Source organism: Monodelphis domestica, chromosome 1 (assembly GCF_027887165.1).
Source record: "Monodelphis domestica isolate mMonDom1 chromosome 1, mMonDom1.pri, whole genome shotgun sequence".
NCBI classification, from domain to species: Eukaryota; Metazoa; Chordata; class Mammalia; order Didelphimorphia; family Didelphidae; genus Monodelphis; species Monodelphis domestica.
This window is the reverse complement of record NC_077227.1, coordinates 567,523,741-567,595,829: the sequence shown is the minus strand read 5'-3', so window position 1 is coordinate 567,595,829 and position 72,089 is coordinate 567,523,741. Positions and strand designations below refer to the sequence as shown.

The window sequence follows — 72,089 nt, the reverse complement described above, 5'->3', positions numbered from 1 at the left end:
AATTTTTTTCTCTTTTTGTCTGGAACCTACAGAATATTCTCATAATTCTAAATTATTTATCATTGATTGATGCCAAGGACAACAACAAAGAAAATTATGAAACATGCCTCTTCTGTCATAAACTTTATGAGCTCTCTTCCTCATGTCCCATAATTTAAGTACCTTCTGTATCTGTCCCTCTCTGCTATTTGATCAAATAGTCTTACTCCTTACCAAGTTAATCCCTCTATCTGTTCACCTGATTCTGTTCCATCCTATCTCCCCCAACAGACCGTTCCTTTGTTATTCCAATGCTATAATTTATTTTCAATCTTTGTGCCTCCTGTTTTGTTCCCCATTACCTACAAAAATAGATATATAATCTTATTCCTAAAAAAAACAACCTTAATTAATCCTTCTTTCCTAACCAACCATCTTCTTCTTTGCAGCTAAATTAATTTTAAAAAAATCTACTGAAGGATCATTTACATTTTCTTCTCCCATTCCCTTATAATATACCTTCTAAGTTTCCCTCAAAATTTCTCCTTCCAAATATACTACTGATCTATTAGTTGTCAGATACAGTGGCCTTTTCTCAATCCTCATTCTTTGACCTCCAATCAGCCATTGGCATTGTTAGTCATTCTCTCCTCCTTGAAAGTCTCTACCTAAGGTTATTAGATACCATGTTACTACTGGTAAACTAGGTTTTTTTAGATACCATTTACCATGGATTACTTGTATTTTGCCTCTCTGACTTTCTCCTTTGTGCATCCTTTTTCTATATTACATTCTCTAATCATGTGTCCCACTGTAGTCTGCATTTAGCCTCTCCATTATCTTTGATGTTGATTCTGACAACACTAATTTGCTCTTGTCAGCAGCTCATTTAATGAACAATTCCATCTTCCCCTTCACCCTGGAACAGAATAATATATTACTTGTCATGGATATGAGATTCACGTATTGAGGCCCAATATATGTGCTGCAATTCTTGATCTACTTACTTTGGAGTAAGATGGAGTCTCAATGGGAAGTATATCACTAATTGGGATTCCCAAACTGATTATAATATAATTGGCAATATGTGAAAAAGTAAAAAATGAAGGGAAAGTACATTTGCTGCCATGTAATTTCAGAAGGGTATCCCAATGATTTCTAGGTTACTTTCTTATCTTTACAATGCCACAGAATCCAATCCAGACCAACCTTGCCCACAGGATCCCTCTAGCAAACGTCTGAGCTTAGATGAAAAGTCTGATGAAGGGGAAGAGATCAGAGAATGAATGTCACAATCTCTGACCTTGAGGAAGAGTGGTGATCCCATGCAAAAGGTACAGCCTCATAAAGTCATTGTGGGAAATCATCTATTTCCTTTAGAAAAGTCACTCCTTTCAGGCTTTGATTTTTATTGCTATGTATGAGCAGACTATCTTTGTTCACGGTATTGTGTGGGATGACAAAGGTTATAATCTTTGGGGAGTACAACTAGGAAAAGAATTGACTAAGAAATTTCAATCTACCTTGAACTCCAAGGAAGCTATAATTTCCTGTTATGCCTCTATTAATGGACTGATTAGTTTTTATCAAGGGCAATTGACAAGTAAAATGCTGTGTCCCTGTGACTCATTCCATTGTTTTGTGACCACATTTGTCTTTTAGTGACTACTTGGTTCCTTCTTACCTATCAGACCCACTTGTCATCCCTTCAGACAAGGAGATCCCTCATGAATTGTCAGAATAACAAGTCTGATGTTATAAACTAAAGCCAGCAATCTGATGGGATTTTTATTTTTCAGTCTTCTGTGTCACATATAAGGTGACTATCTCTCTTGTTCCCTAATAGAACTAATCATCTAGAAAAATGAAGGTGGAAAATAAGGGAAAATGTGTGTGTGTGTGTGTGTGTTTATATAAACATATTTCTTTCTTCACTCATTTCTGATTCCTAGAAACACCATTTGGGTTGTCTTGGCAAAAACAGTGAAGTGGTTCACTGCTTTTGTTTTCTCCTCATTTTATAGATGTGGCAATTGAGGCAAACAAGGTTAAGAGATTTGCCTAAAGTCAAACAGTTAATAAGGGTCTTAGAACTCAGGAAGATAAGACTTTTTAGTGTTAAGCCCAACATTCTAACTACTATGCTTGCCATATACATAGATACATATATATGCGAATATATACTATATGTAAAATGTGAAAGAGAGAGATTATTGAAGAATTAATACTTTTTCAAATTCAAGCTAAAACTTTTAATTGTTATTCCTTAATGTGAAAGGAGCTCCCTATGTCATGTATCCAAAGTTTTAGTCCTATTCAGCCAAATATATGTACCATTATGAATACATTTAGCAAAATTAAAGAGACCTAATCATATAAACTGAAATAAAAAAAAACAAACAAACATGTATATATGAGGTTCTATAATACAGGATTAGAAGGGTGAATGATCCCTCTCTTCAGGATCCTGGTAATTCAGTTTAACCAAGAAGCAGTTGCAGTTGTCAACCAAGGGGAAATTCCCCAACATTTCTAATGTATATCCTAGGAGTCAGGACATCATCAAAGGTTTACCAGCCATTACTTTAGTTTTCAAATTCTTTCACCTTTCATGAACAGGAAGAGAATTCAGAATCCTAAGTCTTCTCCCTCTTTTCTGGAAATACAATGGAGTTATATTACTTTTTTCAGCTCTGATCAAGACCATTCATGCCTCATACAGTAGAGGAGTACTAAATAACAAATCTCTAATCGTAAGTTAAGAATATCATAAAATTCACACTTTAAGCCAAGTTTACACTATTTGATATGATGACAGGGGCTGTCTTCTAACTAAAACAAGTATTGTTTCTATCACATTCTTTACCTCTAACTTTAGGTAATAATTCCAGTAAACCTGAAGCTTTGGATAAATTGTTTCTTCTTTTTAGATTTAATTTTTCATATTTGTGTCATAACAAGTTTTTAATAAGTGATCTCTAATGCCTTTTTCTCAATGCAATCCTTTAGTCAGCAAATAAAAATAATGTAGCAATTTTTGCTGAAGTGACACATTATTTTGGTGGGAGTGGTACTGAAGTAATACTGATAAGATATCTTTTGAAGGGAGGGATCTAGAAGAGATAATGGTGAAAGAGAGGTCAGTTCCTTTCCTCCAGATAATCTTCCAGAGTGCCCCACAAACAGTACAGACAGAAGATGCAAAGGGAACTGTTTATCTGTCTCTTTGCCCAACTTTTGACTATCCTATTAAAATATTAATCAAATAAACTAATATCTGGGATGCTAGTAGTGGGGGGCTTTACCCTTCCCAGCTAAGCAGAAAGGTAGGGTGCCATGGTACATGGTGACCAAATATCAGCACATATAAGAGACCAAAATACATTATGAGGAGAACACATGTCATCTTGCCAACTCCTGTCTTTGTTTCGGATCAGTCTCTTTAATAAAAAACTTAGTACTCAGTCATTGCACCTGGGTTCAAACTTAGTTAGGTTTCTTGGCTCAGAAAGACTGTTTTAAGACCTTTTTGGGTTTTTATGCTGATAGGTTTCTCTGCCAAGATTCCATCTTCTGAAAATATAAACCTGGTGCTCTGTGTGTGCTTGTGAGAATGTTAGTTGTGTCCAAAGATAGAGAACTAGGAGTTCTGCTTACTATAGCTCCTCTGATCTGGTTGACAGAATTTTCTGGATTTCTGGTAAGGAATAGGTAATCATTATTGGTTATTAATTGGAATTAATATTATTATTTATTGGAATAAATACTTAATTTCCTCTTTATTAGAGATAAAATCACCCTTTTCCTCTTTGATATGGCTAATGTTTTTCTCTTCTTTCTTTTTTATCAGATTAACCTGTACTTTATTTATTTCATTTGTTTTTAAAAAGCACGAACCACATTATAGTCTTATTTAATATTTCCATAGTTCTTTTACTTTTATTTTCTCCTTTAATTTTTAGGATTTACAATTTACTTTTATCTGGGGATTTTTTATTTGTTCTTTTTCTAATTTTTTAAGTTCTAAACACATTAATTGATCTCTACTCTCTCCATTTTGTTCATATAGGGACTCAGTGATATAAATTTTCCTCTGAATACTGTTTTGACTGTATCCCATAGATTTTTATATGTAGTGTCCTCAGTGTCATTCTCTTTAATGAAATCTCTAATTCTTCCTATGATTTCTGTTTTGACCCAACTAGTTTTATAAAATTAGATTTTTTCATTTCCCATTAATTTTAAATTTGCCTTTCCATACACCTTTGTTTATTATAATTTTTTTATTACATTACAACCTGAAAAAGTTTCATTTATTATTTTTGCTTTTCTGCATTTGTTTGAATTGTTGTTATAAACTAGTATATGGTTGATTTTGTGCTTGTATCATGTATTTCTGAGAAGAAGGTATATCCTTCTTTTATCTCTGTTCAATTTTCTTCAGATTTCTATTCATTCTAATTTTCCTAACATTTCATTCACTTCCATTTGGTCTTATTTATTTATTTTTTGTTAAATTTATCTAGTTCTGGAGGGGAATGGAGGTTCCCCACTAATATGGTCTTGCTATCTATTTCCTCCATAAAATTTTTAAAGTTAAAAAATCAAATTATTGAATGCAATGTTTAGGGCTAAATTCTCTCAATTCTGTATCATAATATACCATAAGTTTTCTGTGACTATAAACAAAAATTCTGAAATATTCATGTGATCCTTTCCATAGAGTTGGAGGATATCCAAAATATGTTGCAATGTTGGTTAGGGGGTGGCCATTGTTTTTATCATTGTCCAAGATAATACAAAGCTTCTGGTTTCTGTCAGAGTCAAAAGAGTCAAAAAACCCCAAAGAAACAAAGCTGCATACATTAGCAAAAACAAACATGAAAGAACAGTACATCCAGAGTCTGTAATATGGAAGAATGAGTGTATAAAAAGGGGGAGAAGTTAAAATAAATGGAAGATGTTATGCTAGTTCAAATAAAGGAAAATCTATTTGGAAACTTGGTTTTCTAAGTAAAAAATAAATCTTGGGTGTAATTTTTTGTAATTTGAAGAGATGAAATATCTATATGATAAAATATATTCAGGAGATTTAACAATTTTGTATGGAGGAGAGGCAGTGTTGTTAGAGGGGTCACACTGAAGCCATGAAGACCTGGGTTTAGACAGTTTCAGACATTTAAGAGGTGACATTATTTAGGGGCAGCTGTGTAGCTCAGTGGATTGAAAGCCAGACTTAGAAATGTAAGGTCCTAGGTTCAAATCTGCCCTCAGATACTTCCCAGCTATGTGACCCTGGGCAAGTCACTTGACCCCCATTTCTTAGCCCTTACCTCTTCTGCCTTGGTGCCAATACACAGTATTGACTCCAACACAGAAGGTAAGGGTTTTAAAAAAAGAGGTGTTATTAGCTGAACCAAGGTAAATAGGGTATTTCCTAGTCTGTTTTTGTCTTATTTGTATTTTATCCTATCTTCTGCTAGGTTGTCCTCCCTTCATGTCTTCTATGATTCTATGGTTCTAGGTTTTCACTGACCATGAGGACTCTCTACCTGATGTATATGGTGCTTTTTTTGGTATTTCCCTATGCTGTCAAAGGTAAGATTCAGAATAAGAAATGAAAAGGTTTGGGATATATATATCGAAATATATCTCCCAATATGTATTCCAATTAATTCAGTCAGCCCTCTCCTACATTGCTTGTAACTAAAGACAATTGAACTTATTCCTGGGACCTGCCTAAAGAACAGCAAGGGAAAATATGCTTTTATTGAGTCCAAGGAGCTTATTAGAATAGTATTCATTTAGGAGCATAATAGAGGCACTTTTTTTAGTCAGAAGGAAGAAAAGCAAGAAGAATAAGAGACTTTGAACCAATGGGAGGTCACTCCTTATTTAAAAGAATTCTTAAAAACCATGGGAAGTCAGAACAGGGAATATTAGGACATTTCTATTATGCCGTAAGCATCACACAAAGATTGACAGCATTAGCTCCTAATTGGAAGGAAGCTAAAATATCTTCTAGTAAAAACTCCTTCATTTCAAAGATTGGGAAAAAAAAATTGAAGTCAGAAAGTTTATGTGCCTCTCCTGAGGTTATACTGAAAGTATCAAGTAAGAGATCTGAATGCAAGTTAGAAAGAATACATTCAGAAATACCTTCCTATTATGTTCTATTTTCATAGAGAGATTGGATCGGCCCATCGAAAACAGATCTCAAACTATATTATAAAGGGGCAATTATCAAAATAATCTTGTATTACCTAAGGAAGAGAGTAGTTTATATAATTAACTCACAACAGTTAATGATAATAGTAACCCATTATTTGATAAACACAATGATCCAAGCTTTTTGGAGAAGAAATCACCATTTTACAAAAACTGCTGTAAAAGCTAGAAAACAATATGGCAGAAATTAGGCATCCACAAACATCTCAGACAATATAATAAAATAAAGTCAAAAGTGATATTTAATCTAGAAATAAAGGTGGTATCATAAATTAATTAGCTTAACACAGAAGAGTTTACTGGTCAGATTTATGAATAAGGGAATATTTTATAACCAAACAAGAAATGGAGAATATTCCAAAAATTGAATAAGTAGTTTTGATTACATTAAATTAAAAGAAAGCAGAAAAAAAAACAGTACAACCATTATTAGAAGGGAAATAACAAATTAGGTGTGGTGAAAGTACAGTAAATGTCTCTGACAAAGGTCCCATTTCTCAAACATATAGAAAAATAACTGAAATTTATAAGGATGCAATTTATTCTCCAATTGACATATAGTTAAGAAATATGAATAGGTACTTCTTATAAAGAAATTAAAGCTATCTATAGTCATAAGAAAAAATGCTCCAAATCAATATTGATTAAAAATGCAAATTAAAACAATGCTGAGATATCATATCTCACCTCTCATAGTTATGATTAACATGACCAAAAAGGAAACCAATAAATGTTGGAGGAGATGTAGAAAAACTGGATTACTGATACACTAGTGAAGGAACTGTGAATTGATACAACCATTCTAGAGAGCAACATGGAACCCAGCTCAAAGGACCATAGAATTACGTGCACTCTGGGTCTATATTGAAAAGATATCAGAGATCAGGGAAAAGGACCTATCTCTACCAAAAGTGATGAACAGGATAAGTTAAAAAAAAAAGCTGGAAATAGTTTTATGCACTGATGCAAAATGAAGTGAAAGGGACAAGGAAAACATTATATATGATAACAGAAATATTTTATGGTGATCAACTTCACAGTACTGAAATATTATCAGGAAAGCATGGTTCCAAGATTATCCCCAAAGGACCTAGGATGATCTATAACCAATAAAAGAAATGTTGGTGTTTGATTGCGGATCAAATATGACATTTTGCACTTAATTGTGTTCATGAGCTTTTTAAAAATTGTTTGTGTGATATGTGTCTTCTTTCATGGAATAAGGAAGATAGAAATATGTATTGCATGACAGCAATGTTATAACGTATATTAGACAATTTATTGCCTTTTGGAGGTGGGAAGCCTGGGAGAGAGAGAATCTGAATAGCAATTGTCAAACTTTCTACATGTAACTGAAAAAAGTCTTAAAAGTTAAAAAAATCAAATTAAAAATTCTAAGGCTTATGGCTAAATTCTCTCAATTCCGTTTCAGAGTACAGTGTAACTTCTCTGTGGCTGTAAATAAATATTCTGAAACATTCATGTTCTTCTTTCCACAGGGATGTTGAAACATAGAGGCTATGCTCAATGTGAATCCGGGGGTGGCCGTTGTTTCATTCATTGTCGAAGACCATATACACAATCTGGCTTCTGTGATGGTCCACATGTTAAATGCTGCAAACGTTAGCAAACGGAGAAAGAAAAGAAGAGTGCGTCCAGACTCTGTGGTATAAACGAGTGAGAGTATTAAAAAGGAGAGAAGTTTAAATGCATGGAATATGCTATGCTTATATTAATAAAGGAAAATTCATTTGGAAACTTGGTTTTCTAATGCATAAATGAATGTTGGGTGTGACTTTTTTCATTTTAAGACATGAAATGTCTATACTATAAAACATATTCAAGAATTTTAATAATTTTATATGGAGGAGAGGTGGTGTTGAATCATCAATAGAGAGGTCACACTGAAGTCATAGAAGACCTGGGTTCTATTTCTTCCTCTGACACATATGAATCTGGGATAAGTTATGACATTCCATTTTATAAGACTTGAAGTGATAAAATTCAAACTGCATTGCGAGATAAGGATTCCTCACCTAGAATTTCCCTATATTGAGGAAATCCTGGATCTTGTTATTCTTCCTGTTTTATTCAACACTTCATCCTATTCCAGAATTTCACTGCTGTGATTGTTTCTCCTACTGAGAATTTGAATTCTCGCTAAACATAGCTTTAGTTATGGTCTTTAGAGTTCCTCTGGCCCAATTATTCATTTCCTATTAGTTCTTCAGTAATGATCCTCTTATCCCTGAATGTGGCGAAGTCATAAACATATAAGTACAATTCATTAATGAGACTCTACAAGAAGCCTCATTGTCTTGGTAGTATTTTCCAGACTTTGCTCATAAAGCCTTCAAATATCGAGGATCACCTCTACATAAAATTGAGGCATTATCTTAGAAAACTAATATCTAACCTAGGTTATTTTTTGTACTTTTTATTCGATAAAGATCAATAGCATCAAGAGATGGTATTAACCTTGTAGGAATTAGATTTAAGTGATGTCAAGTTATAGAAAATCTTCAGCCCCACTTTCTCCTTATGAATCCTTAGAGTCCATGGCCAAGACAAATGGCCAAAAGATTGACTAGATGACCTAGGCTGTGTTTTGTGTCTGTGTTCTAAGTTTCTACACTCCCTTCTGTGATAAGGAATTCAGAGGAAGAAATTCAGGTTGGCAGCAAAAGGGAATGGCATTGGATGTACTTACACAATCAGGGGTAAACTTGTTTAGAATTGTGGAAGGAAGGGGCTGGAGCATTCCAGGGTCAAGCTGGGAAAACCAGTTGGAGGCTTGAAGGCTGAAGCCAACTCTAGAATTCAGCTCTGAACTCCTGGTCATCTCTAACCTGCCCCCAAACCTTCCCGGCTTCATTCCTGTTATCAACTGAACCTGCCACCTGATTCCTCTCTACTAATGAATATGAAGAGCTAACCTGAAGAGGGGGAATAGGTTTGAACTGCTTATGGGAGCCTCTGAGGGGGTTTCCTCTCAGAGGTGAACCAGACCACTTCAACTCTGGATTTCTTGCACTACAAATCTATTCTAACAAACTCTAACCCCTGAGTGGGTTTTAGTTAGGATTAGACATTTTAGCAAGAGGATCCATGGTTAGAGAGAGCAGTAGTGAGTGGGTTTAGCTTGCCTAAGCAAAGAAGAGTCTTCACAGAGGGAAGACAGAAGGGGATATCAGGGTAGCCATTTTTAGATAAGGATTTCTCCTCAACCTGCCTATCTAGTAGCCTTCCCTAACATCTTCCTGAATAAACACCTGTTATTCTAAGACAGACTGAATCCTGAGCCATACAAAATCCCTCATTGAATTTAACCATCATCCCCCTAACCCCCAATGATACCAAGAGGTATAGCAGAAACCTGAAAAGTATAAGAACAGCCTAACAAGATCTCACACAGCTCCTGGGACACCCTGGGTCTGGACATTGGCTCTGCTATGACAAGAGACCAGGGGTCACAAAACCTGAACTCTCAGAGACCAGACTGGCAAGCCTGAGTCTTTCAACTTTGGAGGGAGGGAAAGGGAGATTTGAGACAGACAGGGATTTCCTTTCCCCTCTTTCCTATAGACCCTAACCTTCAGAAATCTTTCTAATTTCATCCCTAACCACAATTGTTAGAATAAAGTTGTCATTTATCCTAAATTGACTTCCTAGTCATAGTGGAAGAGGAAGAGAGCTGCTTTCTCTCTCTTTCCCCAAGAGAAGAGGTTCATCTATAAAACAGTTATTAGAGGGGAGTAAAGACAGGGTTAGTGGAGAGACATATTTGAAGAAGACTGAATGGGGGAATCCATCTCACCCTCCTTCTACCTTCCGGGCATTTATTATCAAATCTTTTTCCATTATACCCTAACCAACCCTCTAATATACTCATAGGGAATTATCTTGTGGGATTAGGTTATGCAAAATCCTCATCAACTATCTCTTTTAATACTACAAGTTCTCCCTCCCTTATAACACTTCCACAGTTGGTTTCATATGGACTTTAGAAAAACAATATTCTCATCTGCCCATTCTGCCATGAAAACTCTTCAAATATTTTTGGTAGACATCCTTCAAACTCACTGAAGGATTTGAGATCTGTGGGTTACCATCACTTGATTTTAGCCCATCTGCTGAGATAATTTTACTAGGGTATGGTTGAAGTGATTGCCATAGGGACAGTTGGGTAAAAGGTGGATGTTGTAGGTGGATGGATGAACATCCTGAAAAACACTTGGAGAGTCCTTCTCAGAAGAGCTGCCAGGTTCGTCGTCTGAATATCTTGTACACCTATCAAACCGGGTGGTAAAAGAAAACTATAAATCAAAACCAAAAATCAATTATGAATATCCATACAAATGTTTTTAGTAAAAATTTGGTAAATAGACTATTAAAAACATTTTAAAAATATACTTCAATTGCCATAGCCAAGTATGACTAATTCAAGTAAGGAGAACAGTTTAACATTATGAAAGTAATGAACATATTTTGAATATTTATTAATATAACAATATTAATTATTATTGATAGTTGATAATACTCTTAATAATTATAAAACTATTTAAGCTACAACCATATGAATGTAAGCAAAAGTTCTTTGAATGAAGTAGTATTTATGAATTTTTGAAAAGAATAAGTATAGGAAGACATTTTTGTAATACAAAATAAACATATGTTTATTAATAAAGCTGATATCATCTGAATTAGCAAAATTCATTAAACTTTTCCTCTAAGTACAGATTGAAAATGTGGATCTTCTCTTGCTTTTCTGTCCAGTATGGGCCAGAGCTCTGTGAGAGCTAGCTAGAGCAATAAGAGAAAAAAGATAAATAAAATAATTAAAACATTGGCAGAGATTTTGTTTTATTTTATTTTTTCCATTTGAATTAGTTTATTTAGTCAATTTAGAACATTATTCCTTGATTTCAATAATCACATTATTTCCCTACCTCCCCTCCACCCATCCTTCTCACAGCCCACACGCAATTTCATTGGGTATTACTTGTGTCCTTGATCAGAACCTATTTCCATTTTGTTGATATTTGCACTAGGGTGTTCATATCCTACCATATCCCCAACCATATCCCTTGGATCCATGTATTCAAGCAGTGGGTTTTTTTCTGTGTTTTTACTCCCACAGTGTTTCCTCTGAATGTGGATAGTGGTTTTCCTCGTAGATTCCTCCAAGTTGTTCAGGGTTTCTGCATTGCCACTAATGGAGAAGTCCATTATATTTCATTATACCACAGTGTATCAGTATCCTTATACAATGTTCTCCTGCTTCTGCTCCTCTCATTCTGCATCACTTTCTAAAGGTTGTTCCAGTCCCCATGGAATTCCTCCACTTTTTTATTCCTTTGAGTGCAATAGTATTCCATCACATATACCACAATTTGTTCAGCCATTCCCCAATTGAAGGCATCCCCTCATTTTCCAATTTTTTGCCACCACAAAGTGCCCAGCTATGAATATTTTTGTACATGTCTTTTTCCTTATTATCTCTTTGGGGTACAAACCCAGCAGTGTTATGGTTGGAAGAAAGGGCAGACAGTCTTTCAGTGCCCATTAGGCATAGTTATTGGCAGAGATTTTAGAATTATCATCATATGCAGATTCTGTGGTGATTAATTCAGAAATCATCATTTAAGTAGTAAAGGAACTAATTAAAGTAATAGTTACAACAAGAAAAACAACAACAATAGCATTTTCCAAGTACCTGCTATATCTTGGGGACTGTATTATATATTTTTCTAATCATAGCATTTTATCTCAAAATTTGTGCAAATGGTTTTTTAACTGTTGTACATTATAGGAAAAAGAGATAGTGTCTATAATATATCAATAATCACACAATTTGTGAGTTTTTAAGGCCAGATGTGAATGGAGATTTTCTTGATTACAACCATAGCACCCTACCGACAGGGTCACCAAGCTGCCTTAGAATATGTCACAATATAAAATAAAATCATAAAATACTTTTTTAGGGTTATATGATTTATTTTCTCTTCCTCCCCTCTTCCTCTTCCACATCTGACAAGCAATTCCACTGATTTATACATGACTTATTACTTGACACCTATATCAATAGTATTCATTTTTTAACAGAGCAATCTTTTAAAACCCAAACCCCCAGTCATATAACCATGTAAACAAGTGATAAATCATATGTTTTTTTCTTCTGTGTTTCTACTACCACAGTTCTATCTCTTCATGTTGATAGCATTCTTTCTCATAAGTCCCTCAGAATTGCACTGGATCATTGCATTGCTGCTAGCAGAAAAGTCTATTATGTTCAATTGTGCCAAAGTGTATCTGTTTCTGGGTACAAAATTCTCCTGGTTTTGTTCCTTTCACTCTGAATAAATTACTGGAGGTCATTCCAGTCCACATGGAATTCCTCCAGTTCATTATTCCTTTTAGCACAATATCAACTTCACCTTATTGAAACCCTTATTTTTTTTCTCTTTCTTATTTACCTTTTTATGATTCTCTTGAATTTTATATTTGGGTATCAATTTTTCTGTTTAATTGTAATCTTTTCTTTGTGAATGTTTTGGAATCTTTTATTTCATTAACCCTGGAAGTATATAGTCAATTTTGTTAGGTAGGTGATTCATGGTTGTAGACCCAGTTCTCTTGCCTTCTGGAATATCATATTCTAAGCTTTGAGGTCTTTCAGTGGGGAGGTTGCCAGATCTTGTGTAATCCTGACTGGGGCTCTTTGTTATCTAAAATGTTTCCTTATGTCTGGTTGTAGTATTTTCTCCTTGGCGTGGAAGCTCTTGAACTCAGACATAAGATTCTTGGAAGTTGTCATTTGAGAATTTAATGTAGAATCTGTGGATTCTTTCACCATCTATTTTGCTTCCTTGTTCATGAATATCAGTGCAATTTTTTGTAGATAATTTCTTGTAATATGATGTATAGACTTTTTGTCATTCTTTTCATGTAGTCTAATTTCTTTCCTCCACCTATTCCCCTCATAAGTTTTTTAATGAGAAATTGAATGTTTTTGTCTTCTTTTATTCTTTTGATTTTGTCTTCTCATTTCCTGATGTCTCATGAAATCATTAGCTTCAACTTCCCCAATTCTAATCTTGAAATACCAATTTTCATGCATGATTTTTCATTCTCATTTTTGATTTATATTATTCTGCTTTTCATGGTACTCTTTTCATCTTTAGACTTCTTTGCCTGTTCATTCAGCAGATCAATTCGTTTTTTTTTATTGGACTCATTGCATTATTTGATTTCAGTGTCTCTCTTTATATTTGATCAATTTTGCCTTTTATGTGCTTATTTCCTTCTTGCATTATTTTCATTTCCCCCATTATCCTTTCCATTTTTCTTCTGTCTTACTTTTTTCTTGAACTCCTTATGAGTTCCTCCATAGCTTGTGATCAGATTCCATTTTTTTTTTGAGATTTTGAATTTTTTCTTGTTTCTCAACCTCTCTTTTGGATTATCTTCCCCTAAAGTATGGTCTAACTAGGGTGGAACAATTTTAAAGTTCCCAAGACATTCCTGATTTTGTTAAACTAAGTATCTTCATTTTTACAATCAGGAAATAGCTAAATCCAATCTTCACAAAGCCCAGTATTATTGAGCTCTGACCCTCAGGTCCAGGGCCTGGGATTGCAAGGGGTAGGTCTTCATTGTTTTTCTTTTAGTGTATTCCCCTTAGCAGTATATTGCCCCGAAGCTGTTTTCTCTGGCCCTGCTGCTGTTACTAAAACTGCTACTACTGCCACTAATGAGGCTTCAGAATGAAGCAAGTGCTCTAGAGTTTTATACCCCACCCCAAAGCCTGGGATTTCCAGGGGGTAGGTCTGTGATGTATTGTTACTTTTTTGTTTTTGTTGTTTATCCTATAGTAAGGTTTTCAGTGTTTTGCCTAGAGGCTATCTTCCCTGCTGCTGATGCTACCACATTTGTGCTACCTCCTTGGCTGCCACTATCACTGTCAGTCCAGTGATATTAAGCTTCAAATCTCACTACCAGGGCCTGACACCTCTAGGGGTAGGTCTATAGTGCTTTTGCTTTAGTGTTTCCCACCTTATAGAATTTGGGAAGTTGCCTGGGTCCTGACTCTGTGTCAGGTACAGTAGGTAGTGTGGGGAAGTGGTGTTGGTCAGCCAACCCTTTTCCTTGTGTGGTTTTGTCCCATATAACATGGAAATCCCTTTACTCTGCCTACCCTTCAAATTGTATTTAGAGGGACACCCACTTTGCTCATCCTGCTTTATCTTCTGTCCTTTACAGAAAAGACAAAAAAGAGGATGGTACCAAGAAGAACTCTAAGGAAAACTTATAATATCATAAATTATTCCATGTAAAGAAGGGCAAGGCAGGGGAGGAATACTTTCAATAGATGGGGAGGAAGAAAGTGTTAATAGGTAATATGTAAGCATTCCTCTCAGTGGAATCAGATCTGAGATGGAAGAACAGACAGAGTTATTGAGTTTTTTTTTTTAAACCCTTACCTTCCATCTTGGAGTCAACACTGTGTATTGGATCTAAGGCAGAAGAGTGGTAAGGCCTAGGCAATGGGGGTCAAGTGACTTGCCCAGGGTCACACAGCTGGGAAGTGTCTGAGGCCAGAATTGAACCTAAGACCTTCCTGTCTCTAGGCCTGGATCTCAATCCACTGAGCAACCCTGCTGTCACCCCACCCCCTTGTTTTTGAAACTCTTACCTTCAGAATCTTACCTTACAGGAAAGTTGAAAGGGAATAACAAAGGGGAGGTTTGAAGTTGGTTAGGAAAGGGAGGAAAAGTTTTGGGTGGAGGTCAATGAATAGATCTTAAAGAGAAATAGGAGGGGAATAAGAATGGATGGGGTGTGAAGGAAAGTAAAATAAGAGTGGATAGAAAGGGGACTGATTAAAAGTAAAACACTGGTATAAAAAATAGGGAAAGATAGGGTAGGACTAAAAGAGGAAATAAAAATGATGGGTATTATACGTGTTGTAATCATATCTCTGAATGATGAATGGGATGAACTCACCCACAAAATGGAAGCATATAGCACAGTCGATTAAAAACCAACATTTTTCCATATGTTTTCTATAAGAAAGTCACATGAGTCGTGTAGACACACACAGTGTAAAGATAAAAAGTTGAAACAGAATTCATTTGACATATACTGAGAAAAAGAATTTAGGAGTTACAATCATGATCTCTGACAAAGCCAAAGTAAAAAGTAATTGTATCATGATAAAAGGCAGTATGGACAATGAAGAAATATTATTACTCAAAATGGTTGCAGCTAATGGCAAAGCATCCAGAATTTTAACCTTGAAACTCTTGGGTTTTATGGAGGAAATAGATAGTAAAACTATACTAGTGGGAGACCTCAACTTTCTTCTAACAGATCTAGATAAATATAACCAAAAATTAAATAAGAAAGAAGTAAGAAACGTGAACTAAATCTTAGAATGATTTGAGTTAATAGATATCTGGAGAAAAGTAAATAGGGATGCAAAAGAATATACCTTCTTTTTAGCAGTGTGGGAGAAAAATCTCCTATCCCTCATATGAAGATTCAATTTTAATGTTATCAGTAGTCTTGAGATAATTATAATTTTAATTCTAAGACAGCCAACATGAGTCATGATTGTAGGAGGCTTTTGTGAATATTCTAGTATAAGTATTAAGTTTTTCATTATGGAACAAGTGCCAGCCCCCCAACCCCCTTCAATGTTGCTCTATCAGGCACCATAACTTGTGATCTATTATGTATCAGGATGCCTGCCCTTTAGTTCAAAACCTGGTACCACTCATTACCACCCTCTCTTAGCCCAGGCATCACTGCTTTCCCCCTTTCCATCAAGTTATTTTTAAGTCATGATTAAAAGATTTCTTTCACCAAATAAGGGGTGCTTCCTAGTTGTCCTAACCTATGGACAAATAAGGAATAATTCCTACCTGACTTAACCAATGCTTATTTGCTTCTGGGTATCTCTATTTTTGAGGGCTATGACTATTTTATAGCATTTTTGTAGTGGTATAAAAGAGGTCTAATTCTTTGAGGTATAAAGGAAAGTCTCTCACAGTTTTTAGGGATATATAACCAGGGTCCAGCTTTGTTGTGGGATAAACCCTCCCATAATAAATCTCTTTCTTTATAGCTTGCATATTTTGCTTATTATTTGCATACCTGTGGTTAGAAAAAAATATGCTACAGTATCACATGGAACATTCACAAAGACTGACCATGTAGTTGGGAAAAAAAAATTTAAAAATGCAGAAAAGCAGAAAGAATGAATGCAACTTTTTCAGATCATAACGTGAAAAAATTATAATTAGTAAGTGGCAAAGTAAAAATTAATTGGAAATTAAATAATCTCATGCTCCAAAATGGGGGGCTTAAAGAACAAATTTTTGAAACAATTACTGATTTCATTGAAGAGAATAACAGTGAGGAAATGACATATCACAATTTTTGGGATACTGTAAAAGCAATAGAAAGGGGACAATTTATATCTCTGAATGCCTATATCAAGAAAATGAAGAGGGAGGAGATCAATGAATTTAGCTTGCAACTTAAACAATTAGAAAAAGAATAAATTAAAATCCCTCAGAGAAAGAACAAATTGGACATCCTAAAAATCAAAGGTGAAATTGATAGAATTGAAAGTAATAGAACTTTTCAAGTAATAAGTAAGACTAGGAACTGGTATTTAGGAAATACAAAATTAAATAGATAATGTATTATTTAATCCAATTAATAAAAAATAGAAGGGAACCAAATTAACAATATTATGAATATAAAGGGTGATCTCAAATATTAATGAAAAGGAAATTTAGGGAATTATTAAGAACTATTTTGCCCAATTATGAGGAAATAAATATGGCAACCTTGATGAAATAGATGATTATTTATAAAAAATATAAATTGCCCAGATTAACAGAAGTAGCCATAGAACACTTAAATAATCCCATCTCAGACAAAGAAATTGAACAAGACTTCAAGGAACTCCCTAAGTAAAAATCACCAGGGCCATATCGATTCACATGTGAATTTTATTAAACATTTAACAATCAACTAATCCAAATACTCTATAAACTATTTGACAAAATAGACAAAGAAGAAGTCTTTCCAAATTCTATTTATGAAACAAATATGGTCCTCATTCCCAAATCTGGAAGACAAAAAACAGGAAAAGAAAACCATAGAACAATCCCCTTAATGAACATAGATGCAAAATCTTAAATAAAATATTAGTAAAAAGACTACAGCAAATTATCAAAATGATTATTCACTATGACCAGGAAGGATTTTTTACCAGGAATGCAAGGATAGTTTAATTTTAGGAAAACCAATTTGACAGAGGCTGACACTAAAGGAAGAGTGCCAGTCTGAATCTTTCTCCCCATCCAGGGAGGGGCCCTAAGAGGCTGGAATCTTGTGAAGCCAGAAGGTTACTTCTGAAGAGCATTTGGTCTCTCAGTTTTGAGAAGCTGAGGAGAAAGGACTTGTTAAGACTTTCTCCGGAGGGTTACCCACCTTTTTTCTGCTAATGACTGGAAATCCTTACCCCCAACATTTCCCAATTGGAAAGACTACTGAAGAGAAACCTGAGAAAAGACATTTTGAGTCTCTGTCAGACTTTATATCAGCTCCTGTTGCCCTGGGTCTGAACTGTGGCCAGGGGGCCAAACCCAGGGTCAGTCAACCTGACTCTCTCTCAGGGGGCTCAGTCTGCCAAAGCCTGAGTTCCCCTCACACTCGAGGAGGGAGGGGAAAGGGGTTAGAGAGAAAGCAACCCACCTTTTCCCCACTTTCATTTTCCATTCTTTCCCCTGCTAGCCATTCCTTTGAATTACCCTAATTGAATTAATTTACATTAAAGTGATTATCCTTTCCTAAATTTGATTCAAATGTGAGTATAACAGCTTCAGGAGAAGAGAAATCTTCCCAGGACCAAACATTTTAGGCCCTAGTAGTGGAAGGGGACAAGACCCAATCTGTGAGAGCAGCCAATGAGGACAGAAGGCTAAAGGGGGAAATTCTTCAAACCCTCTGTCCTCTCTCTGAGCCAATCTTAAACATCAGCTGTCTCTCCTAGATCCTGTTTCTTTTACCAACTACAAACCTTCTCCATTACACTAACCACACAATTAACCATATCAACAACCAAACTAATAGAAATCACATAATTATCTCAATAGCTGCAGAAAAGTCATTGACAAAATAAACACACATTCCTATTGAAAACACTAGAAGATATAGGAATAAAATGACATTTTCTCATAATTATAATGAGTAATTCTTTAAAATTATCAGGAAGTATCATCTGATATGGGAATCTGTTAGATGCATTCCCAGTAAGATCAGGAGTGAAGCAGGGGTGCTAATTATCACCATTAATATTAAATATTGTATTAGAAATGCTAGCAATAGCAATTAGAGGGGGAAAGGAAATTGAAGAGATCAAACTACAGAATAAAGAAACTAAACTATCACTTTTTGCAGATGACATGATGGTATATATAGATAATCCAAGAAAATCTTCTAAAAATCTAGTAGAAATAATCAATAACTTTAGCCAAGTTGCAGGGTGCTAAATAATTAAATAAACCCACATAAATCATCAGCATTTTTATACATGTCCAACAAAACCAAGCAGCAAGAGTTAGAAAGAGAAAACTCCATTCAATATCACTCTAGATAGTATAATATACTTGGGAATCTCCTTGCCTAGCAAATTTAGGAATTATATGAGCATAACCACAAAACACTCTTCACACAAATAAAACTAGATTTAAACAGTTGGAAAAACATCAATTGTTTAGGGGTCGGATGAGCTAATAAAAATGAAAATCCTTCCTAAAATGATTTACTTATTCAGTGTTATACATATCAAACTACCAAAAAACTTTTTAAATAATTAGAAAAATATTATTACAAATTTCATCTGGAAAATGAAAGATAAAAAAATATCAAGGGATTTAATGAAAAAGAATGTGAAGGATGGAGGCTTAGGGATTATCAGATTTCTAACTATTCTATAAAGCAGTGAACATGAAAACTACATAGTACTGTCTTAGAGATAGCAGGGTGGATAAAAGGAGTAGACTTAGCAAGATAGTGTTCAACAAACCCAAAGATCCCACCTTCTGAGACAAGAGCACACTATTTGTCAAAACTACTGGGAGATTTGAAAAAAAGTAGGGGGAAATTAGGCTTAGATCAACATCTTTCACCCTATAGCAAGATTAACTCATAGTGGAGAAATGACATGAAAATAAAGAGGGAAAATCATAAGTAAATTAAGTGAACATAGAATAGTATACCTGTCACATCTATGGGGAAGGAAGGAATTGAAGACCAACCAGGGGATAGAGAACACTATGAAATGTAAAATGAATATTTTTATTATATTAAATTAAAATTTTCTATACAAACAAAATCAATGCGATTAAAAATAAAAGGGAAACAACAAATTGTGAAATAATTTTTATAATAAAAACCTCTGTGAAAGTTCTCATTTCTCAAAATCATAAGGAGCTAAGTCAATTGTACAGAACATCAAGCTACTCCCTAATGGACAAATTGTCAAGAGACATGGCAGTTTTCAGGTAAAAAAATCAAAACTATCATGAAGCACATGAAAAAGTGTTCTCATCTCTAGGAGATTGGCTAGCATGACAGTAAAGGAAAATAAATTTTTGAGGGGTTGTGGCAAATTCAGGATACCAATGTATTACTGGTAGAGTTGTGAATTAATTCAGACATTCTGAAAGGCAATATGGAATTATACCCAAAGGACTTTAAAAGAATACATACCCTTTGATCCAGCAATACCACTACTAGGTTTATACTCTAAAGAGGTAATAAGGGAAAATATTTGTACTAAAATATTCATAGCTGTACTCTTTTTGGTGGCAAAAAACCTGGAAAATGAAGGGCAGTTCCTGGGTAGGGGAATCGCTGAACAAATTGTGGTATATAATGATGTTAGAATTCTATTTTGCTGTAAGGCTTGATGATCAGTAGTATTTCTATATCTATTGGGAGAACCCCAATGAACTGAAGCACGGTGTAATGAATAGATCCAGGAGAACATTGTACACAGAAATTAAAATATTGTGGAACAATCCAATGTAATATACTTTCCTGCTAGTAGAAACACAACAAGCCAGGGCTTCCCTGAAGGAATTCTTGGAAAGAATGCTATTCATATTGAAAGAAAGAACTATGAGAGTAGAAATGTAAAAACAAAACACTTGATATTACTTATCACATGTATATATGGGTATGTGATTTGGGGGGTTAGGTTTTAAATAATCTATACTAAAATGAATAATATGGAAATAGGTATCAGGTGATAACATTTGTACAAGTCAGTAATATAGCTTTTTGGCTCTGGCAGGGGGGAGGGGAAAGGGAAGGGAAAGAAAATGGATCTTGTAAACAAGGAAAAATTAACTTGAAGTGACAATAAAGTATAGAAATCCATTGGTAGAGGATATTTCATTACCTACAAGTTCCCGATAGTGATAAAATCCGAGTACTAGTACCTCTCCCTATTTTAGTCCATACTTCCTCCAGAAGTTGAATTTCATTGTTTTAAGTGTTTCCTCTCCTGAAAATTCTAATCTTTCTACTCTTAGGTTCCCTAATTTAACAACTGATCTGGACAAAAAAAAAAATGTGACTCCTGTTAACTAGTCCTTGAGCAAAGAGTCTCTAGGTTCTATGTGAGGATGATTCATCAGGCTAGACAAAAAGTCCATTATTGGTCATGTATTCAAAGTTTTTGTCTTGGTTGAATATTCTGGAATTTACTCAAAAAGCCTTCAAATAAATATCACAAAGTGGCCTCAGAGCAGAAATGGAGAAAAGGTTGATATCTAAACCAGGTAGGAAAAAGCAGAGAAAGAAACAGGGTAAACCAGTTTCAGTCATGAATAGCAGGGGGAAAGTTTTCAAGAAAAACTTGGAAAAGAGACTATTAAAATATATTTAAAAATTATTTTCCACCACTTAATTGGATTTAAATAATGGATACTAGAATAGTTTAACATTGTGAAGGCAATGTGTACGATTTAAATATATTTGTATCTGAGTCATCATACAATTAAAACCACTAAATTGTATGAGTATTTGAGAAAATTTGGCATTAGGAATATTTAAAGGTCTATACAAAGAAAGACCTTTCTTTAAAATTAAAGTATATGTCTACAAATGGAAGCTGATACCATCTATAATAAGAAAACACTTGAATCTTTTCCTCTAAGAAAATAAATGAAGTGAACATGTTCTGGTTCTTTTCTAGTAAGTGAGCTAGCTAGAACAAAAAAAAAGAATAAAGATAATTAAGATGTATAAACAATGGGAGAAGATACAAAATTATCCTTACATGTATATGACAGAGTATTTAATTTGGAAAATTTCAGAAAACAGATAAAGAAATTATGTTAACCACAACAATAACAACATCAATAATAATAATAATAGCTAGAATTTAGCTCCCAAAGATTGTTATACAACAGTAACCAGTTTTTTCTTATAAAGTACTTCTCTTCTCTATGTGACAATTTACAAAGACAAAAATTGAAGAAAAATTTGTGTTTTTGTTTTTTTAATGGGCTTATTCAATAATATTTATTCGATATAGTTATAGGGGAAATGAAATAGAATATAACAGTAGTTAAAACCCAGTACACTAAAATGATTCAATGTAACAGAATAGTATTAAATACATTAATATATAAACTTAAACCCCACAAATTTAAATCTTGAACAAACAAATCAGCAAAATACAAAATAATACAGAGGCATTTATAAGACACTGAAGTCTGAAATATCTTAAAAGTATAACCTCCAGACTCTTTAAAGTTCATTTTGTTTATCCTTTGAGATTCCTTTTGCCAGTACTGTGGGATCTCCCATAGCAAGGGAGAACATGGGTTTTAGGAATATCAAAATGGGCAGTCCCAAATGGCAAAGAGTTCCTGGGAGATGAATATCTTCTTTGAATCTCAGGTAAGATAAGTAAAAGAATCAGTGTACTCATGAAAAAAAAAAAAAAACAAACAAACATTCTAAATCTGGAAGCTGTTTGAAATAGGCAGTCTCATAGAATATGCCATGCTTGTAAACAACTTCCTGTTTAGAAAAGTCTCATTCTTCTCCTTGTTTCCCCTGCATCCCATATGGTCCCCCACCATGTGGAGGTTAATTGTTGCCTAAGGAAAGAACACCCCAGTTTTTTAGCATTTGGTTTGTGATTCCGAAGACATAGGGGTAGCTACTAGCAGCCTGGGTCCTGTGGCTAGTCCCAGGTTGGATGAGGGATCTGGGTCACAGTCCAGACATCAGGAGAAGAGATGCTGGGGCCTGAGGCTAGGGTTGGGGCCAGGTGAGCAATCTGGGTCAAGAAGGTCATGAGTGGATGGCTGGAGGCAGGAGTGGATAGCAGAAGCAGGAGCAGGATCAGGAGTAGAAGCTAGTCACTGGAATTTAGCAGCAGGAGTGAGCTGAATCAGGAGAAGTGGCTTTGTGAGGGTGGGTGGGTGGGGTGGGGAAAAAGCTTTGGCAAGAGATATGTGGCTTTAAAAATTATCTAGGCTATCTTAAAAAATTGAGTTCTCATTCAACTTGTGGTTGGCAAAACTGTAAAAATTAAAATTACATCTCTAATAAAAGAATTATTACATTTTTATGAGGTTTATTAAATATCATTAGAAATCAAGCAATAAAGAAGATACAAAATAAAAACTATGTGTCCATGACAGGTTTGCCATTTTCAAATTTTCCCCACCTTACCACCATCACTGCTCATGATACATGATGCAAGAAGAGAGGAAAGAGATTCAACTGGATTACTGCCAGTTGAATACCCAAAACATGATCTCACCAATGTGGAGATGCAGGAGAGATTATAAGGAATTCTGGTAAATACCAAAGATTTCTGGGGAATGAAGTCTAGGGTTAAAAATCTCCATTTCTACATTTCTGTAAACCTCAAAATTCCTTAGACTTATAAATGTTGGAAATTTCACCATTGGGATATTTCATACTTGGAAAATTTCTTACTGATAGTCTATTGGAATGGGAACCCCATTGGCATGGGAGGTTCCTTCTCTTCCCTTCTTCAGATTACTTTAGGACAGAAACCTTTTGCTGAACAATGGAAAGGACTTTGACCTATGCTTAAGCATAGAACAGGAATTTCTTTGAGTCATGATTGATTTTAGAATTGATACAATGGAGATACTTGGAATCAATCTCCACCCTATTCAGTCCTAACAGGATTGAGTAAGGGCTGCAGCCTAGATCAAAATTTAATTATTCCAATCTCTACCCTACTCAGGTTAACAGGATTTAGAAAGGGCTGTAGCAAAGGATCAAAGATTTAATCATTTGAAAATATGACCTTCAACAGACATGTGCAAAGCCTCTGGGCAGTCCTGGGTTAAGCTAGAGCCTCCATTGGCACAGGGAAATTGATGGACAGTGATTGGTAGATGTGAGAACTGAGGGGAGGCAACTTGGATGGTTTCCTTAAAGATCAGGGGGGTCTGGAGACTCAGGGGTGGTTGAGGAGTTGATCAGAGTGGTGGCAGTGGACTCTGAGAAGCTTGCTCTGAAGGAAGCTGAAGGTGGGGGCCCCGGAGACTGTTTCTCCATTTTGGTCACGTGAGTAATAGGGACTGATCTCTTTTCTTTGCCCCAGCTATCTAAGGGCTTGGGCCTTTTGGCCCAGCCTAAACAGAAGGGGTATTTAAGCCCTATTCCTTTCTCTCCCTTTTTCTCTCTCTCTATCTCTAATTCCTTTCTTCCTCCTATTGTAATTAAACTCCATAAAAGATTGACTGCAAACTTGAGTTTTCATTTAGGAATTACATAGCTGAATTCCTTGGCGACCTTAATTAATATATATCAGTCTTTTAAAGTGATTCCCTTGTAACATTTCCCACTCTCTCTCTCACTGTCTGCAGTAGAAGGAAAGGAGGGAAAGACCTGAAGGAACTAAGTGTTTTCTTTTTTTAATTTAGGAAACACTATTGACTATTCTTTACTGATTTTATAGACTGTTTTAATTCTTAGAAGACCAAAGCACGACCACGTCTTTCGTTTGGTGTCTGAGTCTTCTAAGGCTCAAGAGTCCTAACTGGGTTCTTGCTGAGACTCAGCCAGCTAGCCTTTGTTATTTTTTTACTTGGAGGCAAAGTTATGAATGATAAAGACAATAGCGTTAGTTTATTTGAAATAGTAAAACTTTGGGTTAGTCCGATCAGGAAGGTTCAGTGTAGTCTGTGGAAACAGGAGAAGCCATTTTCCTTGGAATCCTGAGTGAGTGGGTATGTAATTGGGCCCCAGCTAAAAGAAGGGGAAGTGTCCCGCCAAATTTATCTGTTTGTTTCTCTTTCTCTGGTCCATTTTTATCATTTAATAAATAATTATGACTTAAGATATGCTCTTCAGGAATTTTTAATTATAACAATACATACATAAATGTTCTCACAATTGCACAACTGCTACACTGCTAGCAGACACCTGCTTTGGATAACTTGATATACCCTATTTCTCTTTCACAAGTTTCTTCTATCCAGTGACACTTTTAGAAATTATATCAGCATATTCAGGAGTGGAATATGAGAAGTAAAGGGTCAGAGATCCATTGCCCTTAATGTTGCTATGTTTTGCATATATATTATATATTAATATATATACATTTGCATATACATATACATACATATATCTCTTTATTTTTCATCTTTATTTGCTGATTTCAATTTTTATTCTAAATAATGTGTAATATATTTCCTAGTTTTATTTCATTTATTTATTTATTTTCTCATTTAATTTTAAACCCTAGCCTTCTGTCTTAGAATCAATACTGTGCATTTGTTCTAAGATAGAAGAGCAGTAGGGGCTGGACAACAGGGGATAAGTGACTTGCCCAGGGTCACATGGCTAGGAACTGTCTGAGACCAAATTTGAACCTAAGACCTCTTCTCTATAGGCCTGCCTCTCAATCCATTGAGCAACCTAGCATTGTGCACTACCCCCAGCTTTGTTTCATATTCACTTTGTGAAAAACTGAATTTATAATCTACTGATGTATTTTATGACGGAAAATTTCTCATAATATTGTATTATACTTCATACATTTTAGTAAGCATATAGTTTTAATAAAATTTGCCTGTGGTTTCTATATTTCCCTACTTGGAACGTGGTTTTCAGAGAAGACTAGTAGCTCTGGTTTCAGGGCTTCCTGAGTTCTTTTAAGAACTTTTTTTCTTTATGCGTGTCCATCTGCCACCCATTTCTAACTTGTGGCTGAAAGAATCTATAAAATTTGCAGTGATTGCACTCCAGTAAAATATCTCAACAGGTAAGCTAAACTAGGTTGAGGCTAACTGACAGACCTCAAAATTGTTGAAGACTTAGGAAGATGTCTATCTGAGGTACACGAAGACTTCTCTTACCCAAAGGGGAAATTATAACATTTTGTTGAAATGGCCATGAAGGTGGCTCTGTGGAATACTAAGAACTTGATTATGTATCAAAGAAATCAAGGTCATCCACTGCATCCAAAGCCATCACCAGTCGTCTTGACTTTTTTTTTTTCTTGCTACAATAATTTGATGTCTCTGGAAGAGAGAGGCTGTGAACCTTGTTTAACTCTGCCTCACTGCAATCTAATTCATGTGTGAGTCAAAAGACATCACCAGTGATATCATTTTGGTCCCCTTTGAATATGAAAGACAAAAACCAAAGAATCAAAATTGCAAGGAAGCCCAATATCTGTAGATTCAGTATTTTTTAGGCTGCTTAGATTAGAGATCATTTTATCTCTTTACTCTGATAATAGATAGATACTGATTAAACTGAGTGAATTATTGCAATCAGTAATATATAGTTTTTTAGTGAATTTTGACACACTAACCTCAAAAGGTTGCCCATCACTGCCCTAGACAATATAAAATATTTAGGAATCTATCTGTTGAGACAAACCCAGGAATTATATGGACACAAACACAAAACAATTTCCACACAATTAAAACTAGATCTAAATAAATGAAAAAAAACATTACTTGCTTATGGGTAGGATGAGCGGATATAATAAAAATTACAATGCTATCCAAATTAATTTACTTATTCAGAGCCATATCAATCACAATACCAAAGAGCTTTTTTAATGGATTTAGAAAAATTGTAACATTTCATTTGGAAGAACAAAATATTAAGCATATCAAGAAAATTAAAGAAAAATTGTTAAGGATGGGGACCTAATAGTAACAGATCTTAAACTGTACTATAAAGCAATGATCATTAAAACAATATGGTATTGGCTAAGAGACAGGAGACAGGATTATTAGATTTGTCTCTTTGTAAATGAACTCAGCAAAATAGTGTACAATAAAACCAAAGATTCCAGTTTTTGGGACAAGAACCCAGTATTTCACAAAAACTGCTAGGAGTATTGGAAAATAGGATGGGAGAAATTTGATTTAGATCAACATCTCATATGCTATACCAAGATAAATTCAGAATGGGTAAATGATTTAAATATAGGGAATGCAATCATGAATAAATTAGGTAAACTTAGAATAGAGTACCTGTCAAATGTATGGGAAAGGAAAGAATTTAAGATCTAGCAAATGATAGACAGTATTACAAAATATAAAATGAGTAATTTAAATTAAAATAAATTTAAAAGTTATTGTACAAACAAAGTTATTGTAATGCAAGCAAATGGAAGCAACAAATTGGGGAAAAATCTTTATAACAAAAACCTCTGACAAAGGTCTAATTTCTCAAATCCATAAGGAACTAAATTAATTGTACAAAAGATCAAGCAATTCCCCACTTAATAAATGGGTAAGGGACATGAATAGGCAGATTTCAGATAAAGGAATCAAAACTCTCAATAAGCATATGAAAAAGTGTTCTAAATCTCTCATAATTGGGGAAATGCAAATAAAAACTTCTCTGAAGTACTACCCTACACCTAGCAGATTGGTCTATATGACAGCAAAGGAAAGCAATAAATGTTGGAGGTTTTGGGGGGAAATTGGAACACTGATGCATTTCTGGTTGAGTTGGAAATTGATCCAAACTTTCTGGAAGTCAACTTGGAACTATGTTCAAAGGGTTTTTAAAGAATGCTTGCCCTTGGATCCAGACATACCACTGCTGGGTTTGTACCCTAAAGAGATAATAGGGAAAATACTTGTACAAAAATATTTATAGCCACTCTGTTTGTGGTGGCAAAAAAGTGTAAAATGAGTAGGTGCCCTTTGATTGGGGAATGGCTGAACAAATTGTGGTATCTGTTGATGATGGAATACTATTGTGCTGAAAGAATAATGATGAACTAGAGGAATTCCATGTGAACTAGAAAGACCTCCAGGAACTGATGTGGAGTGAAAGGAGTAGTATCAGGAAAAAGGTGTATACAGAGACTGATACACTGTGGCACAAATGAACATAATGAATTTCTCTACTAGAAGCAATGTAATGATCCAGGACAATGGTGAGGCTAGTTAGGTGACCAATTTGGTTAAGTGTGTATTGCATCTGGGACCTATTAAACCTTCATAAAATCATCTTACTGCCATATTCTCTGGCATACCTTAACTTTTACTAATTTTAACATTAAAAAAGATATTTAATATATTGGTGATATTAAAAGATAAAATATATTGATGTTATACAACACTATACATATAGTAAATGCATTTCTGAATTTCTAAAGTTTTCCTATGTCACTTGTTGGCCATTATGTGTCATCTACAGTTCCGCAAAAGTTGCAAAAATTCTCACCTAATTTCTTATGGCAATCCTTGACATTGAAACCATGATGACAAAAGTTGTGATGGCGCAGGGACACTTGAATGTCTCTACTCTTTGGGGACTTATTTTTTTAAATTATCTGTGTCCCTAAACTGGCTGTGAACCAATCTACTCTTTTCCAACAGACTTTCAATATATTCTTTGGGGATAGATGAGATTTTTCAATGGGTTGTCTAGGAACCATGGTTTAGAAATTCTTTAACACCTCTAGGATGACAAACTTTGGTTCAAAGGCATTTATATAAGAAAGAGCTGCCTCTGAAAGAAGGTAGTTTAGCCACAACATTCAAGTTGTTACTCTTGAAACCATTCTGTTTGTCACCAGAGATAGAGGGAATTGAGTCCACTTGACAAAGAATCCTTTGAGATTAAAAAAAAATTATGGGATATTTGATAAGGCTTACTGTAGAACTTCACAATTTTTTCAACAACTCTATATTAAATTTTAATGTTCGTTAATGTTTAATAATTTCCAAGGCCAATGAATATTGCAGTACTCCAAGCTCCTGGGAATGTTCCTTTAGTCAGTTTCAGACATTTAAGAGGTGATATTAAGTGAACCGAGGTAAATTGGTGTTTACCTCTAGCCTGTTCTGGCCTTAATTGTATTTTGTCTTATCTTCTGCTAAGTTGTTTTCCCTTAATGTCATCTATAATTCCAAGGCTCTAAGCAATCACTCATCATGAGCACTCTCTACATAATGTATATGATGCTCTTTTGGGTATTTCTTTATGTTGTCAAAGGTAAGATTTAGAATGAATAACAAAAAGTTTTGGGAAATATTTATATATACATGTAGGATTGGTTCAGTCAGTCCCCTTCTAAGTTGTTTGTACCTTCAGACAATTGAACTTATTACTGGGACCTGCCTAAAGAACAGCAAGGGAAAATAAGATTTAACTGAGTCTAAGGAGCTTATTAGATTAGTATTCTTTTGGGTACATAAATGGGGCATTTTTGTCCAGGAGGAAGAAAATCTAGAAGGATAAGAGACTCTGTAATGGAGGGAGGTCACTGCATATTTAAAAGAACTCTTAAACAACATGATAGGTCATGTCAGGGAAAAGGAGAATATTTCATATACTATGAGCATCACACAAATGAAAGCATCAGCTCCTAACTGGAAGTGTAGACTCAAACTCAGAAGACAAGTTAATATTGCTGCACCCAAAGCCTCCAAACAAAATATTAACTTCTTTCAAACCCCATAAGAATTAATGGAGGAGTTAAAAATGATCTTAAAAATAAAATCAGAGAGACAGAAGAAAAATTGGGAAATGAGATGAGAATGATACAGAAAAAAATCATGAAAAAAGACAATAACTTGGTAAAAGAGATATAAGAAAATACTGAAGAAATTAATAGCTTAAACAATGGAATAGGCCAATTGGTAAAAGGACACAAACATCCAAACAAGAGAAGAACTACTTAAAAAGCAGAATTTTCCATGAGGGAAAAGATATATATGCAAAATTGCAGTGAAGTAAAAGCTTTGTGAAATACTAAATTGATTCTTTGGAGAAGGGGAAACAAGCAAAAAATTAGCTGAAGGAAATAACTCTTTATGAAGGATGATTGGCCAAATCAAAAAGGAGGCGCATAACTCTATTCCATCTCTACCATACTCTAGTCCTGACTTAAGTGGTTGGGGATTCCATTTCTCCTCCTCATTTACATATTTAATATTTTTTACAATTGACATATATTCAAAGGATATGCATAGGTACTTTCTCAGAAAAAGAAATTAAAATTTTCTATAGTCATATAGGAAAAAATGTTGCAAGTCAATATTGATAAAAAAGGCAAATCTGAGATATCACATCTCATTGCTCATATTGGTTAACATGACCAAAAATGAAACAAATAAATATTGGAAGGAATGAAGAAAAACAGGATTACTGATACATTTTTGGTTGGACTGTGAACTGATGAAACCATCCTAGAGAGAATATAGAACCAGGCTGAAAGGACCATAATACTATGTGCACTGTGGTTCTATGTCCCAGAGATCAGAGATCAGGGAAAAGGACCTACCTCTACCAAAAATAATGAAGAGGATAAGTTCAGAAAAAGCTGGAAACAGTTTCATGTACTGATGTAAAATGAAGTGAGAAGGACCAGCAGAACACTGTATATGATAACAAAAATATTGTATGGTGATCAACTTCAAACTACTGAAATATCATCAGGAAAGAACAGTACCACTTTTACCCCAAGAGACTCATGATAAAGAATGCTATCTTTAACCAATGAAAGAAATGTTGGCCTCTAACTGCAAATCAAATATGGCATTTTTTAATTTAATTCTTTTCACAAGGATTTTCTTATTGTAAATAATATACACATTTTCTTTTATGTAATGAGGAATATAGAAGTATCTATCTAATGGCAGCACAGTTATTACCTATATCAAACAATTTATTGCCTTTTGGAGGAGGGGATTCTGGGAGAGAGAGAATCTGAATAGAAACACATCAGATAACAATTGTCAAAAAAGTTTTACATGAAACTGAAAAAATTTTTAAAGTCAAAAAATGAAATTATTGAAACAAATGTTTAGGGTTAAATTCTATCAATTCTTCAGAATCTAGCATAACTTATCTGTGACATAAACATAAACAAAGATTCTGAAATATTCATGTTTTTCTTTCCACAAGGATGGAGGATATCCAAAATATGTTGCAATGTTGGTTGGGGGGGTCGCCATTTTTTTTTCATTGTCCAAAACAATACATAGCTTCTGGTGTCTGTCAGAGTCAAAAGAGTAAAAAAACCCCAAACAAACAATGATGCATATGTTAGCAAACATAAGCATGAAAGAACAGTGCATCCAGAGTCTGTATAGAAGAATGAGTGTATAAAATAGGGGAGAAATTAAAATACATGGAAGATGTTATGCTTGTTTAAATAAAGGAAAATCCATTAGGAACCTTTGTTTTCTAAGGCAAAAATGAATCTTGGGTATGATTTTTATCATTTGAAGAGATGGAATATCTATATGATAAAACATATTCAAGAATTTTTATAATTTTGTATGGAGGAGAGGCAGTGTTGTTAGAGGGGCCACACTGAAGCCATGAAGACCTGGGTTTAGACAGTTTCAGACATTTAAGAGGTGACATTATTTAGGGGCAGCTGTGTAGCTCAGTGGATTGAAAGCCAGACATAGAAATGTAAGGTCCTAGGTTCAAATCTGCCCTCAGATACTTCCCAGCTATGTGACCCTGGGCAAGTCACTTGACCCCCATTTCTTAGCCCTTACCTCTTCTGCCTTGGTGCCAATACACAGTATTGACTCCAACACAGAAGGTAAGGGTTTTAAAAAAAGAGGTATTATTAGCTGAACCAAGGTAAATAGGGTATTTCCTAGTCTGTTCTTGTCTTATTTGTATTTTATTCTATCTTCTGCTAAGTTGTCCTCCCTTCATGTCTTCTATGATTCTAAGGTTCTAGGTTGTCACTGACCATGAGGACTCTCTACCTGATGTATATGGTGCTTTTTTTGGTATTTCCCTATGCTGTCAAAGGTAAGATTCAGAATGAGAAATGAAAAGGTTTGGGATATATATATCCCAATATATCTCCCAATATATATTCCAATTAATTCAGTCAGCCCTCTCCTACATTGTTTGTAACTAATGACAATTGAACTTATTCCTGGGACCTGCCTAAAGAACAGCAAGGGAAAATATGCTTTTATTGAGTCCAAGGAGCTTATTAGAATAGTATTCATTTAGGAGCATAATAGAGGCAATTGTTTTAGTCAGAAGGAAGAAAAGCAAGAAGAATAAGAGACTTTGAACCAATGGTATGTCACTCCTTATTTAAAAGAATTCTTAAAAACCATGGGAAGTCAGAACAGCTATTATACCATATGTATCACACAAAGAATGAGAGCATCAGCTCCTAAATTGGAAAGAAGCTAAAATATATTCTAGTAAAAACTCATTCATTTCATAGATGGGAAAAAAGAAAAAAAAAACTAAGGCCAAAAAGTTTATGTGCTTCTCCTAAGGTCATACTGAAAGTATCAGGCATGAGATGCAAGTTAGAAAGAAAATATTCAGAAGTGCCTTCCTATTATGTTATATTTATATAGAGCGATGGGGAGGGTGTTATTTAACTCTTTATCTACCTAGGCATCACCTGATGGAGTGGCTAAACAATTGCCTTTGGAACAAGAGGATCTGGGCTTGAATCTCACTTTTCCACATTATATCTCCCTAAAGAATTAGCTTATACCAAATCTTGGAGTGATCTAAGATAAATTTATGAAACTCCCTGGACTCCAATTTGTTACTGCACAGTGTAATTTCCAAGGCTGTTGTGTAGATGATGTATTTAGGCCAGAGGTAGGGAATTGTGAGCTGTTATTCATGTATAAGCATTTTAACGGTTCAGTTGGGATTCCAGTAAGTGCTGTGGTTCCCTTCTGTCCACCTAAGGACACACTAACCTCCACTCTGTGTACAATCTTAGCCCTCTTCTACATCTGTGGATTCCAGTGTTTTTGAAATACAATGTTCTATAACTGAGTATTTTGTATTCTGTCCTAGCCAAGCATTTGGAAGAAGGAAAGGAGAATAATAGACCCCAAAAATTTACTCTTAATGGAGATACTGATCTCTATTTCACTTGGTGATAGCATCAGTTCCATGCAGTTATCACCTATCAGTTCATGATTCTCAAATATACTTGTGGCTTAACTTCTCTGATGATCTCTAGTTTTTATTTCATAACCTCTTATTAATGACATCTTGAATTGAGTGTGCAAACTGTATTACTCTTTCCCTCCAAAACCTCTCTATTTTAAATTTTCTTCCTATTCTTAAGGCTCCTATCTTTGTATCCATGTATTACCATTATTTATTCCAAGTATTACCATCATCTCTGCCTCTTAACATCACAAATGGTTTACTTTCTAGTATTCATCAACTATCATCTCCTCTACACAATCTGTAGCCAAGGTCTATTGAGTTCAACTTTGAAACATTTCTTCAGTGAATACCTGAAGATAGTGGAGAAGGTGGATGGACCTCACTGATTTCTACCAAATTACCTTCCCCAAAGCCTCAAAACAAATTCTGGAGTAGCATAACCCACAGAAATAAAAGGTGAAGTATTCTTTCAGCTCACAACAACTTAGAAGGCCAGCACAAGGGATTTAGTGAATGTCTGTGAAGATGGAGCACACAGCACAAGGATGAGCCACACAATAGCAACATATTGTGGGTATAACTGACATAGCAGGGAAGGCTTCTGGAGCTCTCATCCACAGATGATGAGATTCTGACAACTTTTGGGAAGAAGATTACAAGGGTCCTTTTGCTGGTCTGATTGCAAGATTCTTATTACATTACCCATACACAAAACCAGGTCACATCCCTGAGGAAGAGTTTCATTCTAGCAGAGCACTAGAATATACCAGCACTTTCAGCCACAGGGTATCTATATGCCTTGGTCACAGTTCCAGAGATGAAAAGGGTACTTGAGCTAATTTGTATAAATTAGCAGTGGCCCAGAGAATATTAAACAAATCCCTGCATACATGATACAACCTTGGAAAAACTGAAAGCAGATAGATCCCCACAGCTATTTCTGAAGACATCTGCACAAAGAACTTGAATCTTGGAATAGAGTTCTTTTCACCACAGTTACTGAACCAAACTTTAACCATTTTTTAAAGAAAAGAAAAAAGTAGGAAAATATGCAAACAACAACAACATGAAAAGTTATTTTGGTGACAGTGTAGACCCAAATTCAGAAGATAACAACTTAATCTTGCTGCATCCAAAGCCTCCAAGCAAACTATTAACTTCTTTCAAACCCCAAAGGAATTAGTGGAGGAATTAAAAAAAAGAATATTAAAAATCAAATAAGAAAGGTAGAAGAAAAATTGGGAAATGAAAAGAGAATGATACTGGAAAAATCATGAAAAAAGAGTCAACAATCTGGTAAAAGATGTGTATGAAAATACTGAAAAATTAATAGCTTAAAAACACAGAATAGGACAATTGGGAAAAGGGCTCAAAAATCCAAAGAAGAGAATGACTCCTTTATAATCTGAATCTTCCACATGGGAAAAAAAAGATATACAAAATGTAGTGAAGTAAAAGCTTTGAGAAAGATAGAATTAAATCTTTGGAAAAAATACAACAGGTACAAAAATTGTCTGAAGAAAAGAAATTTTTATTAAGGAGGATTGGCCAAATCACAAAGGAGGCACATAAGTTCACTTATAAAAATCAAACCTTAAAAGTTAGAATTGGAAAAGTTGAATCTAAAGAATCCATGAGACATCAAGAAACATTAAAATCCAAAAGAATGAAAACAGTAAAGAACATATGAAACATCTTAATGACCAAAACAACTGGCCTGTAAAATCAATATAGGAGAAATGATTTAAGAATTTTTGGGCTACCTGAAATCCATTATTGAAAAAAAGCTTAGACATCATCTCTCAAGAAATCAAGGAAAACTGCCCTAACATTGTAGAACTAGAAGTCAAGGTAGAAATGGAAAGAATCTACTAATTACCTCCTGAAAGACATCCACAAAGTATAACTCCTAGTAATGTTATAGCCACATTCTCAAACTTCCAGGTCAAGGAGAAAATCTTGGAAGCAGACAAAAAAAATTGAAATATTATGGAGTCACAATTAGGGTAACACAAGAATTTGATATAGAATAGAGAATTAAAGTATTTGAGGGCCTGGAATATATGTTACAGAAGTTAAACAAGCTAGGGTTTCAAACAAGAATCACTTACCAAGTAAAACTGAGCATAATATTTTAGAAAAAATGAATAGTCAATGAAATAGGGAACTTTCAATTATTCCTGAGGAAAAGACCAGAGTTGAATGGAAAATTTGACGCTTAAATAAAAGACTCAAGAAAAGTATTAAAAGGTAAATAAAAAAGAGAAATCAAAAGATAGGGGATAAGGTTAAACTATTTACAACCCTATGTCAGAAGATGTTTGTTGTAACTCCAAAGAATTTTGTCATTATTAGGGCTGTTAGGAGGAGTATACATAGACAGAGGGTGAAGGTGTAAATTGAATCTGATGTGATGATATGAAAGACAAAATAAAATTAAAGCACGGGAAAGAGGAATCTCTTGGGAGGAAAGGGGAAGGGAAAAATAGAATGGGGTAAGTTATTGAACTAAAAGAGTCATGAAAGAGCCTTCAAATAGATGGGAAGATGTGGGAAGTGCGGTGGAAATCTCATGAAACTTAATCTGATCAGAACGTTCTTAATAAAGGAAGAATATACACTATTATTTTAGTATAGAAAGCTATTTTACCCTATAGGAAAACAGGACAAGAAGAGGTTATAAGATGAGGTGTGGGGCTGACAGAAAATGAGAAAATTGGAGAAGGTGGAGGTCATAAATTAAACCAGTGTAAATAGAATGGAAAATAATAGTATGAAAATTTTTTACAACTTCCTCTAATAAATTTCTCCTTTCTCAAATACATAAAGAAATGAATTGATACAAGGCACTCCCCATTTGATAAATGGTCAAAAGAATATGAAAATGCAATTCTCAAACAAGGTAATTAAAGCTCTCTATCATCATGCAAAAATGCTCTAAATCCCTATTATTTAGGGAAATGTAACTCCCTTCTTTCCTTTATCTCCTGGTTTCTTGTGGCTTCCTTTATGGATCAGATCGAAAAGTCTTTCCTAATCTCTTAATTCTTGTATTTTTTTCTGAAATTATACCATTCAATTTTCTTATATTCTCTACTCCAACACATATCTTTCAATCCAGTGAAACTGTCTTTCTTATTGTTCCAAGAAAAAAGACATTCCTTTTCATGATGCTATTGACATTTTCATTGGTTATTTGACATGCTTGCAATAATTTCCTTCCTCTTCTCTACCACTTGTTTCTCTGGCTTCCTTCATGGATCAGCTGAACAGGTCTTTCCTAATTCTTTAATTTTAGTGCCTTTCCTATATTGGTTCTATTCAATTTCTTCTTTAAGAGTCTTTAAGAGTCCATTGACTCAATATAATTGTTTTTCCCCCCTAAATTATCACTTAGTAGATTTCTGTCTCCTGTATTCTTTCACATACAAAGTAAATGTTTGAGCAATTCATATACTCTGCTATCTATGCATCTTTGATCACTTTACCATCTCAACCTAAAAATTAATTGCCTAAAATTATTCTTCTTATCCTTCAAGGCCTACCTCAAGATATCACCTTCTTCAAGAAATTTTTCTTCCCTAATACTTTCTACCATGAGACATTTGTCCCTTACTCTAAAAGTCATTTTGAACAAAAATAATTTTATTTGCTATTATCTCACTTCTCTACATATCTTGTCAGATTATATTTTCATTGTCCTCAAAGAATATGTCTTTTTCACATAGTTCCCTAGTATTAAGCATAGTACCTTATACATCAATTAATCAAAAGGTTCTTCCTTAATACCAGGTATTATGACTACAAACATAATTATTAAACAATCTCAGGAACCTAGATATATATAAAATTATATATGAAATATAAATAAATCACTGGTAATAAGGTTAGAGAATAGCATACTAGATTGAAGGATTAGGATTGGTTGCAACAGGAAATTCATGCTTCCAAGAGGTCAAAGTAAGGAAAATGTCCAGTGGGAGATGGTCATTACAAAGGGTCAGAGATGATAAATGGAATCCTATTTTATGAGAAACAAGTTTAAGTGAGCTATAGATGGAATAGTGTGATAAATTATGTAATAAGAGTGGAGAAATACAGTCAGGTTATTAGTTGATTTAAATATCCAGCAGGATAATGTGGATTTGATTCTAGAGGTTATAAGACAGTTATAGCAGTTTACCAAGTAGGAAAGATTTAATAAGACCTGAACTACATCAGTGAGATAACTATTCCAATCTCTATTCCAATTTGATTTTCCCATTTCAATAAAAACCCAATAGAAACCATATCATTATCTCAGCACATGCAGACAAAGTCTTAGACAAAACACACCCATTATTTATGAAAACATCAGAAAATATAGCAATAAATAGAGGCTGAAGCAAAGATGTTCATTATCAAGATTACTATTGAATATTATACTTGAAATGACAGCTGTACCAATAAGAGCAGATGATTACATGGAAGGAATTAGAATAGTCAATGAGGAAACAAAGTTAGCACTCTTTCTTGATGATAAGATGGTTTACATAGAGAAAAGCAGAGCAGTAACCAAAAGAAGTAACAGAAATGAACATTAGCAATTTTGTAAGATATAAAATAAAGACACACAAATCACCAGCATTACTATATGGCTCCAACAAAGTCCAACAGTTTGAGAAAGAAAAGGAAATTCCATAGGCAATATAAAATACCTTAAAATATCCTTAATAAAATATTCCTTGTAACTATATGAATGCAACTGTAAAACACTCTTCACACAAATAAAACCAAGTATAAATAATTGTAAAAACATTATTTTCTAGTGGATAGGCTAAACCAATACAATAAAATGATCCTGCCCTCATTAATTAATTGTTCATTGAAATAATAATCAATCTACCCCCAAATTATTTTACACAGCTAGAAAAAAATAGAAAAATTCATCTGGAAGTGCAAAATGTCAAGAATTTGAGAGAAATTAATGAAAAGATTTGAAGGAAAGAAGCCCATTGAAAAACAGATCTCAAACTATATTATAAAGGGGCAATTATCAAAATAATCTTGTATTTCTTAAAGAAGAGAATAGTTTAGATAATTAAACCATAATAGTTAAAGACCATAGTAACCCATTATTTGATAAACACAAAGATCCAAGCTCTTTGGAAAAGAAATCACCATTTTACACAAACTGCTGGAAAAGTTAGAAAACAATATGGCAGAAATTAGGCAGGGACAAACATCTCTGACAATATAATAAGATAAAGTCAAAACTGGTATTAATTCTCAATATAAAGGTGGTATCATAAATAAATTAGATTAACACAGCAGAGTTTGCTGGTTAGATTTAATAACCAAACAAGAAATGGAAAACTTTACAAAAATGAAATAAGTAATTTTGATTATATGAAATTTACAAAAAGCAGAGAAAAAATAGTGCAACTAATATTAGAAGGGAAATAACAAATTGGGTGTAGGGAAAGTAAAGCAAATGTCTCTGACAAAGGTCCCTTCTCTCAAACATATAGAAAAATAACTGCAATTTATAAGCATGCAATGTTTTCTCCAATTGACATATAGTTAAGGGTTACAAATAGGCACTTCTTAGATAATGGAAATTAAAGCTATATATTGTAATAAGGAAAAAATGCTCCAAATTAGTATTGATTAAAAATGCAAATTAAAACAACTCCAAGATATCACATCTTACCTCTCATACTTATGGTTAACATGACCAAAAAGGAAACCAATAAATGTTGGAGGAGATGTAGAAAAGCTGGATCACTGATATACAACTGGTGGAACTGTGAACTGACATAACCATTCTAGACAGCAACATGGAACCCAGCTCAAAGGATCATAGAATTATGTGCACTGTGAGTCTATATAGTAAAGATATCAGAGATCAGGGAAAAGGACCAATCACTACCAAAAATGATGAACAGGATGACTTTAAAAAAAGCTGAAAACAGTTTTATGCACTGATGCAAAATGAAGTGAGGACCAGGAAAACATTATATATGATAACAGAAATATTTTATGGTGATCAACTTCACAATACTGAAATATTGTCAGGATAGCATGGTTCCAAGATTACCCCCAAGCGACTCAGGATGATCTATATAACTAATAAGAGAAATGTTGGTGTTTGACTACAGATGAAATATGACATTTAGCACTTAATTCTGTTCATGAGGTTTTTTAAGTTATTTGTCTGATACCTGTCTTCTTTCATGGAATGAGGAATATAGAAATATGTATTGCAGGACAATAATGTCATAATGTATATCAGACAATTTATTGCCTTTTGGAGGTGGGAAGTCTGGGAGAGAGAGAACCTGAATAACAAGATGTCAGATAACAATTGTCAAATTTTCTACATGTAACTGAAAAAAATCTTAAAAGGTAAAAAAATCAAATTAAAAAATCTAAGGCTTATGGCTAAATTCTCTCAATTCTGTTTCAGAGTCCAGTATAAATTCTTTATGGCTGTAAATAAATGTTCTGAAACATTCATGTTCTTTCCACAGGGATGCGGGAACCTGAAAATTATCTTCAATGTGACTTTGTGGGTGGCCGTTGTTTCAGTTATTGTCCAAGACCATATGCACCATATGGCTTCTGTGATCGTCCACGTCTTAAATGCTGCAAAAGTTAGCAAACAGAGACAGAAAAGAAGAGTGCATTCAGATTCTGTGGTATAGATGAGTGAGAGTATTAAATAGGGGAGAAGTTGAAATGCATGGAATATGCTATGCTTCTATTAATAAAGGAAAAATTCATTTGGAAACTTGGTTTTCTAAGGCAGAAATAAATCTTGGGTGTGATTTTTATTCATTTTAAGAAATTAAATGTCATGACAGTCTACTTAAAGAATCCTAGAGATTCAACCAAAAAGCTATTTGACATAATGAACAACTTTAGCAAAGTTGAAGGATACAAACTAAACCCGCATAAGTTATCAGCATTTCTATACATCTCCAACATAGCTCAGCAGCAAAAACTAGAAAGAGAAATCCCATTCAAAATCACCTTAGACAAAATAAAATACCTAGGAATCTACCTCCCGAGACAAACACAGGAACTATATGAACACAACTACAGAACACTCTCCACACAACTAAAACTAGACTTGAGCAATTGGAAAAACATTAACTGCTCATGGATAGGACGAGCCAATATAATAAAAATGACCATCCTACCCAAACTCATTATTCTTTTTAGTGCCATTTTGTTGAAATGGCCATGAAGTTGGCTCTGTGGAATACTAAGAACTTGATTATGTATCAAAGAAATCAAGGTCATCCACTGCATCCAAAGCCATCACCAGTCTTCTTGACTTTTTTTTTTTCTTGCTACAATAATTTGATGTCTCTGGAAGAGAGAGGCTGTGAACCTTGTTTAACTCTGCCTCACTGCAATCTACTTCATGTGTGAGTCAAAAGACATCACCAGTGATATCATTTTGGTCCCCTTTGAATATGAAAGACAAAAACCAAAGAATCAAAATTGCAAGGAAGCCCAATATCTGTAGATTCAGTATTTTTTAGGCTGCTTAGATTAGAGATCACTTTATCTCTTTACTCTGATAATTGATAGATACTAATTAAACTGAGTGAATTATTGTAACCCTATTATAGTTTTCTTTCATTTCTACCCCATTTTTTCCTTGGATAAGTTTTTTTTTAATTATGAATTTGTAGGAAATTTATTTTTTACTTCAACTTCTTAAGTTCTCATTTTGAATTTTTTTCTCTTTTTGTCTGGAACCTACAGAATATTCTCATAATTCTAAATTATTTATCATGGATTGATGCCAAGGACAACAACAAAGAAAATTATGAAACATGCCTCTTCTGTCATAAACTTTATGAGCTCTCTTCCTCATGTCCCATAATTTAAGTACCTTCTGTATCTGTCCCTCTCTGCTATTTGATCAAATAGTCTTACTCCATACCAAGTTAATCCCTCTATCTGTTCACCTGATTCTGTTCCATCCTATCTCCCCCAATAGACCGTTCCTTTGTTATTCCAATGCTATAATTTATTTTCAATCTTTGTGCCTCCTGTTTTGTTCCCCATTACCTACAAAAATAGATATATAATCTTATTCCTAAAAAAAACAACCTTAATTAACCCTTCTTTCCTAACCAACCATCTTCTTCTTTGCAGCTAAATTAATTTTAAAAAAATCTACTGAAGGATCATTTACATTTTCTTCTCCCATTCCCTTATAATATACCTTCTAAGTTTCCCTCAAAATTTCTCCTTCCAAATATACTACTGATCTATTAGTTGTCAGATACAGTGGCCTTTTCTCAATCCTCATTCTTTGACCTCCAATCAGCCATTGGCATTGTTAGTCATTCTCTCCTCCTTGAAAGTCTCTACCTAAGGTTATTAGATACCATGTTACTACTGGTAAACTAGGTTTTTTTAGATACCATTTACCATGGATTACTTGTATTTTGCCTCTCTGACTCTTTCTCCTTTGTGCATCCTTTTTCTATATTACATTCTCTAATCATGTGTCCCACTGTAGTCTGCATTTCGCCTCTCCATTATCTTTGATGTTGATTCTGACAACACTAATTTGCTCTTGTCAGCAGCTCATTTAATGAACAATTCCATCTTCCCCTTCACCCTGGAACAGAATAATATATTACTTGTCATGGATATGAGATTCACATATTGAGGCCCAATATATGTGCTGCAATTCTTGATCTACTTACTTTGGAGTAAGATGGAGTCTCAATGGGAAGTATATCACTAATTGGGATTCCCAAACTGATTATAATATAATTGGCAATATGTGAAAAAGTCAAAAATGAAGGGAAAGTACATTTGCTGCCATGTAATTTCAGAAGGGTATCCCAATGATTTCTAGGTTACTTTCTTATCTTTACAATGCCACAGAATCCAATCCAGACCAACCTTGCCCACAGGATCCCTCTAGCAAACGTCTGAGCTTAGATGAAAAGTCTGATGAAGGGGAAGAGATCAGAGAATGAATGTCACAATCTCTGACCTTGAGGAAGAGTGGTGATCCCATGCAAAAGGTACAGCCGCATAAAGTCATTGTGGGAAATCATCTATTTCCTTTAGAAAAGTCACTCCTTTCAGGCTTTGATTTTTATTGCTATGTATGAGCAGACTATCTTTGTTCACGGTATTGTGTGGGATGACAAAGGTCATAATCTTTGGGGAGTACAACTAGGAAAAGAATTGACTAAGAAATTTCAATCTACCTTGAACTCCAAGGAAGCTATAATTTCCTGTTATGCCTCTATTAATGGACTGATTAGTTTTTATCAAGGGCAATTGACAAGGAAAATGCTGTGTCCCTGTGACTCATTCCATTGTTTTGTGACCACATTTGTCTTTTAATGACTTCTTGGTTCCTTCTTACCTATCAGACCCACTTGTCATCCCTTCAGACAAGGAGATCCCTCATGAATTGTCAGAATAACAAGTCTGATGTTATAAACTAAAGCCAACAATCTGATGGGATTTTTATTTTTCAGTCTTCTGTGTCACATATAAGGTGACTATCTCTCTTGTTCCCTAATAGAACTAATCATCTAGAAAAATGAAGGTGGAAAATAAGGGAAAATGTGTGTGTGTGTGTGTTTATATAAACATATTTCTTTCTTCACTCATTTCTGATTCCTAGAAACACCATTTGGGTTGTCTTGGCAAAAACAGTGAAGTGGTTCACGGCTTTTGTTTTCTCCTCATTTTATAGATGTGGCAATTGAGGCAAACAAGGTTAAGAGATTTGCCTAAAGTCAAACAGTTAATAAGGGTCTTAGAACTCAGGAAGATAAGACTTTTTAGTGTTAAGCCCAACATTCTAACTACTATGCTTGCCATATACATAGATACATATATATGCGAATATATACTATATGTAAAATGTGAAAGAGAGAGATTATTGAAGAATTAATACTTTTTCAAATTCAAGCTAAAACTTTTAATTGTTATTCCTTAATGTGAAAGGAGCTCCCTATGTCATGTATCCAAAGTTTTAGTCCTATTCAGCCAAATATATGTACCATTATGAATACATTTAGCAAAATTAAAGAGACCTAATCATATAAACTGAAATAAAGAAACCAACAAACATGTATATATGAGGTTCTATAATACAGGATTCGAAGGGTGAATGATCCCTCTCTTTAGGATCCTGATAATTCAGTTTAACCAAGAGGCAGTTGCAGGTGTCAACCAAGGGGAAATTCCCCAACATTTCTAATGTATATCCTAGGAGTCAGGACATCATCAAAGGTTTACCAGCCATTACTTTAGTTTTCAAATTCTTCACCTTTCCTGAACATGAAGAGAATTCAGAATCCTAAGTCTTCTCCCTCTTTTCTGGAAACCCAATGGAGTTATATTACTTTTTTCAGCTCTGATCAAGACCATTCATGCCTCATACAGTAGAGGAGTACTAAATAACAAATCCTAATCGTAAGTTAAGAATATCATAAAATTCACACTTTAAGCCAAGTTTACACTATTTGATATGATGACAGGGGCTGTCTTCTAACTAAAACAAGTATTGTTTCTATCACATTCTTTACCTCTAACTTTAGGTAATAATTCCAGTAAACCTGAAGCTTTGGATAAATTGTTTCTTCTTTTTAGATTTAATTTTTCATATTTGTGTCATAACAAGTTTTTAATAAGTGATCTCTAATGCCTTTTTCTCAATGCAATCCTTTAGTCAGCAAATAAAAATAATGTAGCAATTTTTGCTGAAGTGACACATTATTTTGGTGGGAGTGGTACTGAAGTAATACTGATAAGATATCTTTTGAAGGGAGGGATCTAGAAGAGATAATGGTGAAAGAGAGGTCAGTTCCTTTCCTCCAGATAATTTTCCAGAGTGCCCCACAAACAGTACAGACAGAAGATGCAAAGGGAGCTGTTTATCTGTCTCTTTGCCCAACTTTTGACTATCCTATTAAAATATTAATCAAATAAACTAATATCTGGGATGCTAGTAGTGGGGGGCTTTACCCTTCCCAGCTAAGCAGAAAGGTAGGGTGCCATGGTACATGGTGACCAAATATCAGCACATATAAGAGACCAAAATACATTATGAGGAGAACACATGTCATCTTGCCAACTCCTGTCTTTGTTTTGGATCAGTCTCTTTAGTAAAAAACTTAGTACTCAGTCATTGCACCTGGGTTCAAACTTAGTTAGGTTTCTTGGCTCAGAAAGACTGTTTTAAGACCTTTTTGGGTTTTTATGCTGACAGGTTTCTCTGCCAAGATTCCATCTTCTGAAAATATAAACCTGGTGCTCTGTGTGTGCTTGTGAGAATGTTAGTTGTGTCCAAAGATAGAGAACTAGGTGTTCTGCTTACTATAGCTCCTCTGATCTGGTTGACAGAATTTTCTGGATTTCTGGTAAGGAATAGGTAATCATTATTGGTTATTAATTGGAATTAATATTATTATTTATTGGAATTAGAAATACTATGCCTCCCATGATTTCTCTTCTGGCCTTCACATTTATTCTGAAATATAGTTACAGCTGCAATATGATGGCCTGAGAGTCAGTCTCAGGGTCTGGAAGCTCTGGGTTTTAGTGCTTCTTCTGACTGAAACATTTGGGTGGCATTAGTCAAGTCAATTATCTCTTAGTTCCTGATACACTTCTATAAGATCCTTAGTTGTAAAGTAGAAATCTTTTTTTTTGTGTGATGCCCATAACAATTACAATAGCCAGACGATTTTCCATTATGACAGATCTCATTTTCAGCATTTAAATTTTTTTTTATCATTTTTATTTAAGAAATATAGAAAAATAGTATCAAGTCTTGGTGAGCTATAAACTTATCAAAAATTTATCAATTAAAATCATCAATATGAATAATCAATATAAAAAACTTCAGACAAATGTATATTTTTTATTTTTCTAACTTTTAAAATTATTCCATTCTACATATTACATACAGCTATTTACTTGGATATTACGAGATGGCTTTGACTACTAATTGTATGTCTTATGCATGAGGAATAACTTAGCTAAATTCAGAGATTCTCATTGAGTCTACTCATAATGGAAAGACTTCTGGCCATGGAACTTGTTATAGACATCACACAGAATCATAAAATATTTCTGCTTTTATAGGTATAGGGAATTTCTTATCAATGTATTTAATAACTTTGAAATAAAATAATAATATTTGGCTACAAGAGGAAACTGCATAATGACTTGGAAGAAATAGTTGCATCAAAATATTTATTGAGTGGATTTGAATTGAAGACCTCCATTGGCTAATATATACTTTTAATATGTCATTTTATGAGATTGTAAGTTATAATTAGATAAAATATTGATACAAAACAAATATGGTCACCTTTTTCTCCATTTATAAGAGTGGATCATAAGAACAGATATAGTAAATAATATTGTCTGGATTTGGTTTTTTAGTTTGTCTTCCTTTATTCTTGCTATCTAAACTGTCATTTAGTTGCTTATTTTAGGTTCAGTTTCTCTTCTTTATGTGGTTATGTCTCTATCACCAATTTTTTAAAAAATTTTGATGACTTTTATGAACTAACTCCAAATAACTCCCATGATTTCTCTAATATCCATGTACTCCAGGTATCTTCCTCTGTTGTTTCTCTATTAATTTCTTTGACTTCATTATACTTTTCACTTCCCTCTCTATACAGTCAAGGAGGTTAATATAAATATTTCAATATCACAATTATGATAATAAAAAAGTTTAGTTAAATGCATAAAAGCAGAAATTCTGAATTTATCAAATTCAAATCATGATGCAATAAATCATGTTTAATAAGGGAGTATAGGAACACAGATTAACTATCAATTGAAGAATAAGTAATCTAATCTTCAAGAATGAGTCAGTTAAAGAACAAGCTATTAAACTATATAATGATAATAATGACAAAACATATCAAAATACGGATTTCTAAGAAATCAGAAATTAGATATAAGTTTTTAATCTTTAAATACTTACAATAAACATACATAAAGATGAGGGCAATGAATTGTCTGCAATGAACAAACTAGGAAAAAAAGAAACAGAAATCTCCAATAAAATACCAAATAAGTAATCCTAAAATCTACATATGAGATTAATACAATTTATATCATAATATTAAATTAATTAATAAATAGAAAATGATTTTTAAATACATTTAAATAAATTTTTATTTTTAATAAATAGAAATTTTTAATTTTTAATTTTTAAAATAAAAATTTAATTGAATTTTTAATAAATAGAAAAAAGAATTTAGCTTAATGAAAAATCCAGAAAATAGATAAATTATTGATTAATATGGCTTTAAAAAGAGAAGACATCGCTAACATCAAGAATAAAAAGGGTGAATATACCACTAATCAATATGAAATCAAAGCAGTTATTCAGAACGATTCTGCCAAAGCACATGTCAACAATTTTAATGAAAGCATGATGGAAGAATGACTACAAAAATATAAACTGCTTAGACTAAGAGGGGAGAAGATATAAAATTAATATCAACCTATCTCAGAAAAATAAATTGAACAGGCCATAAAATCCACCAGGACCTGGTGTTCAAGATCCACTAACTCCAATCTTATATAAATTATTGGAAAATAGGTAAAGATGGAGTCCAAGAAAACTCCAGTACCGATAACCTAAATCCAAAATAGACAAACAGAAAAAAAAAACTATAGACCAATTTAATTAATGAATGTAGATGCAAATGTCTCAAATTCCCTGGGTCAACTTCATATTAAAATGTACCAAAAGAGCAAAACTTTTGGAGAGGTTGGTAGCTAAATAAGGTACGAAAAAGGCATAGGGAAAAGTACAAAATTTGGCAACATCAATGCAAGATTTAAAAAAAAAATCTGCAAATGACTATTAATACATGTATTTTCATATATAGCAGTTATTCTCCATCTCCAAGTTTACATACTATTAATATTTGTAGTAGAGTAATCTTTTAACACCAATATCCCAATTGTATGACCATACAAATAAGTGATAGGTCATTTGTTTCTCTTCTGTATTTCTACAGTTCTTCTCTATACGTTGATAGTATTCTTTTGATGAATTTCTCTGGATTGTCCTGGATCATTGCATTGCTTCTAGCAGAAAAGTCTCTTACATTTGATTGTGCCAATATCAGTCTTTGTGTACAATGTTCTGGTTCTGCTTCTTTCTCTCTGCATCAATTCCTGGAGGTCTTTCAAGTTTACTGGGAATTCCTCAAGTACATAATTCCTTTCAGCACAATAGTATTCCCTTATCATCAGATACCACAAATTTTTCAGCCATTCCTGAATTGAAGGGCAACCCCTCATTTTCAAAATTTTTGCCACCACAAAGAGAGGAGCTCTAAATATTTTTGTAAAAGTATTTTTCCTCATTATATTTTTTGGCAACAAACCCAGCAATGGTATGGCTGGATCAAAGGACAGGCTGTCTTTAAAAGCCCTTTGCACATAATTCCAAATTGCCCTCCAGAATGACTGGATTAAATCACAACTCACCAGCAATGCATTAGTGTCCCAATTGTGCCACATCCCCTCCAACAATTTTTATGGTCCTTGCTGTCATATTAGCTAGTCAGGTTGGTTTGAGGTGGTACCTCAGAGTTGTTTGTATTTGCATTTCTCTAATCAGGAGGGATTTAGAAAGCTTTTTCAATTCCTTATAGCTAGTTTTGATTTTTCCATTTGAGAATTGCCTATTCATATCCCTTGAACATTTGTCAATTGGGCAATGGCTTATTTTTTTTTTATAAATTTTTACATAGTTCCTTACATATTTGGGAAATTAAACCTTTGTCAGGGTTTTGTTACAAAGATTTCTTTCCCAAATTTGTTGCTTTTCTTCTAATTTTGATTACATTGGTTTTTTTTATACAAATACTTTTTAATTTGATGTAATCAAAATCATTCATTTTTACATTCTGGAATTTTCTCTGTCTCTTGCTTGGTCTAAGAGCCTACAGATCTGACAGGTATACTATTCTGGTCACCTAATTTATTCATGATTGCATTCCTTATATTTAAGTCATTTACCTGTTTTGAATTTATCATGGAATAGGGTGTGAGGTCTTAATCTAAACCTGATTTGTTCCATACTGTTTTGCAAATTTCCCAATAGTTTTTTCAAATAGTGAGTTCTTGTCCTACAATCCAGGATGGGTGGACTTATTGAACACTAACTTCCTGAGGTCATTTACGACTAGTGTATTCTATTGATTCACTCTTTTGTCTCTTAGCCAGTACCATATTATTTTGATTACCACTGCTTTATAGTACAATTTAATACCTGGTACTATTAGATCCCAAGCCTTCACATTTTTTTTTCATTATTTCCCTTGATATTTTTCATCATTTGTTGTTCCTGATGAACTTTTATAAGTTTTTCTAATTCTCTTGAAAGAAATTTTTGGTAGTTTGATAAGTATGGCACTGAATAATTTAAATAATTTGTGTAGAGTTATCATTTTTATTTTATTAGTTCTTTCTATTCATGTGCAATTAATGCTTTTCCAATTATTTAGATACAATTTTAATTGTGTGACAAGTGCTTTTTCTTTGTGCTCATATAATTCCTGTTTGTCATGGTAGAGAGATTCCTAAATATTCAATTTCTTTTTTCCTCTAATTGCTACCAATAGGCTTCCTAGTTCAATGTTAAATAATAGAGGTGATTATAGGCATCCTTGCTTCATGCCTGATCTCATTGGGAAGGCTTCTGAATTGTTCCCATTGTAGGTGGTACTTTCTAGTGGTGTTAGATAGGTACTACATATTTTTTTTTGAGGAAAGCCCCTTTTATTCCTATCCTTTTTAGTATTTTTTATTATAAATATGTGTTGTATTTTGTCTAAGGTTTTTTCTGCATCTATTGTCATAATTGTGTGATTAGTGGTGATTTGATTATTGATATAGTTAATTACATGGATAGTTTTCCTATTATTAAACCATCCTTGCATTCTTGGTATAAATACAACCTGGTCATAGTGGATAATTTTTGTGATAATTTGCTGTAGTCTTTTTCTTAGCATTTTATTTAAGATTTTTGCTTTTATGTTCATTAAGAAATTATTCTGTATTTTTCTTTCTCTATTTTTGTCCTGCCTGGATTTGGAAACAGTAAAATATTTGTGTCCTAAAAAGAATTTGTTAAGATTCCTTCTTTGCTTATTTTGTGAAATACTTTGTGTAGTGTTGTTATTAGTTATTCTTTAGATGTTTAATAGAATTCACTTGTAATTCATCTGTCCATGGGAATTTTATCCTAGGAAGTTCCTTGGTGACTTGTTTAATTTCTTTCTCTAAGATGGGATGATTTAAGCATTCTATTTCCTCTTTTGTTAATCTAGGCAATTTATTTTTTTTATAAATATTCACCGATTTCCCCTAGATTATTATATTTATTGCCATATAATTGTCCAAAGGGGTTCTTAATGAATACTTAATTTCCTCTTTATTAGAGATAAAATCACCCTTTTCCTCTTTGATATGGCTAATGTTTTTCTCTTCTTTCTTTTTTATCAGATTAACCAGTACTTTATTTATTTCATTTGTTTTTTCAAAGCATGAACCACATTATAGTCTTATTTAATATTTCCATAGTTCTTTTACTTTTATTTTCTCCTTTAATTTTTAGGATTTACAATTTACTTTTATCTGGGGATTTTTCATTTGTTCTTTTTCTAATTTTTTAAGTTCTAAACTGCATTAATTGATCTCTACTCTCTCCATTTTGTTCATATAGGGACTCAGTGATATAAATTTTCCTCTGAATACTGTTTTGACTGTATCCCATAGATTTTTATATGTAGTGTCCTCAGTGTCATTCTCTTTAATGAAGTCTCTAATTCTTCCTATGATTTCTGTTTTGACCCAACTAGTTTTATAAAATTAGATTTTTTCATTTCCCATTAATTTTAAATTTGCCTTTCCATACACCTTTGTTTATTATAATTTTTTATTACATTACAACCTGAAAAAGTTGCATTTATTATTTTTGCTTTTCTGCATTTGTTTGAATTGTTGTTATAAACTAGTATATGGTTGATTTTGTGCTTGTATCATGTATTTCTGAGAAGAAGGTATATTCTTTTTTATCTCTGTTCAATTTTCTTCATATTTCTATTCATTCTAATTTTCCTAACATTTCATTCACTTCCATTTGGTCTTATTTATTTATTTTTTGTTAAATTTATCTAGTTCTGGAGGGGAATGGAGGTTCCCCACTAATATGGTCTTGCTATCTATTTCCTCCATAAAATTTTTAAAGTTAAAAAATCAAATTATTGAATGCAATGTTTAGGGCTAAATTCTCTCAATTCTGTATCATAATATACCATAAGTTTTCTGTGACTATAAACAAAAATTCTGAAATATTCATGTGATCCTTTCCATAGAGTTGGAGGATATCCAAAATATGTTGCAATGTTGGTTAGGGGGTGGCCATTGTTTTTATCATTGTCCAAGATAATACAAAGCTTCTGGTTTCTGTCAGAGTCAAAAGAGTCAAAAAACCCCAAAGAAACAAAGCTGCATACATTAGCAAAAACAAACATGAAAGAACAGTACATCCAGAGTCTGTAATATGGAAGAATGAGTGTATAAAAAGGGGGAGAAGTTAAAATAAATGGAAGATGTTATGCTAGTTCAAATAAAGGAAAATCTATTTGGAAACTTGGTTTTCTAAGTAAAAAATAAATCTTGGGTGTAATTTTTTTGTAATTTGAAGAGATGAAATATCTATATGATAAAATATATTCAGGAGATTTAACAATTTTGTATGGAGGAGAGGCAGTGTTGTTAGAGGGGCCACACTGAAGCCATGAAGACCTGGGTTTAGACAGTTTCAGACATTTAAGAGGTGACATTATTTAGGGGCAGCTGTGTAGCTCAGTGGATTGAAAGCCAGACTTAGAAATGTAAGGTCCTAGGTTCAAATCTGCCCTCAGATACTTCCCAGTATGTGACCCTGGGCAAGTCACTTGACCCCCATTTCTTAGCCCTTACCTCTTCTGCCTTGGTGCCAATACACAGTATTGACTCCAACACAGAAGGTAAGGGTTTTAAAAAAAGAGGTGTTATTAGCTGAACCAAGGTAAATAGGGTATTTCCTAGTCTGTTTTTGTCTTATTTGTATTTTATCCTATCTTCTGCTAGGTTGTCCTCCCTTCATGTCTTCTATGATTCTAAGGTTCTAGGTTGTCACTGACCATGAGGACTCTCTACCTGATGTATATGGTGCTTTTTTTGGTATTTCCCTATGCTGTCAAAGGTAAGATTCAGAATGAGAAATGAAAAGGTTTGGGATATATATATCCCAATATATCTCCCAATATATATTCCAATTAATTCAGTCAGCCCTCTCCTACATTGCTTGTAACTAAAGACAATTGAACTTATTCCTGGGACCTGCCTAAAGAACAGCAAGGGAAAATATGCTTTTATTGAGTCCAAGGAGCTTATTAGAATAGTATTCATTTAGGAGCATAATAGAGGCACTTTTTTTAGTCAGAAGGAAGAAAAGCAAGAAGAATAAGAGACTTTGAACCAATGGGAGGTCACTCCTTATTTAAATGAATTCTTAAAAACCATGGGAAGTCAGAACAGGGAAGATTAGGACATTTCTATTATGCCGTAAGCATCACACAAAGAATGACAGCATTAGCTCCTAATTGGAAGGAAGCTAAAATATCTTCTAGTAAAAACTCCTTCATTTCAAAGATGGGGAAAAAAATTGAAGTCAGAAAGTTTATGTGCCTCTCCTGAGGTTATACTGAAAGTATCAAGTAAGAGATCTGAATGCAAGTTAGAAAGAATACATTCAGAAATACCTTCCTATTATGTTCTATTTTCATAGAGAGATTGGATCGGCCCATTGAAAACAGATCTCAAACTATATTATAAAGGGGCAATTATCAAAATATTCTTGTATTACCTAAGGAAGAGAGTAGTTTATATAATTAACTCACAACAGTTAATGATAATAGTAACCCATTATTTGATAAACGCAATGATCCAAGCTTTTTGGAGAAGAAATCACCATTTTACAAAAACTGCTGTAAAAGCTAGAAAACAATATGGCAGAAATTAGGCATCCACAAACATCTCAGACAATATAATAAAATAAAGTCAAAAGTGATATTTAATCTAGAAATAAAGGTGGTATCATAAATTAATTAGCTTAACACAGAAGAATTTACTGGTCAGATTTATGAATAAGGGAATATTTTATAACCAAACAAGAAATGGAGAATATTCCAAAAATTGAATAAGTAGTTTTGATTACATTAAATTTAAAAAAAGCAGAAAAAAAAACAGTGCAACCAATATTAGAAGGGAAATAACAAATTAGGTGTGGTGAAAGTACAGTAAATGTCTCTGACAAATGTCCCATTTCTCAAACATATAGAAAAATAACTGAAATTTATAAGGATGCAATTTATTCTCCAATTGACATATAGTTAAGAAATATGAATAGGCACTTCTGAGATAAAGAAATTAAAGCTATCTATAGTCATAAGAAAAAATGCTCCAAATCAATATTGATTAAAAATGCAAATTAAAACAATGCTGAGATATCATATCTCACCTCCCATAGTTATGATTAACATGACCAAAAAGGAAACCAATAAATGTTGGAGGAGATGTAGAAAAACTGGATTACTGATACACTAGTGAAGGAACTGTGAACTGATACAACCATTCTAGAGAGCAACATGGAACCCAGCTCAAAGGACCATAGAATTACGTGCACTGTGGGTCTATATTGTAAAGATATCAGAGATCAGGGAAAAGGACCTATCTCTACCAAAAGTGATGAACAGGATAAGTTAAAAAAAAAAGCTGGAAATAGTTTTATGCACTGATGCAAAATGAAGTGAAAGGGACAAGGAAAACATTATATATGATAACAGAAATATTTTATGGTGATCAACTTCACAGTACTGAAATATTATCAGGAAAGCATGGTTCCAAGATTATCCCCAAAGGACCTAGGATGATCTATAACCAATAAAAGAAATGTTGGTGTTTGATTGCGGATCAAATATGACATTTTGCACTTAATTGTGTTCATGAGCTTTTTAAAAATTGTTTGTGTGATATGTGTCTTCTTTCATGGAATAAGGAAGATATGTATTGCATGACAGCAATGTTATAACGTATATTAGACAATTTATTGCCTTTTGGAGGTGGGAAGTCTGGGAGAGAGAGAATCTGAATAGCAATTGTCAAACTTTCTACATGTAACTGAAAAAAGTCTTAAAAGTTAAAAAAATCAAATTAAAAAATCTAAGGCTTATGGCTAAATTCTCTCAATTCCGTTTCAGAGTACAGTGTAACTTCTCTGTGGCTGTAAATAAATATTCTGAAACATTCATGTTCTTCTTTCCACAGGGATGGGGAAACCTGCAGTTGATGCTCAATGTGAATTGGGGGGTGGCCGTTGTTCCTATATTTGTCCAAGACCAAATATACTATTTGGCTACTGTGACTATCCACGTAGGAAATGCTGCAGATATGTGCAAACAGAGAGAGAAAAGGAGAGTGCGTCCAGACTCTGTGTTATAGACGAGTGAGAGTATTAAATAGGAGAGAAGTTTAAATGCATGGAATATGCTATGCTTATATTAATAAAGGAAAATTCATTTGGAAACTTGGTTTTCTAATGCATAAATGAATGTTGGGTGTGACTTTTTTCATTTTAAGACATGAAATGTCTATACTATAAAACATATTCAAGAATTTTAATAATTTTATATGGAGGAGAGGTGGTGTTGAATCATCAATAGAGAGGTCACACTGAAGTCATAGAAGACGTGGGTTCTATTTCTTCCTCTGACACATATGAATCTGGGATAAGTTATGACATTCCATTTTATAAGACTTGAAGTGATAAAATTCAAACTGCATTGCGAGATAAGGATTCCTCACCTAGAATTTCCCTATATTGAGGAAATCCTGGATCTTGTTATTCTTCCTGTTTTATTCAACACTTCATCCTATTCCAGAATTTCACTGCTGTGATTGTTTCTCCTACTGAGAATTTGAATTCTCGCTAAACATAGCTTTAGTTATGGTCTTTAGAGTTCCTCTGGCCCAATTATTCATTTCCTATTAGTTCTTCAGTAATGATCCTCTTATCCCTGAATGTGGCGAAGTCATAAACATATAAGTACAATTCATTAATGAGACTCTACAAGAAGCCTCATTGTCTTGGTAGTATTTTCCAGACTTTGCTCATAAAGCCTTCAAATATCGAGGATCACCTCTACATAAAATTGAGGCATTATCTTAGAAAACTAATATCTAACCTAGGTTATTTTTTGTACTTTTTATTCGATAAAGATCAATAGCATCAAGAGATGGTATTAACCTTGTAGGAATTAGATTTAAGTGATGTCAAGTTATAGAAAATCTTCAGCCCCACTTTCTCCTTATGAATCCTTAGAGTCCAGGGCCAAGACAAATGGCCAAAAGATTGACTAGATGACCTAGGCTGTGTTTTGTGTCTGTGTTCTAAGTTTCTACACTCCCTTCTGTGATAAGGAATTCAGAGGAAGAAATTCAGGTTGGCAGCAAAAGGGAATGGCATTGGATGTACTTACACAATCAGGGGTAAACTTGTTTAGAATTGTGGAAGGAAGGGGCTGGAGCATTCAAGGGTCAAGCTGGGAAAACCAGTTGGAGGCTTGAAGGCTGAAGTCAACTCTAGAATTCAGCTCTGAACTCCTGGTCATCTCTAACCTGCCCCCAAACCTTCCCGGCTTCATTCCTGTCATCAACTGAACCTGCCACCTGATTCCTCTCTACTAATGAATATGAAGAGCTAACCTGAAGAGGGGGAATAAGTTTGAACTGCTTATGGGAGCCTCTGAGGGGGTTTCCTCTCAGAGGTGAACCAGACCACTTCAACTCTGGATTTCTTGCACTACAAATCTATTCTAACAAACTCTAACCCCTGAGTGGGTTTTAGTTAGGATTAGACATTTTAGCAAGAGGATCCATGGTTAGAGAGAGCAGTAGTGAGTGGGTTTAGCTTGCCTAAGCAAAGAAGAGTCTTCACAGAGGGAAGACAGAAGGGGATATCAGGGTAGCCATTTTTAGATAAGGATTTCTCCTCAACCTGCCTATCTAGTAGCCTTCCCTAACATCTTCCTGAATAAACACCTGTTATTCTAAGACAGACTGAATCCTGAGCCATACAAAATCCCTCATTGAATTTAACCATCATCCCCCTAACCCCCAATGATACCAAGAGGTATAGCAGAAACCTGAAAAGTATAAGAACAGCCTAACAAGATCTCACATAGCTCCTGGGACACCCTGGGTCTGGACATTGGCTCTGCTATGACAAGAGACCAGGGGTCACAAAACCTGAACTCTCAGAGACCCGACTGGCAAGCCTGAGTCTTTCAACTTTGGAGGGAGGGAAAGGGAGATTTGAGACAGACAGGGATTTCCTTTCCCCTCTTTCCTATAGACCCTAACCTTCAGAAATCTTTCTAATTTCATCCCTAACCACAATTGTTAGAATAAAGTTGTCATTTATCCTAAATTGACTTCCTAGTCATAGTGGAAGAGGAAGAGAACTGCTTTCTCTCTCTTTCCCCAAGAGAAGAGGTTCATCTATAAAACCAGTTATTAGAGGGGAGTAAAGACAGGGTTAGTGGAGAGACATATTTGAAGAAGACTGAATGGGGGAATCCATCTCACCCTCCTTCTACCTTCCGGGCATTTATTATCAAATCTTTTTCCATTATACCCTAACCAACCCTCTAATACACTCATAGGGAATTATCTTGTGGGATTAGGTTATGCAAAATCCTCATCAACTATCTCTTTTAATACTACAAGTTCTCCCTCCCTTATAACACTTCCACAGTTGGTTTCATATGGACTTTAGAAAAACAATATTCTCATCTGCCCATTCTGCCATGAAAACTCTTCAAATATTTTTGGTAGACATCCTTCAAACTCACTGAAGGATTTGAGATCTGTGGGTTACCATCACTTGATTTTAGCCCATCTGCTGAGATAATTTTACTAGGGTATGGTTGAAGTGATTGCCATAGGGACAGTTGGGTAAAAGGTGGATGTTGTAGGTGGATGGATGAACATCCTGAAAAACACTTGGAGAGTCCTTCTCAGAAGAGCTGCCAGGTTCGTCGTCTGAATATCTTGTACACCTATCAAACCAGGTGGTAAAAGAAAACTATAAATCAAAACCAAAAATCAATTATGAATATCCATACAAATGTTTTTAGTAAAAATTTGGTAAATAGACTATTAAAAACATTTTAAAAATATACTTCAATTGCCATAGCCAAGTATGACTAATTCAAGTTAGGAGAACAGTTTAACATTATGAAAGTAATGAACATATTTTGAATATTTATTAATATAACAATATTAATTATTATTGATAGTTGATAATACTCTTAATAATTATAAAACTATTTAAGCTACAACCATATGAATGTAAGCAAAAGTTCTTTGAATGAAGTAGTATTTATGAATTTTTGAAAAGAATAAGCATAGGAAGACATTTTTGTAATACAAAATAAACATATGTTTATTAATAAAGCTGATATCATCTGAATTAGCAAAATTCATTAAACTTTTCCTCTAAGTACAGATTGAAAATGTGGATCTTCTCTTGCTTTTCTGTCCAGTATGGGCCAGAGCTCTGTGAGAGCTAGCTAGAGCAATAAGAGAAAAAAGATAAATAAAATAATTAAAACATTGGCAGAGATTTTGTTTTATTTTATTTTTTCCATTTGAATTAGTTTATTTAGTCAATTTAGAACATTATTCCTTGATTTCAATAATCGCATTATTTCCCTACCTCCCCTCCACCCATCCTTCCCACAGCCCACACGCAAATTCATTGGGTATTACTTGTGTCCTTGATCAGAACCTATTTCCATTTTGTTGATATTTGCACTAGGGTGTTCATATCCTACCACATCCCCAACCATATCCCTTCGATCCATGTATTCAAGCAGTGGGTTTTTTTCTGTGTTTTTACTCCCACAGTGTTTCCTCTGAATGTGGATAGTGGTTTTCCTCGTAGATTCCTCCAAGTTGTTCAGGGTTTCTGCATTGCCACTAATGGAGAAGTCCATTATATTTCATTTATACCACAGTGTATCAGTATCCTTATACAATGTTCTCCTGCTTCTGCTCCTCTCATTCTGCATCACTTTCTAAAGGTTGTTCCAGTCCCCATGGAATTCCTCCACTTTTTTATTCCTTTGAGTGCAATAGTATTCCATCACATATACCACAATTTGTTCAGCCATTCCCCAATTGAAGGCATCCCCTCATTTTCCAATTTTTTGCCACCACAAAGTGCCCAGCTATGAATATTTTTGTACATGTCTTTTTCCTTATTATCTCTTTGGGGTACAAACCCAGCAGTGTTATGGTTGGAAGAAAGGGCAGACAGTCTTTCAGTGCCCATTAGGCATAGTTATTGGCAGAGATTTTAGAATTATCATCATATGCAGATTCTGTGGTGATTAATTCAGAAATCATCATTTAAGTAGTAAAGGAACTAATTAAAGTAATAGTTACAACAAGAAAAACAACAACAATAGCATTTTCCAAGTACCTGCTATATCTTGGGGACTGTATTATATATTTTTCTAATCATAGCAAATTTATCTCAAAATTTATGCAAATGGTTTTTTAACTGTTGTACATTATAGGAAAAAGAGATAGTGTCTATAATATATCAATAATCACACAATTTGTGAGGTTTTAAGGCCAGATGTGAATGGAGATTTTCTTGATTACAACCATAGCACCCTACCGACAGGGTCACCAAGTTGCCTTAGAATATGTCACAATATAAAATAAAATCTTAAAATACTTTTTAGGGTTATATGATTTATTTTCTCTTCCTCCCCTCTTCCTCTTCCACATCTGACAAGCAATTCCACTGATTTATACATGACTTATTACTTGACACCTATATCAATAGTATTCATTTTTTAACAGAGCAATCTTTTAAAACCCAAACCCCCAGTCATATAACCATGTAAACAAGTGATAAATCATATATTTTTTCTTCTGTGTTTCTACTACCACAGTTCTATCTCTTCATGTTGATAGCATTCTTTCTCATAAGTCCCTCAGAATTGCACTGGATCATTGCATTGCTGCTAGCAGAAAAGTCTATTATGTTCAATTGTGCCAAAGTGTATCTGTTTCTGGGTACAAAATTCTCCTGGTTTTGTTCCTTTCACTCTGAATAAATTACTGGAGGTCATTCCAGTCCACATGGAATTCCTCCAGTTCATTATTCCTTTTAGCACAATATCAACTTCACCTTATTGAAACCCTTATTTTTTTTTCTCTTTCTTATTTACCTTTTTATGATTCTCTTGAATTTTATATTTGGGTATCAATTTTTCTGTTTAATTGTAATCTTTTCTTTGTGAATGTTTTGGAATCTTTTATTTCATTAACCCTGGAAGTATATAGTCAATTTTGTTAGGTAGGTGATTCATGGTTGTAGACCCAGTTCTCTTGCCTTCTGGAATATCATATTCTAAGCTTTGAGGTCCTTCAGTGGGGAGGTTGCCAGATCTTGTGTAATCCTGACTGGGGCTCTTTGTTATCTGAATTGTTTCCTTATGTCTGGTTGTAGTATTTTCTCCTTGGCGTGGAAGCTCTTGAACTCAGACATAAGATTCTTGGAAGTTGTCATTTGAGAATTTAATGTAGAATCTGTGGATTCTTTCACCATCTATTTTGCTTCCTTGTTCATGAATATCAGTGCAATTTTTCTTAGATAATTTCTTGTAATATGATGTATAGACTTTTTTGTCATTCTTTTCATGTAGTCTAATTTCTTTCCTCCACCTATTCCCCTCATAAGTTTTTTAATGAGAAATTGAATGTTTTTGTCTTCTTTTATTCTTTTGATTTTGTCTTCTCATTTCCTGATGTCTCATGAAATCATTAGCTTCAACTTCCCCAATTCTAGTCTTGAAATACCAATTTTCATGCATGATTTTTCATTCTCATTTTTGATTTATATTATTCTGCTTTTCATGGTACTCTTTTCATCTTTAGACTTCTTTGCCTGTTCATTCAGCAGATCAATTCGGTTGTTTTTTATTGGACTCATTGCATTATTTGATTTCAGTGTCTCTCTTTATATTTGATAAATTTTGCCTTTTATGAGCTTATTTTCTTCTTGCATTATTTTCATTTCCCCCATTATTCTTTCCATTTTTCTTCTGTCTTACTTTTTTCTTGAACTCCTTATGAGTTCCTCCAGAGCTTGTGATCAGATTCCATTTTTTTTTTGAGATTTTGAATTTTTTCTTGTTTCTCAACCTCTCTTTTGGATTATCTTCCCCTAAAGTATGGTCTAAGTAGGGTGGAACATTTTTAAAGTTCCCAAGACATTCCTGATTTTGTTAAACTAAGTATCTTCATTTTTACAATCAGGAAATAGCTAAATCCAATCTTCACAAAGCCCAGTATTATTGAGCTCCGACCCTCCAGTCCAGGGCCTGGGATTGCAAGGGGTAGGTCTTCATTGTTTTTCTTTTAGTGTATTCCCTTAGCAGTATATTGCCCCGAAGCTGTTTTCTCTGCCCCTGCTGCTGTTGCTAAAACTGCTACTGCTACCACTAATGAGGCTTCAGAATGAAGCAAGTGCTCTAGAGTTTTATACCCCACCCCAAAGCCTGGGATTTCCAGGGGGTAGGTCTGTGATGTATTGTTACTTTTTTGTTTTTGTTGTTTATCCTATAGTAAGGTTTTCAGTGTTTTGCCTAGAGGCTATCTTCCCTGCTGCTGATGCTACCACATTTGTGCTACCTCCTTGGCTGCCACTATCACTGTCAGTCCAGTGATATTAAGCTTCAAATCTCACTACCAGGGCCTGACACCTCTAGGGGTAGGTCTATAGTGCTTTTGCTTTAGTGTTTCCCACCTTATAGAATTTGGGAAGTTGCCTGGGTCCTGACTCTGTGTCAGGTACAGTAGGTAGTGTGGGGAAGTGGTGTTGGTCAGCCAACCCTTTTCCTTGTGTGGTTTTGTCCCATATAACATGGAAATCCCTTTACTCTGCCTACCCTTCAAATTGTATTTAGAGGGACACCCACTTTGCTCATCCTGCTTTATCTTCTGTCCTTTACAGAAAAGACAAAAAAGAGGATGGTACCAAGAAGAACTCTAAGGAAAACTTATAATATCATAAATTATTCCATGTAAAGAAGAGCAAGGCAGGGGGAGGAATACTTTCAATAGATGGGGAGGAAGAAAGTGTTAATAGGTAATATGTAAGCATTCCTCTCAGTGGAATCAGATCTGAGATGGAAGAACAGACAGAGTTATTGAGTTTTTGTTTTTTTTTAAACCCTTACTTTCCATCTTGGAGTCAATACTGTGTATTGGATCTAAGGCAGAAGAGTGGTAAGGCCTAGGCAATGGGGGTCAAGTGACTTGCCCAGGGTCACACAGCTGGGAAGTGTCTGGGGCCAGAATTGAACCTATGACCTTCCTGTCTCTAGGCCTGGATCTCAATCCACTGAGCTACCCAGCTGTCACCCCACCCCCTTGTTTTTGAAACTCTTACCTTCAGAATCTTACCTTACAGAAAAGTTGAAAGGGAATAACAAAGGGGAGGTTTGAAGTTGGTTAGGAAAGGGAGGAAAAGTTTTGGGTGGAGGTCAATGAATAGATCTTAAAGAGAAATAGGAGGGGAATAAGAATGGATGGGGTGTGAAGGAAAGTAAAATAAGAGTGGAGAGAAAGGGGACTGATTAAAAGTAAAACACTGGTATAAAAAATAGGGAAAGATAGGGTAGGACTAAAAGTGGAAATAAAAATGATGGGTATTATACGTGTTGTAATCATATCTCTGAATGATGAATGGGATGAACTCACCCACAAAATGGAAGCATATAGCACAGTCGATTAAAAACCAACATTTTTCCATATGTTTTCTATAAGAAAGTCACATGAGTCATGTAGACACACACAGTGTAAAGATAAGAAGTTGAAGCAGAATTCATTTGACATATACTGAGAAAAAGAATTCAGAAGTTACAATCATGATCTCTGACAAAGCCAAAGTAAAAAGTAATTGTATCATGATAAAAGGCAGTATGGACAATGAAGAAATATTATTACTCAAAATGGTTGCAGCTAATGGCAAAGCATCCAGAATTTTAACCTTGAAACTCTTGGGTTTTATGGAGGAAATAGATAGTAAAACTATACTAGTGGGAGACCTCAACTTTCTTCTAACAGATCTAGATAAATATAACCAAAAATTAAATAAGAAAGAAGTAAGAAACGTGAACTAAATCTTAGAATGATTTGAGTTAATAGATATCTGGAGAAAAGTAAATAGGGATGAAAAAGAATATACCTTCTTTTTAGCAGTGTGGGAGAAAAATCTCCTTATCCCTCTTATATGAAGATTCAATTTTAATGTTATCAGTAGTCTTGAGATAATTATAATTGTAATTCTAAGACAGCCAACATGAGTCATGATTGTAGGAGGCTTTTGTGAATATTCTAGTATAAGTATTAAGTTTTTCATTATGGAACAAGTGCCAGCCCCCCAACCCCCTTCAATGTTGCTCTATCAGGCACCATAACTTGTGATCTATTATGTATCAGGATGCCTGCCCTTTAGTTCAAAACCTGGTACCACTCATTACCACCCTCTCTTAGCCCAGGCATCACTTCTTTCCCCCTTTCCATCAAGTTATTTTTAAGTCATGATTAAAAGATTTCTTTCACCAAATAAGGGGTGCTTCCTAGTTGTCCTAACCTATGGACAAATAAGGAATAATTCCTACCTGACTTAACCAATGCTTATTTGCTTCTGGGTATCTCTATTTTTGAGGGCTATGACTATTTTATAGTATTTTTGTAGTGGTATAAAAGTGGTCTAATTCTTTGAGGTATAAAGGAAAGTCTCTCACAGTTTTTAGGGATATATAACCAGGGTCCAGCTTTGTTGTGGGATAAACCCTCCCATAATAAATCTCTTTCTTTATAGCTTGCATATTTTACTTATTATTTGCATACCTGTGGTTAGAAAAAAATATGCTACAGTATCACATGGAACATTCACAAAGACTGACCATGTAGTTGGGAAAAAAAAAATTTAAAAATGCAGAAAAGCAGAAAGAATGAATGCAACTTTTTCAGATCATAACGTGAAAAAAATTATAATTAGTAAGTGGCAAAGTAAAAATTAATTGGAAATTAAATAATCTCATGCTCCAAAATGGGGGGCTTAAAGAACAAATTTTTGAAACAATTACTGATTTCATTGAAGAGAATAACAGTGAGGAAATGACATATCACAATTTTTGGGATACTGTAAAAGCAATAGAAAGGGGACAATTTATATATCTGAATGCCTATATCAAGAAAATGAAGAGGGAGGAGATCAATGAATTTAGCTTACAACTTAAACAATTAGAAAAAGAATAAATTAAAATCCCTCAGAGAAAGAACAAATTGGACATCCTAAAAATCAAAGGTGAAATTGATAGAATTGAAAGTAATAGAACTTTTGAAGTAATAAATAAGACTAGGAACTGGTATTTAGGAAATACAAAATTAAATAGATAATGTATTATTTAATCCAATTAATAAAAAATAGAAGGGAACCAAATTAACAGTATTATGAATATAAAGGGTGATCTCAAATATTAATGAAAAGGAAATTTAGGGAATTATTAAGAACTATTTTGCTCAATTATGAGGAAATAAATATGGCAACCTTGATGAAATAGATGATTATTTATAAAAAATATAAATTGCCCAGATTAACAGAAGTAGCCATAGAACACTTAAATAATCCCATCTCAGACAAAGAAATTGAACAAGACTTCAAGGAACTCCCTAAGTAAAAATCACCAGGGCCATATCGATTCACATGTGAATTTTATTAAACATTTAACAATCAACTAATCCAAATACTCTATAAACTATTTGACAAAATAGACAAAGAAGAAGTCTTTCCAAATTCTATTTATGAAACAAATATGGTCCTCATTCCCAAATCAGGAAGACAAAAAACAGGAAAAGAAAACCATAGAACAATCCCCTTAATGAACATAGATGCAAAATCTTAAATAAAATATTAGTAAAAAGACTACAGCAAATTATCAAAATGATTATTCACTATGACCAGGAAGGATTTTTTACCAGGAATGCAAGGATAGTTTAATTTTAGGAAAACCAATTTGACAGAGGCTGACACTAAAGGAAGAGTGCCAGTCTGAATCTTTCTCCCCATCCAGGGAGGGGCCCTAAGAGGCTGGAATCTTGTGAAGCCAGAAGGTTACTTCTGAAGAGCATTTGGTCTCTAAGTTTTGAGAAGCTGAGGAGAAAGGACTTGTTAAGACTTTCTCCGGAGGGTTACCCACCTTTTTTCTGCTAATGACTGGAAATCCTTACCCCTAACATTTCCCAATTGGAAAGACTACTGAAGAGAAACCTGAGAAAAGACATTTTGAGTCTCTGTCAGACTTTATATCAGCTCCTGTTGCCCTGGGTCTGAACTGTGGCCAGGGGGCCAAACCCAGGGTCAGTCAACCTGACTCTCTCTCAGGGGGCTCAGTCTGCCAAAGCCTGAGTTCCCCTCACACTCGAGGAGGGAGGGGAAAGGGGTTAGAGAGAAAGCAACCCACCTTTTCCCCACTTTCATTTTCCATTCTTTCCCCTGCTAGCCATTCCTTTGAATTACCCTAATTGAATTAATTTACATTAAAGTGATTATCCTTTCCTAAATTTGATTCAAATGTGAGTATAACAGCTTCAGTAGAAGAGAAATCTTCCCAGGACCAAACATTTTAGGCCCTAGTAGTGGAAGGGGACAAGACCCAGTCTGTGAGAGCAGCCAATGAGGACAGAAGGCTAAAGGGGGAAATTCTTCAAACCCTCTGTCCTCTCTCTGAGCCAATCTTAAACATCAGCTGTCTCTCCTAGATCCTGTTTCTTTTACCAACTACAAACCTTCTCCATTACACTAACCACACAATTAACCATATCAACAACCAAACTAATAGAAATCACATAATTATCTCAATAGCTGCAGAAAAGTCATTGACAAAATAAACACACATTCCTATTGAAAACACTAGAAGATATAGGAATAAAATGACATTTTCTCATAATTATAATGAGTAATTCTTTAAAATTATCAGGAAGTATCATCTGATATGGGAATCTGTTAGATGCATTCCCAGTAAGATCAGGAGTGAAGCAGGGGTGCTAATTATCACCATTAATATTAAATATTGTATTAGAAATGCTAGCAATAGCAATTAGAGGGGGAAAGGAAATTGAAGAGATCAAACTACAGAATAAAGAAACTAAACTATCACTTTTTGCAGATGACATGATGGTATATATAGATAATCCAAGAAAATCTTCTAAAAATCTAGTAGAAATAATCAATAACTTTAGCCAAGTTGCAGGGTGCTAAATAATTAAATAAACCCACATAAATCATCAGCATTTTTATACATGTCCAACAAAACCAAGCAGCAAGAGTTAGAAAGAGAAAACTCCATTCAATATCACTCTAGATAGTATAATATACTTGGGAATCTCCTTGCCTAGCAAATTTAGGAATTATATGAGCATAACCACAAAACACTCTTCACACAAATAAAACTAGATTTAAACAGTTGGAAAAACATCAATTGTTTAGGGGTCGGATGAGCTAATAAAAATGAAAATCCTTCCTAAAATGATTTACTTATTCAGTGTTATACATATCAAACTACCAAAAAACTTTTTAAATAATTAGAAAAATATTATTACAAATTTCATCTGGAAAATGAAAGATAAAAAAATATCAAGGGATTTAATGAAAAAGAATGTGAAGGATGGAGGCTTAGGGATTATCAGATTTCTAACTATTCTATAAAGCAGTGAACATGAAAACTACATAGTACTGTCTTAGAGATAGCAGGGTGGATAAAAGGAGTAGACTTAGCAAGATAGTGTTCAACAAACCCAAAGATCCCACCTTCTGAGACAAGAGCACACTATTTGTCAAAACTACTGGGAGATTTGAAAAAAAGTAGGGGGAAATTAGGCTTAGATCAACATCTTTCACCCTATAGCAAGATTAACTCATAGTGGAGAAATGACATGAAAATAAAGAGGGAAAATCATAAGTAAATTAAGTGAACATAGAATAGTATACCTGTCACATCTATGGGGAAGGAAGGAATTGAAGACCAACCAGGGGATAGAGAACACTATGAAATGTAAAATGAATATTTTTATTATATTAAATTAAAATTTTCTATACAAACAAAATCAATGCGATTAAAAATAAAAGGGAAACAACAAATTGTGAAATAATTTTTATAATAAAAACCTCTGTGAAAGTTCTCATTTCTCAAAATCATAAGGAGCTAAGTCAATTGTACAGAACATCAAGCTACTCCCTAATGGACAAATTGTCAAGAGACATGGCAGTTTTCAGGTAAAAAAATCAAAACTATCATGAAGCACATGAAAAAGTGTTCTCATCTCTAGGAGATTGGCTAGCATGACAGTAAAGGAAAATAAATTTTTGAGGGGTTGTGGCAAATTCAGGATACCAATGTATTACTGGTAGAGTTGTGAATTAATTCAGACATTCTGAAAGGCAATATGGAATTATACCCAAAGGACTTTAAAAGAATACATACCCTTTGATCCAGCAATACCACTACTAGGTTTATACTCTAAAGAGGTAATAAGGGAAAATATTTGTACTAAAATATTCATAGCTGTACTCTTTTTGGTGGCAAAAAACCTGGAAAATGAAGGGCAGTTCCTGGGTAGGGGAATCGCTGAACAAATTGTGGTATATAATGATGTTAGAATTCTATTTTGCTGTAAGGCTTGATGATCAGTAGTATTTCTATATCTATTGGGAGAACCCCAATGAACTGAAGCACGGTGTAATGAATAGATCCAGGAGAACATTGTACACAGAAATTAAAATATTGTGGAACAATCCAATGTAATATACTTTCCTGCTAGTAGAAACACAACAAGCCAGGGCTTCCCTGAAGGAATTCTTGGAAAGAATGCTATTCATATTGAAAGAAAGAACTATGAGAGTAGAAATGTAAAAACAAAACACTTGATATTACTTATCACATGTATATATGGGTATGTGATTTGGGGGGTTAGGTTTTAAATAATCTATACTAAAATGAATAATATGGAAATAGGTATCAGGTGATAACATTTGTACAAGTCAGTAATATAGCTTTTTGGCTCTGGCAGGGGGGAGGGGAAAGGGAAGGGAAAGAAAATGGATCTTGTAAACAAGGAAAAATTAACTTGAAGTGACAATAAAGTATAGAAATCCATTGGTAGAGGATATTTCATTACCTACAAGTTCCCGATAGTGATAAAATCCGAGTACTAGTACCTCTCCCTATTTTAGTCCATACTTCCTCCAGAAGTTGAATTTCATTGTTTTAAGTGTTTCCTCTCCTGAAAATTCTAATCTTTCTACTCTTAGGTTCCCTAATTTAACAACTGATCTGGACAAAAAAAAAAATGTGACTCCTGTTAACTAGTCCTTGAGCAAAGAGTCTCTAGGTTCTATGTGAGGATGATTCATCAGGCTAGACAAAAAGTCCATTATTGGTCATGTATTCAAAGTTTTTGTCTTGGTTGAATATTCTGGAATTTACTCAAAAAGCCTTCAAATAAATATCACAAAGTGGCCTCAGAGCAGAAATGGAGAAAAGGTTGATATCTAAACCAGGTAGGAAAAAGCAGAGAAAGAAACAGGGTAAACCAGTTTCAGTCATGAATAGCAGGGGGAAAGTTTTCAAGAAAAACTTGGAAAAGAGACTATTAAAATATATTTAAAAATTATTTTCCACCACTTAATTGGATTTAAATAATGGATACTAGAATAGTTTAACATTGTGAAGGCAATGTGTACGATTTAAATATATTTGTATCTGAGTCATCATACAATTAAAACCACTAAATTGTATGAGTATTTGAGAAAATTTGGCATTAGGAATATTTAAAGGTCTATACAAAGAAAGACCTTTCTTTAAAATTAAAGTATATGTCTACAAATGGAAGCTGATACCATCTATAATAAGAAAACACTTGAATCTTTTCCTCTAAGAAAATAAATGAAGTGAACATGTTCTGGTTCTTTTCTAGTAAGTGAGCTAGCTAGAACAAAAAAAAAGAATAAAGATAATTAAGATGTATAAACAATGGGAGAAGATACAAAATTATCCTTACATGTATATGACAGAGTATTTAATTTGGAAAATTTCAGAAAACAGATAAAGAAATTATGTTAACCACAACAATAACAACATCAATAATAATAATAATAGCTAGAATTTAGCTCCCAAAGATTGTTATACAACAGTAACCAGTTTTTTCTTATAAAGTACTTCTCTTCTCTATGTGACAATTTACAAAGACAAAAATTGAAGAAAAATTTGTGTTTTTGTTTTTTTAATGGGCTTATTCAATAATATTTATTCGATATAGTTATAGGGGAAATGAAATAGAATATAACAGTAGTTAAAACCCAGTACACTAAAATGATTCAATGTAACAGAATAGTATTAAATACATTAATATATAAACTTAAACCCCACAAATTTAAATCTTGAACAAACAAATCAGCAAAATACAAAATAATACAGAGGCATTTATAAGACACTGAAGTCTGAAATATCTTAAAAGTATAACCTCCAGACTCTTTAAAGTTCATTTTGTTTATCCTTTGAGATTCCTTTTGCCAGTACTGTGGGATCTCCCATAGCAAGGGAGAACATGGGTTTTAGGAATATCAAAATGGGCAGTCCCAAATGGCAAAGAGTTCCTGGGAGATGAATATCTTCTTTGAATCTCAGGTAAGATAAGTAAAAGAATCAGTGTACTCATGAAAAAAAAAAAAAAACAAACAAACATTCTAAATCTGGAAGCTGTTTGAAATAGGCAGTCTCATAGAATATGCCATGCTTGTAAACAACTTCCTGTTTAGAAAAGTCTCATTCTTCTCCTTGTTTCCCCTGCATCCCATATGGTCCCCCACCATGTGGAGGTTAATTGTTGCCTAAGGAAAGAACACCCCAGTTTTTTAGCATTTGGTTTGTGATTCCGAAGACATAGGGGTAGCTACTAGCAGCCTGGGTCCTGTGGCTAGTCCCAGGTTGGATGAGGGATCTGGGTCACAGTCCAGACATCAGGAGAAGAGATGCTGGGGCCTGAGGCTAGGGTTGGGGCCAGGTGAGCAATCTGGGTCAAGAAGGTCATGAGTGGATGGCTGGAGGCAGGAGTGGATAGCAGAAGCAGGAGCAGGATCAGGAGTAGAAGCTAGTCACTGGAATTTAGCAGCAGGAGTGAGCTGAATCAGGAGAAGTGGCTTTGTGAGGGTGGGTGGGTGGGGTGGGGAAAAAGCTTTGGCAAGAGATATGTGGCTTTAAAAATTATCTAGGCTATCTTAAAAAATTGAGTTCTCATTCAACTTGTGGTTGGCAAAACTGTAAAAATTAAAATTACATCTCTAATAAAAGAATTATTACATTTTTATGAGGTTTATTAAATATCATTAGAAATCAAGCAATAAAGAAGATACAAAATAAAAACTATGTGTCCATGACAGGTTTGCCATTTTCAAATTTTCCCCACCTTACCACCATCACTGCTCATGATACATGATGCAAGAAGAGAGGAAAGAGATTCAACTGGATTACTGCCAGTTGAATACCCAAAACATGATCTCACCAATGTGGAGATGCAGGAGAGATTATAAGGAATTCTGGTAAATACCAAAGATTTCTGGGGAATGAAGTCTAGGGTTAAAAATCTCCATTTCTACATTTCTGTAAACCTCAAAATTCCTTAGACTTATAAATGTTGGAAATTTCACCATTGGGATATTTCATACTTGGAAAATTTCTTACTGATAGTCTATTGGAATGGGAACCCCATTGGCATGGGAGGTTCCTTCTCTTCCCTTCTTCAGATTACTTTAGGACAGAAACCTTTTGCTGAACAATGGAAAGGACTTTGACCTATGCTTAAGCATAGAACAGGAATTTCTTTGAGTCATGATTGATTTTAGAATTGATACAATGGAGATACTTGGAATCAATCTCCACCCTATTCAGTCCTAACAGGATTGAGTAAGGGCTGCAGCCTAGATCAAAATTTAATTATTCCAATCTCTACCCTACTCAGGTTAACAGGATTTAGAAAGGGCTGTAGCAAAGGATCAAAGATTTAATCATTTGAAAATATGACCTTCAACAGACATGTGCAAAGCCTCTGGGCAGTCCTGGGTTAAGCTAGAGCCTCCATTGGCACAGGGAAATTGATGGACAGTGATTGGTAGATGTGAGAACTGAGGGGAGGCAACTTGGATGGTTTCCTTAAAGATCAGGGGGGTATGGAGACTCAGGGGTGGTTGAGGAGTTGATCAGAGTGGTGGCAGTGGACTCTGAGAAGCTTGCTCTGAAGGAAGCTGAAGGTGGGGGCCCCGGAGACTGTTTCTCCATTTTGGTCACGTGAGTAATAGGGACTGATCTCTTTTCTTTGCCCCAGCTATCTAAGGGCTTGGGCCTTTTGGCCCAGCCTAAACAGAAGGGGTATTTAAGCCCTATTCCTTTCTCTCCCTTTTTCTCTCTCTCTATCTCTAATTCCTTTCTTCCTCCTATTGTAATTAAACTCCATAAAAGATTGACTGCAAACTTGAGTTTTCATTTAGGAATTACATAGCTGAATTCCTTGGCGACCTTAATTAATATATATCAGTCTTTTAAAGTGATTCCCTTGTAACATTTCCCACTCTCTCTCTCACTGTCTGCAGTAGAAGGAAAGGAGGGAAAGACCTGAAGGAACTAAGTGTTTTCTTTTTTCAATTTAGGAAACACTATTGACTATTCTTTACTGATTTTATAGACTGTTTTAATTCTTAGAAGACCAAAGCACGACCACGTCTTTCGTTTGGTGTCTGAGTCTTCTAAGGCTCAAGAGTCCTAACTGGGTTCTTGCTGAGACTCAGCCAGCTAGCCTTTGTTATTTTTTTACTTGGAGGCAAAGTTATGAATGATAAAGACAATAGCGTTAGTTTATTTGAAATAGTAAAACTTTGGGTTAGTCCGATCAGGAAGGTTCAGTGTAGTCTGTGGAAACAGGAGAAGCCATTTTCCTTGGAATCCTGAGTGAGTGGGTATGTAATTGGGCCCCAGCTAAAAGAAGGGGAAGTGTCCCGCCAAATTTATCTGTTTGTTTCTCTTTCTCTGGTCCATTTTTATCATTTAATAAATAATTATGACTTAAGATATGCTCTTCAGGAATTTTTAATTATAACAATACATACATAAATGTTCTCACAATTGCACAACTGCTACACTGCTAGCAGACACCTGCTTTGGATAACTTGATATACCCTATTTCTCTTTCACAAGTTTCTTCTATCCAGTGACACTTTTAGAAATTATATCAGCATATTCAGGAGTGGAATATAAAAAGCAAAGGGTCAGAGATCCATTGCCCTTAATGTTGCTATGTTTTGCATATATATTATATATTAATATATATACATTTGCATATACATATACATACATATATCTCTTTATTTTTCATCTTTATTTGCTGATTTCAATTTTTATTCTAAATAATGTGTAATATATTTCCTAGTTTTATTTCATTTATTTATTTATTTTCTCATTTAATTTTAAACCCTAGCCTTCTGTCTTAGAATCAATACTGTGCATTTGTTCTAAGATAGAAGAGCAGTAGGGGCTGGACAACAGGGGATAAGTGACTTGCCCAGGGTCACATGGCTAGGAACTGTATGAGACCAAATTTGAACCTAAGACCTCTTCTCCATAGGCCTGCCTCTCAATCCATTGAGCAACCTAGCATTGTGCACTACCCCCAGCTTTGTTTCATATTCACTTTGTGAAAAACTGAATTTATAATCTACTGATGTATTTTATGACGGAAAATTTCTCATAATATTGTATTATACTTCATACATTTTAGTAAGCATATAGTTTTAATAAAATTTGCCTGTGGTTTCTATATTTCCCTACTTGGCATGTGGTTTTCAGAGAAGACTAGTAGCTCTGGTTTCAGGGCTTCCTGAGTTCTTTTAAGAACTTTTTTTCTTTATGCGTGTCCATCTGCCACCCATTTCTAACTTGTGGCTGAAAGAATCTATAAAATTTGCAGTGATTGCACTCCAGTAAAATATCTCAACAGGTAAGCTAAACTAGGTTGAGGCTAAATGACAGACCTCAAAATTGTTGAAGACTTAGGAAGATGTCTATCTGAGGTACACGAAGACTTCTCTTACCCAAAGGGGAAATTATAACATTTTGTTGAAATGGCCATGAAGGTGGCTCTGTGGAATACTAAGAACTTGATTATGTATCAAAGAAATCAAGGTCATCCACTGCATCCAAAGCCATCACCAGTCGTCTTGACTTTTTTTTTTTCTTGCTACAATAATTTGATGTCTCTGGAAGAGAGAGGCTGTGAACCTTGTTTAACTCTGCCTCACTGCAATCTAATTCATGTGTGAGTCAAAAGACATCACCAGTGATATCATTTTGGTCCCCTTTGAATATGAAAGACAAAAACCAAAGAATCAAAATTGCAAGGAAGCCCAATATCTGTAGATTCAGTATTTTTTAGGCTGCTTAGATTAGAGATCATTTTATCTCTTTACTCTGATAATTGATAGATACTGATTAAACTGAGTGAATTATTGCAATCAGTAATATATAGTTTTTTAGTGAATTTTGACACACTAACCTCAAAAGGTTGCCCATCACTGCCCTAGACAATATAAAATATTTAGGAATCTATCTGTTGAGACAAACCCAGGAATTATATGGACACAAACACAAAACAATTTCCACACAATTAAAACTAGATCTAAATAAATGAAAAAAAACATTACTTGCTTATGGGTAGGATGAGCGGATATAATAAAAATTACAATGCTATCCAAATTAATTTACTTATTCAGAGCCATATCAATCACAATACCAAAGAGCTTTTTTAATGGATTTAGAAAAATTGTAACATTTCATTTGGAAGAACAAAATATTAAGCATATCAAGAAAATTAAAGAAAAATTGTTAAGGATGGGGACCTAATAGTAACAGATCTTAAACTGTACTATAAAGCAATGATCATTAAAACAATATGGTATTGGCTAAGAGACAGGAGACAGGATTATTAGATTTGTCTCTTTGTAAATGAACTCAGCAAAATAGTGTACAATAAAACCAAAGATTCCAGTTTTTGGGACAAGAACCCAGTATTTCACAAAAACTGCTAGGAGTATTGGAAAATAGGATGGGAGAAATTTGATTTAGATCAACATCTCATATGCTATA

The 72,089-nt window shown here is 34.2% G+C and overlaps 4 long non-coding RNA genes across 4 annotated transcripts in view; all 4 read left to right on the top strand.

Moving 5' to 3' along the window:
• Nucleotides 1-3,586: 3,586 nt before the first annotated feature.
• LOC107652024 (uncharacterized) lies at nucleotides 3,587-8,047 on the top strand. The gene is made up of 3 exons (XR_001629492.2): nucleotides 3,587-3,679; nucleotides 5,504-5,577; nucleotides 7,707-8,047. It is a non-coding gene; the product is annotated as an uncharacterized LOC107652024 (long non-coding RNA).
• A 15,286-nt stretch (nucleotides 8,048-23,333) lies between these two features.
• On the top strand, nucleotides 23,334-39,242 carry LOC130456529 (uncharacterized). The gene is made up of 3 exons (XR_008915531.1): nucleotides 23,334-23,856; nucleotides 31,471-31,551; nucleotides 39,195-39,242. It is a non-coding gene; the product is annotated as an uncharacterized LOC130456529 (long non-coding RNA).
• A 4,758-nt stretch (nucleotides 39,243-44,000) lies between these two features.
• LOC130453708 (uncharacterized) lies at nucleotides 44,001-53,469 on the top strand. The gene is made up of 3 exons (XR_008911220.1): nucleotides 44,001-44,081; nucleotides 50,876-50,956; nucleotides 53,080-53,469. It is a non-coding gene; the product is annotated as an uncharacterized LOC130453708 (long non-coding RNA).
• Nucleotides 53,470-69,167: 15,698 nt separating this feature from the next.
• LOC130453707 (uncharacterized) overlaps nucleotides 69,168-72,089 on the top strand; it is a 15,664-nt gene continuing 12,742 nt past the window's right edge. The window contains exon 1 of the long non-coding RNA XR_008911218.1: nucleotides 69,168-69,242. This is a non-coding gene — a long non-coding RNA (uncharacterized LOC130453707). The remainder of the gene's footprint in view (nucleotides 69,243-72,089) is intronic.